The sequence below is a fragment of the Diceros bicornis genome, chromosome 19 (assembly GCF_020826845.1).
Source record: "Diceros bicornis minor isolate mBicDic1 chromosome 19, mDicBic1.mat.cur, whole genome shotgun sequence".
In the NCBI taxonomy this organism is placed as follows: Eukaryota; Metazoa; Chordata; class Mammalia; order Perissodactyla; family Rhinocerotidae; genus Diceros; species Diceros bicornis.
In genome coordinates, this window is record NC_080758.1 from 38,164,988 (window position 1) to 38,236,523 (window position 71,536).

General features: G+C 46.6%; 1 protein-coding gene across 1 annotated transcript; it reads right to left on the minus strand.

Annotated features, from left to right (window-relative positions):
* Positions 1–207: 207 nt before the first annotated feature.
* JAG1 (jagged canonical Notch ligand 1) lies at positions 208–34,653 on the minus strand. Its single transcript, XM_058563219.1, has 26 exons — positions 34,180–34,653; positions 33,449–33,754; positions 24,881–24,932; positions 19,410–19,664; positions 17,675–17,735; positions 13,682–13,812; positions 13,295–13,414; positions 12,739–12,852; positions 11,399–11,512; positions 10,688–10,801; positions 10,223–10,269; positions 9,710–9,883; positions 9,123–9,273; positions 8,071–8,235; positions 7,500–7,613; positions 6,582–6,695; positions 6,366–6,479; positions 6,109–6,225; positions 5,589–5,616; positions 5,070–5,155; positions 3,819–3,932; positions 3,077–3,186; positions 2,753–2,986; positions 2,420–2,551; positions 2,079–2,229; positions 208–1,215 (listed from the first exon to the last, which is right to left on the minus strand). Exons 1-26 carry the CDS (start codon positions 34,258–34,260, stop codon positions 758–760), a joined length of 3,657 nt encoding a protein of 1,218 aa, XP_058419202.1. The 5' UTR covers positions 34,261–34,653; the 3' UTR covers positions 208–757.
* Positions 34,654–71,536: the final 36,883 nt, after the last annotated feature.

Here is a 71,536-nt window from a genome sequence, read left to right on the forward strand (position 1 = left end):
AATAAGTTCAAAAAAATAAAGCCATACACTTACAATGCTATCAAAAACCTTCAATTCTAAACACATACATATAAATAAAAAGGAATGATGTTTTAAGGCTCTTGATTATTAAGTTAATAAATCAAATATACACAGTGATTAATAAAAAAAGAATTATTTACATAACTATACAAAAATTCTACTTTTGACACATTTTTCCTCTTTAAATTCTTCATTTTACCAGCAACTGCTGACATCAAGAGTCCCCCCTCCCCCAACAACAAAATACAATAAAAAAAATAAATAATAAACTCATTTGTGATAGTTGCTGTGGTTCTGAGCTGCAAAGGCACTTTCAAATACAGAACTACTTGTACGTCATCATAAAACCAATATACAAAAACAACTCAAGAGTCAATAAATATAAATAAAACTATGATCCTAAGACTGCATCACCATCGGGACATCCGGCAGAAGTGGAAGCTCAAGGCCTAGGGGCCGGGCCTTCTCTTGGGAGCCTGATCCGAGCTGTGTCGGCTGCGGGGAACGTGCACCAGGGCACTCTCGACTGGCTTTTGCATAGCTGTGCAGCACTCGACTTCCCAGCCAACCACAGAAACTACCATTGCCAGTGTAAGCCAGCTTGTCAAAACTTAAATTAACACAGGGTCTAAGTCAACAACAGCCTCAGACTGGACTAGGACACGACAGTTTAAAGAACTACGAGCCCCGAGCGCCCTCGACTCTACCTAGCGGTGGCGGCAGCGCCCGCAGGCTGCTATACGATGTACTCCATGCGGTTTAGGCTCTGGGCACTCTCCAGGTCTCTGTTGTCCTGTTTGTTTGTCCAGTTTGGGTGTTTGGCCGGCGTGCCGTTGGGGGGCTTCTCCTCTCTGTCTACCAGCGTGTACGCTGGCTGTTTGGCAAACCGGGCTTTCTGCTGGTGCTTATCCATGTCGTCCTCTTCCACCTCTGAGTTGTGTGTCCTTATTTTCGACATTTTGGAGTTTTTGTTCTCGTAATCCTTGACGGGGACCGTGTTGGCCCCGTGCTTCTCGATGGGGTTCTTGATCTGGTTCAGCTGCTCCCTCACGTTGTTGGTGGTGTTGTCCTCGGAGGCCGAGCGAGCGTGGCTGCTGGGCTTCCGCCGCTTCCGCACACACCAGTAGAAGGCCGTCACCAGGCAACAGATCCAGGCCACGGTTAAGACGGAGCTCAGCAGAGGAACCAGGAAATCTGCGAGGCAGGCCCCAAACCAATTAACTCGCCAAGGAAGAAAAAGCAGCCACCACGGGAACAAAACCATACCAACAGTGGTTCTCCTGCCCTTAGTCTCTAAAAGGGGCACCATGGGGACAAGTCCCTTTTCACAACTGCATATTGTCACTTCACAGCTTGATAAGCAAGTGCTGGGGCCAGGGCCCCTGGAGACCCTGACACTTTTGTCCCCTGAGAAACCAGGCAGAGAAGCAGCTCCTACAGGCTCCCCAACTCCATGTGGGGACAGCAGCGTCTGGTTCAGTCAAAGGGAGTCTGGCTACTTAGGCAGCTCATCGTAGGATCTGGTTTTCAGAATTATCCAAAACCCGATCTGAGCACGGACAGCTCAAATGCCCCATACGGTTGTGTGCCCAATTTCTCACCTCGCTAGAACAGTGATGCTCAAGATCATCAAAAGGGGAGTCTGGACGTCCTGCAGGGCCATCAAGCAATCTATCAAACCAGTGTCTCATGGTCCTTAGGACAGTCTGTCCCCTGACACTAGAACGTCAAGGCAGGCTTTGCACGGCCAAGAACTCAAGGCTCAGTGATGCTCTACCCTAGGGCTCTGTGAGGGATCTAGGAACAGTGCATGTTCTGCAAGGGGCCTACTTGTGAGAGCACAGCTCGCTGGCAGGGGAAAAAGTCAGGGCAACAACTGCCCATTGCCATATGACCTTGATGATGTCAGCTGGCCTCAGTTTTCTCACCAGTTAAATGGGGGGGCTCCAGGAGGAAGGCAACATCAGGTAACTCCCCGCCTGGTGGCTTTATTGGACAGTGTAATGAGATCCATTTGACAGTCATCACAGAAAGGGACGTTCCCACGTGACACCTACCTGTTCTGTTCTTCAGAGGACGCCTCTGAACTCTCACTTCTGCCACGGCAGCAATAAGTGAGCTGTTCCCATCACGTTTACTAACGAGATCTATAATTTTGTCAGTGATTTCCTTGATGGGGTTTCCATCATCCCGTATGTCTTCAGCAGACTGGAAAAAGAAGAACTGTCAGACTGGAGGGTCAGGGAACACTCAACAGTAGCCTTTATTCAAAATTACTGACAACACATGTATCGTCAAGCTTTCCTTCACTATATTTGCTCCGTTCTGATACCGGCTAACTGAAGCTTGCTAACCACCTTGCAATCAAATAATTAAGTGTGAATGGGTCTTTACTCACAATGGCCACGTGTATTTCATTATTTGCAGAGGGGGAGGGCTCACAAGCTATGTAGATTGAATATTCAGCAGAAACGTTCTTCAAAATATTCAGATTCCTCAGTTCACTGCAAATGTGCTCTGTGGTAAGACCCTAGAACGATATTTAAAAGCCCACACATGTAAGATTCTGGAACAAAAAAAGACTGATGTTTCCTTGGAAGTTAGACTACATCCAAACTGCACTTTGCGGACAGGAATTTCAGCTAAGGAAGCCAGATCCTAGCTGAGACATCCCTGCCTTAGCACAAGCAGACACACGCCATTCCAAGTTGAAAAAGAAGTTGTTCCGTACCGGTGACATCATCTCTTTGTTGAAGGTGAACGTGATGTTGGCACAGTTATCCTGGTAATAGGGGTCAGAAGCACATTTGGTCTTCACCGGCTGGAGACTGGAAGACCGGCACTCGCCTACACCAGTGCAGGGCCGCACGAAGCACTGGTCATCCAGGATAGGGATGCAGCTCTGCCCGCTGGGGCACTCGCTGTGCCCTTTGTGGAGCAGGCAAGGTCGAGGGCCACACCAGACCTGGAGAGAGACAGATGGGAGCGGGCAGCTGGGGAGAAACGGCCATCAGCGATTCCAGGACACAGGTGACCATGTGGCCCTCACGTGTACCTTTGAGCAGGCAATCCTCCCGTTCAAGCACTGGCAGGCATTGCAGTCGTCGTCCCACTTGGCCCCATCTGGGATCACACTCCCCATGGTGATGCAAGGTCTCCCTGAAACTGAAAGGTGGGGACCCGTCAGTAGAAGGAGTTTCCTTTTCTGTAGACGGATCTCTCAATTCTTCACCCCTCTCCGTTAGGAAATGATTACACACGTGCCCTCTGCCACGTGACAACACAGTTCCTCCCACGAGGGGCAAGTGTACTTCCTCCCTCCCTAACTCTGCGTGTGGCCATGTGACCTGCGTCAGCCAATGCAACGCTAGGAGATGGGATGTGAGCAGTCTCTCACAGCTGAGATCAGCCTCTTGCAAGCCTGCCATCTGCCAGGAAAAGAACACGCCCCACGTGCAGCCACTGGTCCAGGGAGGGTGAGGAGGCACACAGAATAGACCCGAGTCTACCCTGCAGCACATATCACTCTGCCCCCTGCCCTGCACGCCCACAAGTGATACAAATATTATCACAGCTGTAAGCCACCCAGTTCTGGGATGGTTTGTTACATGGTGTAACTTGGGCAATAGCTGATTAAAAACAACAGCTACCCTGTTTTTAGGGGACCCTTCAAGTTTCCTCTTCTCTATGGTGCCTGCTGTATGTCTTCTCTGTTTTCTCCCTGAGCACAGTGCCCACTCACGGTCAAAATGGTGACTGTCGTGTCTACTCGGGCAGCTAGGGCTTGGCCCACATACCTTCCTGGCACTTGGCACCACTGTGCCCCGGGGGGCAGAGGCACCGGTAGCCATTGATCTCATCCACACAGGTCGCCCCAAAGGCACAAGGTGAAGACTGGCATTCGTTGATGTCTAGAAGAAATGGAGTTCAAGTTTAGGCTCCAATGGGAGGCAGCAATGTTTCTCTAAGTGTTCACTGATGTAACGTACAGAGAGAAAAGCACACAAGTCGTAAGAATGAATTTTCATCATGTAACCAGCACCCAAAGAAAGAGGGAGATCAGTACTCCCCAAGCCCCTACCAGTCACTGCTCCCAAAATCACCATGCATCTGACTTCTAACACCTGAGAATCATCTCGGGAGACAGCCATTTTTAAATGAGTTCCTTTTTCTCTGATAGTGCAATTTAGAGCAAGGACTGGCAAAGTTCTTGATAAGGGTCAGATAGCAAATATTTTAGGATTTGGGGGCCATGTGGTCCCTGTTACGACTACTGGAGTCTGTTACCGTGAAATACCATGAAAGTAGCCCTGGGCAGCACATAAACGAATGTGCCAATAAAACTTTATCCACACAAACAGGCAGCAGGCCAGACTTGGCCCCCAGGCCAAAGTCTGCCAACCCGATTTAGAAACATGAAATAGATAGAATGCACCCCCATCTCGTGCTGAAATCCAGTCAGTCCCAGACTTGGGGATCTCAAGTACCAGTAAAATTTCAAATAATCTGAGGACAAGAAAAAAATACAATTATTCTATCACCTTTTTTGGAAAAAGGCTCGATATAAAGAATGAACTTTAAGCTTCCTGAAAAACTACTGCCTGCCCCCATTTTCTGTTTTGATCATTTCACCAGGGCCTGATCAAGCCTTGGGAAATAACAGCCCTAGTCCTTTCCAGCGGCCTTAGCTCTGTCCCACACTAGCGTAGCCGTGGTTAACATCCGCCTGCCCATAATTTCATGTTAGTCACGGGGGAAAGCACACTCTTTCCTTAGGGCCTCAGGGTAGATCAATCATCACATTCTGTGGCTGGTGCTCCCTCCCCTAGGACAAGGAGGGCTGTGCCACCCAGGGAACGACCAGCAAGTACCTAGGAGGATCCAGCCAGGGGCATCTTAATCCCAGCTGGAGGCAAGAGATTACTTGCCTATCAGGGCTACTTAATGGGAACCATGGCCTTAATCATTTTAAAGATGAAAAGTCTCAGGCTGAGGGGTGGAGTGGGGGAATAAAGCCACTGGGAAAACCAGCTAGAGGAGGTCCTTACTTATTCTGCAGTCAGGCCCAGCAAAACCGGGGGCACACTCACACCGGTACCAGTTGTCTCCATCCACACACGTGCCACTGTTGTAACTAAGAGGAAAGCAAAGACCACGTCAGTTACCAGCATCCCGATCCACGACTCTGGCTGCCAGTTCATTACAGGCCGCCACAACAGTCACCATCAGCAGCTCTCACCACTGCCTGGGTCCCACCCCTAGAGCGTCTAATTTCACAGGTCTCGGCTGCAGCCCGGGCACCGGGACTTACAGAAGCTCCCCAGGCGATTCTCCTGCGCAGCCAAGGTTGAGAATCACTGCTCCAAATGAAGATACAACCTGGCTGATTAAAGTGCGGTCCACAGACCAGCAGGATCAGCATCGTCTAGGAGCCTGTTAGAAAGGCAGGGTCTGCAGCCCCACCCCAGATCTCCTGAATCAGAACGTGCATTTCACACAAGATCCCCGGGTGATGCCCATGCACATTACAGCCAACAAGTGCCGACTTAAAAGGTGGTCACACTTACCAGGGATGAGGGCTGCAGTCATTGGTATCTGCAAAGGAAAAAGACAACTTAATAGCGAGGACTTCAACAGGCAAAGCAGTCTTAGCCCGAAGTAAAAACACCTCTTATTTCCATAATACCCAAATGATAAAGCTGTAGTTCACACCAGCAAAATGCACTTAAGACCTCTGCTCAATTGGAACCAGGCCTGCTCCACACTTTGTTCCATTCGCCGTGGGACACATGTACACAGGAAGAGGCCCTGGCAGGGGTGGGGAGGGGGTGTGAGAATGGCAGGAGACAGGCTGCTGCTCAGACCAGAGCTGGGAACCGAGACGCCATCTGTCTCCACTTATCTGCTCGGCGACTTTCTCATGCCCAGGTCAGGGCTGCATCCCATCAAGTCATTAGAACAGACCCAGGTGATGCAGCAGCAGACATCAAACAGCTCTGCTTCTGGTTTCCATTGCGAGTCCCCGAGGGGGTCAGGATGTGCTCCTTCAGCCCTCGGAGAGTTCAAGGGGGGTGGGGCGACACTCACTCTGAGTACAGATGGGCCCCTCCCAGCCTTCTTTGCAGACACATGTGAAGGACTCGCCGTTGACCACACAGGTGCCCCCGTTATGGCAGGGGTTGGGCAGACAGCTACTGTTTCGGGCTACAAGACAAGAGCAGACAAGACCACTCTCCTGCGGATCCAAAGACAGTCTGGAGGTACAAGAACCAGACTCAGGAAAGCAGTCGCAGGTGTTCGGGTGGCCACGCCCACTGAGAATCCCATGTGGGGCAGAAAGTTACCTATGTTGCAGGTTGTTCCTTCCCAGCCTCCAGGGCACATGCACTTGAAAGTGTCCCCTTCGTCATAGCAGGTGCCACCATTGTTGCACGTGGCCTCATCACACTGGCTGTCACCTGGAGGAGAAAGATCTCAGTTTGAGCCCCTGGCCAGCCCCCTAACAGAAGACAGAGAGGAAGGGGTCACCAGAGATGGGATACCAGCCAGTTGCCACTTACGTGAGTGGCAGGTCTTTCCTTTCCAGCCGTTTTTACAGTCACAGTAAAAGTCGTTGACCAGGTCACGACACGAGCCTCCATTGTGACAGGGGTTCTGGCTGCAGTCATTAATGTCTAGAATCAAAGAGGAGACACCAGCTGAAGATGCTTCTGGGACCGTTCACAACACGTAGGAACCACGCCTTTCCTACAGCCACCTCCACTCCTGCTTTCCACTCCAAGTTCCAAGACCAGCTGAACGATCCCAGGACTTAAGCACGACCACCCTTTTCCAGGAGTAAAGGAGCCCCCAACCGAGTTCCTTTTTTTTTTTTTTTTATTTGTGAGGAGATCAGCCCTGAGCTAACATCCACCAATCCTCCTCTTTTTTTGCTGAGGAAGACGGCCCTGGGCTAACATCGGTGCCTATCTTCCTCCACTTTATATGGGACGCCGCCACAGCATGGCTTACCAAGCAGTGCGTCGGTGCGCGCCCGGGATCCGAACCAGCGAACCCCGGGCCGCCGCAGCGGAGCGCGCGCACTTAACCGCTTGCGCCACCGGGCCGGCCCCCTGAGTTCCTTTTAATGCTATAAGTTAGGCCAGACAGAGGGGCAGGCTTCTGTCACTCCAAGGGAAATTGAAATCAAGATGGGCAGAAATTACAACCAAAACAGAATGATGATGCCTTTCCTCTCAAGCAGGGATATTTATCATCCTAATTACACAGCTTGATTCTATAGCTCCTCAGCACAAAAGTTCCTCCCTGCTGGCTGTCATCAACATTAACAAATGCAAACAGGACACAGGCTATGCTGTCCCAGTGCAGGAACTGTTTGGGTCTTACTTTCAGAGATTTCCACAGAAAGAAAGGCTCCCCATGTGGATTCTCCCACCATCCCCCTGCATCCCAGAGCTGTCTGTCCCCAAAAGACTCACTGATGTCACAGTAGGCCCCCTCCCAGCCGTCACTACAGATACACTTGTAGGAGTTAACACCATCAATGCAAGTGCCACCGTTTTTGCAGGGGCTGCTCTCACAGTCATTGATATCTGTGAAAGGAAGAACAAGTAAATTAGGGACAATGCCACAGCCAGGCACTGTTCTACAGGCTCCTCCTGAGAAAATGCACCCAGCACCAACATTCTCAGCTCCACCAGGACCATTTCTCGAATCTAAAGGGCAGCTTACGCAGGGGCCTCCAGAGACTGCCTCGTCCATTTTATTTAATGCCCTCACAGGCTAAGCTACTTGGTGGGAGTGGGGAAGGAACTCCTACAGAAAGCAGGACCACCCAAACTAGTAAGATTCCAGAACATTCTAAAATAAACTGAAGGCTCAGAGGCGTCAGTGATCTCATAAATTAAACACAACCCAGTCTCAGATCCTAGATGGAATGGTAAACCTTCACTGGTCTCGGCTCAAACAATTCAAACTCAAATGCTCCCCGAGCTGGGCAGATGCAGGGTGGGGGGCACCGTGCCCCAATTCTCCACCGAGGGGTCTTACTTTCATGGCAGTACGTTCCAGTGAAGCCTTTGTTGCAGTCACAGGTGAATTTGCCTCCTGACTGACTCTTGCACTTCCCGTGGGGACCGCAGACGTTCGAGGAAATATACCGCACCCCTTCAGGCGTGTCGTTGGAAGCCATGGCCACTGTGCAGCTGTCAATCACTAGAGGACAGACTCGGGATCAGATCACGGCCACGGACCGGTAAGACACGGCATTCCTCAGGCAAGGGCCCGCACCAAGCCTGCTCTCCTGGAGATGGGCACCCTTTGGCCAATGACGGGAAGAGGTTGGAGGCCGAGACACTGGCAAACTGCCATGTCACACTGTGACAGGCAAAGTCGAGACTCCAGGTGGAGAGGAGGTTTGGGTTGTTGTGGTTTTTTGTTGTTGTTTTTTAAGAAGTCATTTTCTCCCTATGTGACTAAGAAGCCTACATGTCTGTGGGCCCCTTCCACCCTACCTTTGACCTCTACCCAATTTGGTAGAAGCATGTTAAAGGAAGAAGGACCAGCTTTACTTCCTTCCTACTTAGTCGTCCTTAAGCAAGGCTGACAGACAGACAACCTGTAAGGCTGTGCCACCTATACAGCAGCCACGAGCCGCACTTGGCTGCTTCAATTTACATGAATTGAAATTAAGTCAAATAAGAGCTTCTGTAGTTGCACTACTCACACTCGAAATGCTCTGTGGACACACATGGCCGCAGCCACCATACCTGACAGTGCAGATACGGAACATTTCCACTGCTGCAGACAGTTCTACTGACACTGCTGCTCTGAGGAATTTGTCTTGGCTTGTGAATCCGCCCACCCCAGAACAGGAATGCTCAATTCACACTCTCTCCCCTGGGCTCCGTGTAGACATGGTTTTCCCACTGGCGGGCCTGGACCGATTGTTTCCATGTGTGCTGGCTTCCCTAAGCAGGCAGGTTAGGGCATTTCAATCTCCTCACCTCCACTACTTCTTAGAGCGTGGAGGGGCAGTGACAAATGGGGAAAGAGGAGCGAGCCTTGGAGACGAGCCAGGACCCCGGCAGGGAGGGACGTACCTTCACAGGGGGTTGTGCGGCAGTGGTCTTTAAGGTGGGAGCAGTTCTTGCCTTCGTAGTCCTCGGGACATTTGCAGAAATAGTCGCTGGCACGGTTGTAGCACTGGGCACCATTCTGGCAGGGATTGGGCTCACAATAATCTATGTCCAGCTGGGAGGACCAGGAGCAGGGAAGGGGAGGAAACAAAGTAAAAAGGTGTGATTATAACTTCTCTGGGGCAGCAGACACTGGAATCTGACCCCTTCATCTGCTTCTGTGAAGAGCTCACCCTGCATAAGATACAGTATGTCTTAGAGACCGTCCAGGTAGGTATTTGAAAAAACAGGGCAGAGTGGGAGAGAGCTCAGTCGTGGGGACGAAATGGACACAAAGACAAATCGACAGGCTACTGACACTATGAGGAAGATCACTCATCAATCTCCTTCCACCAGCATTTGTCTGGCAGAGAGCCCTAGTCAATGGGATGTTAACAGATTTCACGGAGACTCCAGACACAGTCAAGAGAGGAAGGGAGAGGGAAGGGGAGGGTAGGAGGAGGAGACTCGGCTGTAAAAACTTGGCCATTGGAGGTTCTAGCACGGCTCACCTGACAGAGGTTTCCAGAGAAACCAGTGGGACACAGACACTGGAATCTGTTGATTTCATTCTGACAGTGACCCCCATTCAAACAGGGGTTGCTGGCGCATTCATCGATGTCTCTCTCACAGTGATCGCCTGCATAGCCAGGTGGACAGATACAGCGATAACCATTAACCAAATCCTGGAAGAGGAGAAGGAGGGGGGAGAGACACATGCTTTTTTTTCTATGAATTCCACAAACACACAGCTTCAGCGGTTTAGCATGACTGTTGCAGTTCAGCTGATTCACTGAAATAGCCAAACGCCAAGACTCTCGAAATGTGTGAGAGGAATTTCTACGTGCATGCCTTCAAGATGACTCCCAGGAGGCTAGGGTAATGTGAGCCCGAGTGAAACTTACAGAGAGTCACTTTCCACCTGCATTTTTAAATCTCCCGAGGAGAGACCCTCCCAGGGTCACATAAATCTCAAGATTTGTTGTCAATCATTAAGGTTTTGACTTAAGCAAAGATTTACATACCCGACAGGAGGCATCATTCTGACACTGGCCAAGGCAGTCATTAATATCTAAAAAATAAACAAGTCATCATATTAAAGAGGCAATGTACATTGAAATTGGGCTTAATTGAAAAGGTTTCCCAGCTCCGGACAGATAAAAGCTTCAAATCAGATATCCTGCGTGCTTCCGGTGAGATAAGGTTATTACACTGGGTGGGGACCCTCCCTAATTCTTCCAGACTGAGCTCCTGAAACTTCACAGCATTGTTTTAGCCACCTTATCAGAATATGGCTGTTTTACAGACTAATGAGCCTGGTAAAGTATATGTTTTCATTTCTGTACTGATCACTCCCTCTCCAAAAACATTCCCTCTATAATGTTTTCCTTTTACCACTCGACTCTTAGAACTGGAGCCGGCAGACCGATGGGCAAAGGCCCTCCACACCCAAGTTTCACGAAAATCAAAATTCAAACCAAGTCACTCACTTATGTCACAGTTCTGACCCGTCCAGCCCGGAAGGCAGTCGCAGTAGTAGCTGGCGATCAGATTCTTACAGGATTTGGCATTTACACATGGTTTGGCCTCGCATTCATTTGCATCTGAAAGAAAATGAGGATGAGCAGTGAGAAATGGAGTTTTATCCCCACTTCCCCTCCCTCCTAAAAAACACCACACCAATAGTTTGTCAGAAACAGGAGACATTTTAATAAGCTAGCTAAACAAGACATACTAGGTTCCCGTTATTTTGAACCTCTGACCCCTCTCCCCAGCCATTATCCAATAAGGAATGCTAATTGATCACTCTCTGGCTGCTGCTTAACAACCAGCCCCCAACAGAAGAGCAGAAAGCCAGCAGGCATTTCTGTGCAAAACCCAGTGCAGCCTAGTTGCTGGGATTTAAATGTGGCAAAAAGAATGCAGACAGCTCATTCCTCATGAGATCATCCTCATTTGGAACCCGGCTGAACACTGCTCGGACAGACGATTGACATGGTTCAAGGAATCCCACGACTTTCCCACAGGGCCTAAAAGAGCCAGTCCATTTGCATTCGAGTTATTTCTCCCAGGCCCGCTGGCTGGACTCTTAATAAATTACTTCTTACTATGATGGTGTGCAAACACACCGCTGGCCACATGCTCATCTTCTTTAACAGCTCTGATTAGCAAAGCCAACCTAGGTGCAGGAACTTTCTTACCTAACTGGCACGTTTTGCCAGTCCATTGGGGCGGGCACACGCACTTAAATCCGTTAACCAAGTCCTGGCAGGTGCCCCCGTGGGAACAGTTATTTGGAGAACAGTCATCAATGTCTGTTTGACAAAAAGGGAAGAGGGTTGGCAATTTAATCTCAATCCGTATGACAATTAGATAATTTAATACTAACCCTCACACAAGGGGCCTTCACTTAAGAGCCAGACACCTGCTCTAAGTGACCGCTACGATGACGGTAAGGCCTGATTTTAGCTTTAAATCCCCCACTGCCCCAGTTCATTTAATCCCCGACCTAAGCAGGCAGGGAGAGCCAGCTGGATCCCCAGTGCATCAATCCTCTGGTTACACGGGGCCTCGGTGCCTACTCTTTATTTTTAAAGAGAAGTTTCACCATGGCTCAGAGGTAGCTAAGAAGAGGTAAAGAAAAATAACTCTTCTTTACTGGTGGAAAACCTTATTCTTATTTGCTCACAGAGTTTTCCCAAAATAACACACTGGGGTTCCCACCCACCCCCGGACTGTAGTGGCCTCTTAATTTATCTACTGCCCACTTATGAGGGGCCAGGCTCTCTCTGTGAATTCGCTCATTGAGTCTTCACAACCCTAGGAGATAGGAATTGCTACTATTCCGTTTAAACAGGGCATGTGGAGGTAATGACCAAGTCCCACAAGTGGTGGGCAGGGGCCACAGTGCCAGGCCAGGCAATCCGACCCCAGAACTCACATCCTTAACCACACCACATGCTACTCTCAGGGTGCTGCTGACAGTGGTTCTCGGGCCTGGCTGCACCTCAAAAATCCAGGAGAGCTTGTGAAAGAATATGGACTCCCCAATTCCAGGGGGCAACTGTGGGACACAGAGATCTGTACTGTCAGGCACCCGGCTACTTCTGACGTGCAGCCGAGTCTTGCAGCTGCGGTACCCTCTTTTGGGGCCCCCTGCCCCCAGGACAAAATTCAGTAGTCACAACCTCCCAGGCAGGCATCTCGCCATGTCTGCAAGGAGAAGGACTGTGATTTGATGTGGAGGAGGCAGAGCTCCAGGAGCACAGGCAAAGGAAGGCACTGTCCCAGGAGGAAGTTTCTCCAATAGCAGACACACGTGCTAACTCAGCGGGGTAGGATGCGGGTGCCGGGACTTCCAAGTGCAAAGGCCAGAATCTCAAGACCGACGCCCCACCAGACTGCTGACTGCATCCACCCCCTCCCCCGACAGACCCATCACTGAGACTTGACCTTGTACCACAAGCCCAGGTATCTCCCCAACCCTGGATCTCGATACAGTGATCCTCTAGAAAGGACCAAGGCCAAAACCCGGACTTACTTGTGGAGCACGTGGGGCCAGTCCAGCCTGGAGAACACTCACACTCAAACCCCAGAGAGGTCTCCTTGCAGCTGCCTCTGTTGTGGCAGGGATCAGAGAGGCAGGCGTGCTCCGCTGCAGAAACCAGGATGGCAGTCAGCAAGGGATGCCTGCTTTCTGCTACCTATACCCCTCCCCCAACCAAGTCCCACACCTGGGCGACACCAGCGCAAGCTTAGTTCAGAAAACAGAAGCAAGTGTGTGACGTAACCCTGCTGTGTCTAGGGAAGAAAGGAAGTCATCTTTCTCACTAAGCTGTCTCCAGTCACATTCCAAGGCATCCCAGAGCTGCGGTCAGCGCGTCGCAAACACACCACCTCCCATGCTAGTCAGCATCACCCAAAGAAACCTGAGCGACTCAAAGGAAGTTTCAAAGACCTATGGAACTGCTGGGGTGACAAGTCTTAACTTTGGAGGATATTTTCATCTTTTTATGAGTCCTTAAGCATATTATTTTTCTAAGCTGAGTGTACAGAAAAATTAAATGCAGGGCTCTTGTGCTGCCTGGACCACTTACCGATTTCACAGGTGGGTCCCGAATACCCCTCAGGGCAGGAACACTGGTATTTGTCAGGACCTGTGTTGCTACAAGTTCCCCCATTGAGACATGGCTGATGGGTCCCGCAGTAATTGAGATCTGCCGAAAAGATCCCCAAAGTCACAGAGAGGACTATAAAGAGGGCTAACCCACCACGTTTCTAGCTCCAATCCTCTTTTAAAAACAAAACTGAAAAAAAAACCCGAAAAACCCAAACCATAGTATTAAACGTGAATTCAAACTGATTTAGAATAAAAAGCCCCTGCAAATGAAATAAAAGTAAAAACCAAATTACCACCATCCCACCCCAAGGCCTCCCACTCCTCCCAGGTCCTCGCCCACCCGGGGCCCATCCCGAGGCCGTACCTTTGTCGCAGAGCTGGCCACCCCAGTTGGTCTCGCAGAGGCACTGCCAGGGCTCGTTACAGGTGCCGTGGACGCAGCCCGGGTGCGGGATGCACTTGTCACAGTACTGGCCCTGCCAGCCATACTGACACCTGGGGACAGACAGCACACCCTTGAGTCTCTAGAACCTTCAGGGAGATCTGCACCATTAAAACGCAAGGCCGAAAAGTTCAGGCCTTTTTCTGTTTTGTTTTGTTTTTGGTGACAGGACGGTAGACTTCCAAGGTTTGTCCAGGGGCTCCCTCTAAACAAACATTTTCACAGTGGGGCCGAGGTCCCCTCCCAGGCGACTCCCAACAAAGGAGGCTGTTTGGGGAGAGGCCGGCGTGGGGCTGCCCTTCACAAAGCCACTCTCTTCTCAGGCTCACACGAAGGGGTCGAGGGTGGGGGCGTGGAATAAATCAACCCGGGCTCGCCGGGCAGACCACAGAAGGAAAGGAGGGGCTCTCCGGTGACAACAAGAGCCATGTGAAAGTCTCCGAAAACGGGGCACTGTGGCAATTTTTACACAGCAGCTCGGCTTGGCTCTTTGTCTAAACGGCAAGTCACGACCCCAGTGCACAAGAATGCAATGTGACACCCGGTGCGGCAGGAAACTGCCCGGCCATGAGGCTTCATGAAATCAAGCAAAGAGGGAGAGGGGTCCCCTCCTCCGGCAGAGATGAGGGTGGGATCCCTGAACCCATTTCTGCAGGGAGGGTGAGGGAGGCCACGGCACTTGGAACCAATTCCGTAGATAATTTATGACCCCCTACCGGGGCGGCTTATGCTCATTTATTTTATAGTTATTTCTCACTTTGCCAAAAAAAAAAAAAGTCAACTCAGTTTATCTAGTATTGGGGAAGGGAGTCGAGTTTCCTTTATAAACGCCTCATTAAGCCGACTCTTTTGAGGCCAAATGGTGCCTTTGATCCCCAAACAAACACACAAACATACACCTCCACCTGGGATACAAGGAGGGCAGGGTCTCAACACCCTCCCCTCGAGTTCCAAGCCCTCGGAAACCTGAACTGTCTTCTCAAAAATCAAGCTTTACCAAACAACAGGGGAGCTGGGGGAAGGCCTGACGGTGGGAGCAAGGTGGGGTGGATGTGGAGCAGGGACAGGCCGATATTTCCAGAGTGGGACCTGGAAAGGCCACGGTCAGGACCAGCCACCCCAGTAAGACGCCCAGCTGTATTTCTGGAAAACAAGCAGCCCCGCGAAGGAAAGGCTTTCAGTTTCCAGAAAGCTGGAGGCAGGCTAGCAAATCCCTGTCATGGGAAAATTACAGGGATCTAGCTAATAGCTAATTACCCACGGCCAAGAATCAACTTAACCCCTGAGAATACTGACTAACCACTTCCTAACTTCTAGAAACAAGCCATCCACACCCCAATACCAAGAACTACCAGAACGTGTGGTTTCAAGTCAATCAGACAGAGGATTCTGGTTTCTGTAAAACAGAACATCAGTCTAAGTGACAAGGGACTATTTAAAGCAGTAAAGAAGAACAAAATAAATCATCTGGTAGAAATTTTTTTTAAAAGCAGACACACAGGTTAGTGGGAGGTGGGGGGAGATCCATTTGGTAAAAGCCTGACATTCTTAGCTTGAAAGATACTAAGAGGGAACTGATTTGGAAATAGCAATATTCTTACTGTGTTCTCTTATTCCCTTCCAAATTAAGGATGGGTGCACCTCTTCAGCTGGCCTAACACAAGCAAGAGGAGGCAGCTGGGGACCCAACCTCACCTTTTCACAAGAGCTGGATCCCCAAACATAAAAAAGGAATCGCAAGAGGCCACAGATGACTTCAAAAGAAAACAAATAAAAATACTGACCCTAAAAGAGGCATCCACAAAGTTACCCCAGTTTAATAATATATGATTAAAGTTCTCAAGAGAAATTGAAGTGACTTTCCCCATATGATGATTCATAATTAAGTTTGATATTATTGGCAGGCTTGCAATAAAGCAAGCCTGCGCACCCAGGAAAAGGAATCTAAGTCGGCTTGGGAACAACAAAACCAGCCAAGTTTTCTCATGAGGGGGGGAAGAAAAGAAAACAACAGCCCTGTAATACACAATTCTAAAGACAACTTACAGGTAACTTGCCATTCAACTATTTCTGGAGCAGGACACAGCCTGAACTTCCTCAGCTAGAAGGTACTGTTTTGATTTTCTTTCAAGGGAGGCAGAAAGAGATGGGTTAGGAGACTATGCAAATTACGTGTGGGAAAGTGGCACCTTAAGTAAATAAGGGCACCAGTGCGTGTCTGGGCAGGGAGCGGGAGGGGAGACTTCGAAAGAGAAAGGGCTAAATTCTGGAGACAAAGCCTGTTGTTCTGGCTGGGAGGGCCCTCCCCTGCGCAGCAGTGTGTAGATTCTGATGACAGTAGCAGAAATCGCAGTCGGCCTCCGCTGATAGTCATCAGTGCAGGGAGCAGGCCCGGAGTCGCTAATGGCACTGCTGATCTGACTTTCCCCAAAGCAACCTTAATTAGGAAGAGTTAACGTAGGTGGATTCCTGCTCAGCAGTTGACAGCAATGCTGTTAAATACTACAGTCAGCTGCCACGAATGGGGGTTAGAATGCGAACTCCCTTGGCCTTCCAGAAAATAAACATCTTACTGAAGCGCAGGAAGAGACAATGTCAGGACAACTTGTTTTTATTGTACTTCCAGCTGCCTCGATCCCCGTTTTAGGTTCCCACTCAACGCTTAGTACTCCCCCTGCACGGGGGGTGGGGTGGGGAGACGGAGTGGTGGAGTCGTCAAGACCACAGATAATTCTCTGTAAAGCAGCAGGCCTCAGAATTCGCTGAGCAGCAAAATCCTGTGATGGGCCTGTCAAAATGCAGATTTCTGGGCCAAACCCAGGGACTGGGATTCAGTGGGTATGAGGTGGCACCCAGGAATCTGCATTTTGACAGTTCCCTGGTTCATTTGGGGAATTACAGTTTAAGTCCTGAGGTTTGGGGCCAGTGATTCCCAAAATCTGGTTCTGCCACCAACAGCAGCATCACTTGGGAGCTGGGTAGAAATGCAGAGACTTGGGCCCACCTGAGACCTGTGGAATCAGGGTCTGCGCAGTAACAAGAGCCCCAGGTAACATATTAGTGTGAATGCACTGGTTTAGAGTATGTCTGGGAAGCTTCCCTTGGCTCAAACCAGGGTAGCTTTTGGGGCAAAAGTGACAGGCCCAAAGGACCCATTTAGTGTCAAATTAAATCTGCTAATCCTTCAAATTTGGGAGGAGGAAGAGTCAAGTGTGAGATTGTGTCAAAAAGCCACAGACACCAACAATATTTCCTGAAACAAGCCTTTCTCAAATTGGCATAATGTACATTTCAAGAAGTTCCAAAAACTGTAATGGGGCAGCGGTCTGGGTCGGTCTTCTCTTGGCTTCCGCATTGTCCTCGACCATAAAAGAACAGACTTCAAAGGCCAGCGGCAAAAGTCTACATTCATCACACTCAACTGACAAGATTCCAACACAGCCACTAACCTCTCAGCACCAGCCTGGCTCCCGCCTGCAAAGCGGCCGGGAGACTGTACTAATCCCATTCTAAAGAATGCTCCACGTTCCCCTGTGGATGGGAAAAGTGGGGGAGGGCCGGGAGATGGACACCCCGGGAGGGGGAGGAGAGAGACGCAGAGAACCAAACCCACATCCCTCCGTCTAGTCCATTAGCACTTTAAGGGAAGATTATAAAAACGTGTTATCAATTTACGGAACAGTTAATACTTGAAGTCACTGACTATGTCCAGAAGAGTTGCTTTTTTCCAAGAGAGAAGTGTGCACATTCCACTGGACAGCTGGCATAATTTAATAAGCCTCGGATGTGCCTATTTGAATTTTTTTTTAAAGCTTTCTTGTCCTCCAAAGAGGCATATTCACAATAAAAATCAGTCCCCCTCTTGCATTAAAGGAATATTAAAACAAAACAAAACCACACAGTTTAGTCATTTACCTGCAGTCTCCTGGGATTTTGCAAGACCCGTGCTTGGGACTACAGCCTTGTCTGCAAATAGCTGTAAAACGAAAAAAAAAACAAAAAAAAAAAACAGAAGGATGCGTCAGCACACTGCCTGTTTCTTGCCCTGCCACTGTCATAAGTATGGCCCAGGACATTAAGCCTACAAAATCCACGATTTTAAGAGATCTCATATCTAGTCCATTGTAGGGAGAAGATGGGAGGTACCCAATTATCAAAGCCAGCTTTAAACTTCAAGGCCATGCTAGCAGAGCCTCAAAACATGATACTGTTTGGGGACAAAATGCAGGCTAGCTGTTGGAGAAGGGGACCTTCATCGAGTCTCTCTAAACAACGGCTACCCTGTTCCCTGTTAATTCCACCCTCGCCAAAAGGAGGTGTAATCCTTCCCCATGTCACCCACTCTGTCCCATCAGGGCACATTCAGATGAACCCCAGCCTCCTTAAAACCACCCCCCACCGAGGTCTGGTGTCTCAAAAATCCCATAGGACATGGGACGTGAGACAAACCAACCAGGCTGGTTTCGTTTGGCAAGCTACTCTGGCAGCCAGACCTGGTGGTACTTTTGCAAAGTATCCTCGCAAAGCAATTCTGCTTCTTTCATTAAAAAAAAAAAAAAAAAATTTTGCATAGACATTAAAAAATACTAAGCCTCAGATAACTGTAATTGATTTTTAAAACACCGACTACTTAAAATACACTTATCAATTCTGTCTTGCAGTTGGACCCCAGAAATCCCATCCTTTTTCACCTCTTATCTCCAGTTATTTAAGAAAGCAGTATTGCCCAGGGGACCTGCAAATTCCTCTCCCTTTGTCTCACCCCTCAGTCATAGTTCAAAAATTCATTTTTTGAGTTTGTCTTGAAAGAAGTTACCTAATTATGTGAAATCAGCAGAGTACATTAACGTTCACGACAGCCTATTATATGGCTAACCAGGATTACCCAATTTGCTATGAATCAGAATCAGTGACTTCCAGCAGAGGTGGCTGGGAGAGTAGACAGCACACCTGAAGGCTTACGCTCCTTTGGATGGTTCAGCCCGACACAAGTATGAAAGCATGGGCTCCCTACTTGCCCCCTCCCTCAATGAAGGCTCTGGCCCCCAAAGATGCACAGCAAAAGCTTTCCATAAGGCTGCCCCAAGCTCAGGGGCTTCATTTCCTACAGGATCATCTGTTCAGACACAGAGTGGGCTAACCCAGCCCCACCTGACATCTGTTTTAGGTCAGGTTCCTTGGGAGCAGAGCCTGAGAAGGGGATTCAGGTACAGGAGAAAGGGGCTGAGGGCAGCAGATGGGGTAGGGGAAGGAGCTGAGCCAGGACGTGGTCTCAGCTGGAGTCTGGCTTCAGCCTGATCCCAGGGGAAGCTCTGGAGTGTGAACTGTAGCACAGAGTTAAGGCAGAGGGGGGCTGACCTTTGTACCCCCATGTTAGTCGTTCATAAACTGTGACCTGGAGGGATGGGGCATGGAGTGGTTCCTGTATGGCCAAGGACAATGCTCCAGAGAAGGAACAGCTATGAGCTGTTAGCAGCCAACACTCAGAGCAGCTGGGGGATGGGGCACCAACAGCATCTTCGTGCTTCAGGCCTAGATGACAGCCAAAATCTCACCCCACCTGAGATAGCCAACAGGCCACCTGAGTAGGTGAGGTGAGAATCGGACACCACTGGGAGCTGGTTCACCCACCCGGCACAGCCCCACACACCTCTGTTACACTCAGGGCCCATCCAACCTTCCACGCAAGTTTTGTTGCCATTCTGGTCGCAGGCATAGTGCCCAAAGAAGTCATCTCTGGGTCGGCAGAACTTATTGCAGCCAAAGCCATAATAATAGTCATCACAGGTCACGCGGATCTGATACTCAAAGTGGGCAACCCCCGTGTTCTGCTTCAGCGTCTGCCACTGCCGGCTGGGGTTTATCATGCCTGAGTGAGAAGCCTTTTCAATAATGCTGTCAGGTTCTAGAGGCAAAAGATAATAATTGTATTAATATTCACATCAGACCCTCCTTCCCTGACAATTTTGACTATTTTTTTTTTTTTTTATAAATATACAGTACAAAATTCAGACAGTATAAAAGGGCAGAAAATGAAAAGTTCGTCCCCCTGCCCAGGGGCAACCACCCTTACCGTAACTCACGTCCTTTTTAATGGATGCCTAGTATTTCATTGTCTGGAAATACAATGAAGTAGTTTACCTAGTTCCCAACATGTGCATTTAGGTTGTTTTGGCCTTTTGCTATTAAGCGAAGCCACAACAGACATCTTTGGACATATCTGCCCATGTGTGTAGTTCCAGCAGTAAGAAATCTCCTAGAAATGAAAGTGCTGAATCAAAGAGGACACACAACTAATCCACTTCCATCCAGATAACCCCAAACTACCACCAATAAAGCCCTGCCAATTTGTCCTCCCACCAGCACAGAAAACTGTTTCCCAACAGCAGTGTCAATGCTGTATGTTATCAAACTTTCTGATCTTTGCCTGATAGGTAAATAAGTATCTCTTGTTTCAGTTAGCACTTAATTAGGTGATGGTGAGCACCCTTTTATGTGTTTACAAAAGCACTTGTATGTGTTCCTATGAACTGTAACCTGTTTCTCTCCTTTGCCAACTTTTCTATTGCACTGTTGGTCATAATGATTTGCAAAAGCTCTTTACATATTATGGCAAGTAGCCTCTGATAATGTTGCTCTTGAAGAAATTGCATTATTCCAGGTAAAGGTTAGCAATCTTCCTGGTCTGGTTTTCGAGTGTCATGTCTTGCTTTAGAAACGCTTTGTGCACTTTCAGACTCTTTAATGGAAGCCAAGGCGTGGGGTTATGTTTTTTAAAAGTTGTCAACTTTACCACCTTTTAAGCTGGCATTTAAATAGCGATACCATGAACTTGATGCCATTTCACCTTCGCCCAGAAAGCAGATGGGAAATTAACTCACCCCTGTTTAGAGACAAGCAGACTGAGTTTTTAATTTTGAGCCAAGTCACACTCCTTAAAGAGTGCCCACTGAGGAAAACAAACATGCCCAGAGCCCAAGCAGCTTCTCAGGAGGAAGAAGTGGTCCCTGCCCTGAGGTCACTTAAAATCTAGTCTGAGAGAAGAGACAGGTACAAAAATAGCTCCAAACAGCAGGTGCCAGGAGTTCAGGGGAGGGATGTGAAAATGAAGCAAGGTACTAAGTCAGCACCCCAGTCTGGTCTCCTGTTTGTTTTCTTAAAGCTGCCAGCACCAACCCTTCGCCACCTTGTCAAATTCAAGGCCATCAGGAGAGATGGAGTTAGAACCTACTTGCAACGTCTTTGTGCTTCTTACCCACCCACGCCCCTGTTTTTCTAGGCGCAGGGCCTGTGCTCATTTACAAGGCTATGCAAACTCTACAGGTGCAGAGGGACCCCCAGGTGGCTTCCTCCACTCCACTCCCAGCATCATCCCAGCCTTCTCCCTCCGGATTTCTTTAACTGTCGTGTGGGCAAGACGAGCCTTGAACGAGCCAGCATACCTGCAGAACAGCCCAACACACACCGAACCACTTGCAGATAACACTTTACTAACTTGAGTTTTGCAAATAAACACAGACCAAAGAATGACAAAAATGTCCTTCCGTTAACTGTGTGTTTGCTCTGCTGCTTCAATTAAAACGTGTAGTGAGCTATTACCATGTGATGATGAGATCTTAATAAAGAAATTATTTAAACACACTAGCCATGGCCCAAAGGCTTTCAGCTCCTCTCAAGCAGGTATCAACAACAAACGATTCAGAAAAGATTCCAGGACAATCCTAAAGGCACAAGCTGACATCATTTTCAGTAGCTTAGTATGCTTTCCACTTATTTCCAGGAAATGTCATAAAGACGTTCATTTCAGAATCTTCGCTAGGCTAACAGATCTGTATAACTAACGTCACACCTGCGTGACGGGCACGGAGTCAGTGTGTGTGTAACGTGCTTTCTGGCATCTGGGTTACAAAGATCGAGTTTGCTTCATCTAAGCTGCTGCCACCTGAATCACACTTCCTATGAGCTGGGGCATCGTCAACGTATCCGGGGTAGTTCCCTTGGTAACCCAGCTTTATGACTGGAAAAGGATGTCACCAGGCCTCCCTGCAATCCTCAGCTTGCAGACAGAGCACAAAGCACCCACAAGAGCCTTGCGGCCAAGGAGGAGGTGATGAGAGGCAAGTCTGAGCATAACCCCGGGACCACGCCAACCCACAAACCTAGATGCAAGCCTTAGCCAAGAAGGCTAGGCTACAAGGGAAACCCGGTCTTAAGCAGGCCTATTTGTATTGATTTATCTACTGAGCATTACAATGAACTGAAACCATTTGCTCTGGGAGAGAAAGAAAAATCCAGACCCTTATATAGTGCAGTCCTGAAATGTAACAGAAATGACCTTAGAGGACTGATGCCAGGAGGGCCGGCCTTAGACAATACTTTCCAACACACGACCAGCACCTGGGCTTTGTCGGGGCCGGGCTCTGCTCACGAGGGTTCACTGCAGAGCTGACGTGAGAAGGAATTCTCTGTTCCAAACCTCAGGGCCTTGCCTGTACTCCAAAGCCAGGATGTTTGCAACTTGTTTAGGCCCCAAAGAAGAGCCAGCTCCATCTGGGCTGCTCTACATCCTCAGCTCCTGCCCTCAGGGAGTGCAGTCCCTTCAGAGGGACAGAGAGTGAGGAGATTAAAGAGAAAAACATTCCAGGCAGAGCAAACAGCATGTGCAAAGGCCCTGAGACAAGAGAGAACGTGACGCATTTGAGGACAGAAAGGTGACGGGTGGGGTATGACTGGACTACAGATATGATAGAGGACAACATGGCATGTAAGATGGAGCTGGCAAGGCGACAAGGCTGGGCTGTGCAAGGCCTTTTGGGCACACAAAGATCTGTCCCAAGAGCAACAGGAAGCCACCAAGTGGTTTTTAGTAAAGGTGACAATCAAATGTTATGCTCTGAAAAGACCAGGAAAGTAGTAGAGTGGAGAAAGCACCGGGGGGACCAGAGTAGATATGGGAGGACCAATTCAGCTACTGCTGAAGGGTTTGGGCACCAGCAAGTGGCCCAGGGTAGTGGGAGGGGAGAGGGTGGGAGGCAGCCTGATTCTAGTGAAGCGTTGGAGATAAGATTTTCAGAACTTGAAGGTGGCTTAGATATGGATGCTAAGAGAAAGGGAGGTACATAGGGAGCCTATTAGATTTCTAGCTTACAGCACTGGGTGTTTAAGTGCTGGTGCCAGTCATCTAGAAAGGGCCCTAGGCAGGAGACAGCTTTTGGAGAAGATGCCAAATTTGGTTGTGAATGTGCTGAATTAAAGATACCTTGGAAACATCGAGAAAGAGAGCTTGAATAAGCAAGTGGATAAACCACTCCCAGCAAACTCCCATCTCTCTTCGCTGGTTCACAGAGTGAGCTCCAGTGACCTGCAGTGGGCATGCCATGACTTTGTAGCAACCCCTCGTTTCAAGGGGAGAGGTCTGCAAGCCCTTTATCCCTACCCCAAGTCTTCCTTGTGCCCTTCCAGGAACGTGATTACCCCCAGCAAGAGACGAGATGTCCCAGAACCCCAAAATGGGGCTACCCTGAAAAGTAGACAACTGGTCAGCTCTGGATGGGCACCAGGTCCCCAGGGCACAGCCACCTGATCTGTGGGGTGATGGAAGGCCCAGGGAAGGCCATGCAGGTGCTAGAGGGTCACCCACACGTCCCTAGCCAGCATCCTGACCCAGCTCTCCTCACAGGCCAGGATCAGCCTCAAGGACTACACTCCACCAGATGGATTGTTTTAACATCTAAAAGGGAGCACAGCCAGAGCATTACCTCTGCACCAGAACATGGGAGAGCCTACTTCTCCCCTCCCCACCCCCACCTTCCTAATGCTTAGTTACTCTTGTAAGCAGGTCACAGTGACATGACACCCACACAGTCCCCAACGTTCGTGGCAGGGGTGGGCGGGGAGAACAAACAGATGTCTATGACGCCGACTGGCATTGGCCACAACCAAGGCTGGTCATCTCGACACACCACAGTGGGACCGGGTTGCCCCTCGGGGAGGAAGCCCACAGATGTGCACTTCAGATGCCAAAGCCAGAGGAGCGACCCGCGTGGCCTGGAGCCTCGGGCACACCAGGGCTCAGCAGCGACTGTGCGGCTCTGGGCGGCCACCGAGCCAGCCGCAGCCAGGAAGCAGCCCACCTGGCATACAGCAAGCCCCCACTGTGCCCGCTCTGGGCATTCCCCATTCTCAGATTCGGTGAGAAAAGGGGGGAAATGCTATTAGCAACAAAAACACAAAGAAAGGGTCAGTGAGGTAGAGAAACAGAAGGCATAAGAAATTCAGAGAAGAATGGAGGGCAAAGACAAAAAGCTGGATCAACCCTTCCTCCTGCGCAGATCAAGCAATTTCAGCGTGAATCAAGTTTTCCAATGACAATCACCTAGATCCTGCTGGCAAAGGGAGCTGGCCGTTTCGGCGAGTGAGGGAAAACGTGTTTAAGTTACAATTAAAGAGCGAAGACTACCTTCTACACCAGACTGCTGCCATTTCCATTCACATCCTCTGTGGCTTCCCCACCAAAACCCACCCCTGGCAGCTCTGAGAAGCAACCTGCGCTGCAAACAGAGTCGTCTTTCAGAAGGACAAGGCGCGCGCAGGAGCTGAGAGGCTGGGGGATTCCGCTTCAATGGAAGGTTTGTCGTGCAGTGTGGGAAACACAGCCGGCTGGAAGCTCACCTGGCCACCAGTGAAATTCAAGGTCGGCCTTTACAGCCCGCGCCACGTCTGCGGGCTTTGTCTTTCTGATGAGAGATTAAACGCTCACTTAAAGTCTAAATGGACTTTTAAAAAGTCACTACTTTGATCCTTTAGCAGTCTACAAGGTTTTAAAGTTGTAAAACCATTAAGATCTCTATCCCAAAGATAATCTAGATCCCATATTCAGGGACTGAGTTCACTGGGAATCTGTCCTGGCCACTTAATATTCCAAGTGAAAATTCCAGGGGAAGTTCAAGAAAAGACTCTCCTGAGAGGTTTCGCCCTGGGGGGCAGGGCGGCAGATGGCAGCGGTGGTAGAAGTTCCCTGAAGCACCCAGGAGACAGATCCAGCTCTGACAGGTACCGCATGCCAAGCACTGCACTTCTGGAGACACACACTTCAAGAACAGTCCATTGCTCGATACTTACGGACGGTGTCATTACTGGAATCCCACGCCTCCACGAGCAAAGTGTAGGACCTCTGCAATACAGATAAACAACAGCTTAGTATTCGGAAACACAGCTTCACTCTCAAACGGCATACTTGCTTGGCCTCTCCCCATATCCCACCAAACAAAACCATAAAGCCAAAATGAACATCCTATTTGCTGTCAAATTGAGGTCTTGGGTGTTTAAATCCAGGCCAGCTGCCTCCTCCTCCCTAACACCCACCCCAGTTGACGCCTTCCGCCTGGCAGGGGCCCACGGTGGTCATCATGCAGGCACCCCAAAGTTGTGACTGGGAAAAGCCATCTCCCTATATGTGAAATGCTTAGCATATAGTTTTCCAAAATTTTCTAGGCCCTAACTCTAGTGCATGAGAAACACACAAAGAATTTGTTCTAAGCTAACCTAGCCAGGTATTTGCACGGGGAGGAGGGAGTCCCTCATCCAGTGAGGAGGGCTGGATATTGCTAAGGTTACAGTGTGGGCCCTGGTGGGGCAGTCCCCAGGGAGGCCCCCTTTTCCTTTTCAGAACCCCTTTGAAAGCCCTGTCTGTGTGAGACCATCTCGGCTCCCACAAGTATCAGGTGACTCTAGGAAGCAGGAGGGGGGTGGGTGCAGAGAGACTCCTAAGACAAAGACGGAAATGGAACTTGGGGGTGCGTGGGGGGAGACCCTGGGGATGAAAGTACAAAAGGGAGAAACAGCCATACCCCCTGGGGTATATTTATTGATGAACTTATCTGTCAATAAGATCTCACATTCCAGGAATAATCAGAGTCCACTAACTAAACAAATTCCCTGGACACTGGCAGGAGGCCAGCTATTATACTGAAGGCACCTTTTATCTTCCAGGCTTATCTCAGAATTCCATCCCCCCCCAAAATCTAAGCCATTAGCAAATTCCCGCTTTGACTCAAATCTTCATTTGTAATTTAGAATGAGGTCAGTCTCACAAAACACCAGGGTTTAAATAAACCTTCTGCTAGCTTGGCGCTGGAGAAATATATCCGAAGGGGTGGGGAGAAAAGGCCCATGAACCCTTTTATGCATCCCCGCGTGGTCAATGTCAGATACCAAGACGTAGGAAATAGTAGTGTATACTGATCAAATAATACTGTGCCACCAGAAACACACCGTGGCCAAGAGAAGTCACCTACGAGGTGAAGTCAAAAATGGAGGAAAGAAAAAAAAAAACGAGCTTCATTCATAACTCGAGACAAGCTTACTGCTCACACAGCGACACAGCAGGTTGTCTCTGAATATAAAAATATCTTGTGATAGACCCTGCCTTGGAATTCAGCCGAAATATGTTTCATACTCAAAGCAGAGTAGGATTCCATTTCGTTCACTGATAACTGTGGGAAAATGCTCAGAAAAGCAAGCAAAACCGGGCAAGCCGGGGCACATCCCAGCCCTCTCCTGTTAGCGGCCACAGGTCCAAGTTCATTGTTGTCCTTGTTAATATTTTATTAGCGAAAGTTATACCTTATTTACAGCCTCGAAGTTTCCTAGGACTTCCTACAAATTACAGGACTCTTCCCTGAGAGCAGCAAGAAATTATATTTCTCTGCTGATCTGAGGCGAGAGCCACGTCCAAATGAGGCCAGATGTGGGGCTGATTCTGTCTAATTAAGCCCTTCATTTGCTGGTCACGTTGAGACCCACGTCCGTCACTTCCACATATTGCTGTAATTAATCCTCTGATTAAATGCATTGATACCCAGAGTTTTGACAGACTTGCACAAGCACTAAACACATAATACCCTCAAACCCCACGGAGAGGGAAGGTGTCCCAGGACTGAGGCGGCATGACAGCGCTAACTCTGCTTACTGCTCAAGGACGAAGGCATCTTGGGTCATGCACAAGAACTTGGAAGACCAAGCTGTCTACCAGGCTCATCCTGGCCAGAACTGGGAAGACCTCAGAAGCTGTTGACCAACACCGCCCCACCTGGAGGGAAGAAGGTGGCACTGAGTTCTGGACGCCGCCCACGTCATGATTTTCCACAAACTGCCTTCTCAGAGGCGGAGATGGTGAGAGGGCTGAGGGCCGCAGTGTCGGCAACAAACTCTTGCCCAAAAAATAAATTGGAAAGCCCTGGACCTTCTCTTTCCTTGTTTCAGAGAAGGGACTGTGGTTCTAGGGCTCACGTCCTGGGGCAGGAAGATTCCTCCCAGCCGGCCTGCAGAGAAAAGCATTCCCTCCAAGGCTCCTATTAGGAGGTGCTCCCGCCTCCCACTCCATCCCCACACTATAGATCAACAATCAAGATAATTTGGCAATGATTATTAGTTGCTAGGGAACTTTAATTTTTCCCAGGCCCACGCTTGACCTCTGTACATCCCGGAATATACATCCAGACTCTGAGATGCAGACCATGCACACCTTATGCCATCAAAGCAGGGTACCAGGCCGCAATCCACTATGATCACGTCACACCCAATTAGCCACTGCGAATCTGACCCCCAGCAGAGGCTGAGTCCCCCAGGCCCTCCTAAGGGTTTGAACGGGGTGCCTGGCAAGATGACAGGTGAGTGTTCCAACTTAACTAGATCATACAAAAAAAACATCATACAAAAAAGACAAACTCACAAAAACCAAAAAGAAACAGTCAATACCTGGATTTTTCTTGGTTTCAAACTATAAAAATAAGATTCTTACAAAGAATCACTTGGCTTTCACCTTTTTGTCCTTAAATTTTTCTAGAAAAATAGCCTGGGGGCAAAGCAAGAGGGATACATAGCTAACTGATCTTCAGTCTGGGTTTGCAGAGTGCATCATTTCTGCCCCTTCCCACCTCCAGGCCCAGGAAATGGGCAGCACAGCAGCTGGTTCTTCTCACGCAGCAGGAAAGAGGAACGGTCAGCTCTCAGAATGACCTTTGGGGAGGACTTCCATGGAATTTTACCTAGAAGAGCGTCCTGGCATCAAAGCCCCGAGGCATCCCAGAGCCCCGGGTGCTCCCAAGCACCTCCTCCCGCCCTTGCACTCGGGCTGCAGGAGGGCTGTGTTCCGCGCCCGTCCCACTCCATGGTGGTTACCTTGGCACCCGGCAAAGCGGTAAGCACTTAATTGCCACATTAAGAAGGGGGGATGTAAGAAACAAAGGTAATTGTGTTGGCAGCTGGGAGCTTCCTTTTCCTGGCAACAGTGGCAGCCAAACCAAGCCCCGAGAAGCCGCTGCCTCCACTCCTGCCAAGCTGACGGACACAAACAAACCGCCATCCAGACGGCACGCGCGCAGCGTCCAAAGCTGGGGCCGAGGAACGCACACCCTGGGGACGCCCGAGGTGCCCACGGGGCCAGTGTACAGGGGCGGTCGGGCCCGGGTTTGTCTGGGGCCCTGTACCCTGCTGACTCAACTGTCGCTGCCTAGTGCTGGCCCTGTAGTGGCATTATTTTTGGAGAGGCCGCATTATTCTCTATAATCCTGATTTCGGGCAGTTCAGCCACACTATTGTCCTGCCTGCGTCTGGGTGGCCAGAGGATAAAATATTCCAGTCACAAACATATTAAATAAAGGCTTCCGAGATTTCATGTGTGGGCACACGCACACATGGCTCACGTATGGTGGGGTTTTGGCAAGGCGAGGCATAACTACCCATAGCATCCGAGCTAAGGAGACTTCAGTCGTCGTACAAAGCAATTTAGTCTGCAGGGCTTGACATTTCAATAGAGTCCGATCTGGTTACAAAGGGTGATTTTCTCATGAAAGCCCACCTCAGAGACTCACCAAGTGGGCCCTGAAGCTCATATCCAGATTGGAGACTCTCAATGAGGTGCCCCCACCTGCTTTCCCATCATTACCCTTACCTGTTTGAAAAGCATCCCACTGATAATTAAATGCACCAGTTACAAAAGGGTGGCGAGGTTAATAGATAGAATACCGAGAAGCCAGCCAAGCGCAACCGCCCGGTTCACACAGAGCAAGCCTGAACAAGAAGCCTTTCTACTTATTTACCAAAAGCGCATAAAAACTGGGCCAAGCTGGTAGAGGGCTCTGAATGTTTGACTATTTACGTACCACTCTTAACCACTGGGAGCCGCGTTGCAGAATTTCTTCCCTGCGCACGCACCGCACCAGTGACAAGTTGTCACTGGCACCCAAAAACAAGGGTGGCAGGGCAGTCCACGCAGTGATCAGAAACGAGCAAGGAAGTCACAACACGGCCACTCAGTCCCCATGAGCCAAGATTAAAGGCGGGACATTTCTGAACCCAGAACCCTACCTCACCTCCTTTTAAATGTATGTAAAAGCTGGAGCCAAGTGTCACTTCTCTTAGCATCTCAGAACCTAACCTAGGGGGTTGGTGGGGAGGGGGTAGTAGGAACATGCCTCTAGAAGTTTACCAAGGGGGAATTCTCAGGAATATTTGTCTTCATGGATTACAATGCTAATTGTATGCACATCCAGAGATCATGCATTCTTACATTGTAAATAATCTTGAAAGCCTGACACTGGAACCAAGTATTGGCCCTTCTACAATGGGCCAGTGGCTGCTATGAATCCAGCCAAGGCCTCTGTTTGCATTCCTGTTTTCAGATCGGGAAATGTGAAGACTTGTTGTCTTGGCTTTGTTTTTTGTGAATAGCATGTTTCCTCCACGCTAAACTTCCCACATGCCTGCCATCTGAAGGGTCCCCAACTACTCTGCTGTAAACACTTTAGGCAGTACATATTCAGGTCGCTGGTTTTCTGGGAGGCCACACACCTGTTAAGTGGTTGCTGTCTCTCCTCCTTACCCATCCAACTCCCCCAAGAGCCTCGGTGCCAAAAGCTTCACCATTCTCTAAAAATGTTCGCAGTCCCTGTAGAATTATGTGTGGAGTTGGTGGGTTACAAACTCATGTAGGTATTGGAGGTTTGAATAAGTTGCTAAGAAACAAGACAACAAGGAGGAAGAAAACACAGAGGTTACACCTGGAAGACAAAAAAAAAGTTAGAAACCAAGCACCTTGAATAGGATTCCATTTTGAGAGCAGCCATTCTGCAGACACTTAGCGCAAAGTGAGCATAGTTCTGCTTCCCCCCAAGCCCGGTTTTGCAATGCAGACATGTCATTTCATCGCTTTAGTTTGAGGTAGGTGTCCTAGGGCAAAGGGTATTTTCTCCACATGCAGAAAGTCCCTTGCTCTGAGCACGTACACACATGTGCTGTCTGTCTGCATGCATGCTGACCGCATGGTCACCTACTGCCCACAGAAAGGAGCCACCTCAAACGAGAGCCCCATCCCTCCGCCCTCCACGTGTCCACACTGCACCTGCGGAGGCTCAGAGACCTGGAAACACAGCAGAAGGCATAAAGGCAAGGTCTTGTCAATCAGATTGTGATTAACCTTGTGGCATCTGATTCACCCAAACCCCTGGCAGTTGCTCATTCAGGCCTTAAGTGTGAACGGGGCCAAATCTGGCATCCCTCTGGCATGCAAGAATTTACACTTGACCGGGTTTTCCTAAAAAATTAAGTTGATCTCAGCCTGTCATCAATGTGAATGGCATTTAAATATGAGGCTGAGAGACCAGATATTTCAATTGCTGCCCCTAAAGTTTCTCTAGATTCATTTCACTTTAGGGCCAGCAATGCATCGATACAGCTAACTAAGGTTCCGGAGTTCCTAAAAAGCTTTGGGGACTGGGTAGTGGTAATTACGCTAATGTATTTTTAATAAGCAGGCTGCTTAGATGGAGCACTAATCTTGGGAGGTGCAACTTAACCATTTCAGTCATTTATAAATGGTTATTCCCAAATCATTTCTCGTTGAGCCCAATTACCTCGCACAATGTATGTTCTTATCACTGGGACCCCCAACTGGAGGATCATAAATCAGGCTAGAAGCTCAAGTCAAGCCCCTCAGAGCAGCACTGGTATGGGAATTAGAAGCCACCAATGAAAATTTACAAGACTGAGGCAGGGGCAATGGACACCCAGCGGGACATAATCAGATACTATCCAGTGGGCAGGCCCACCTCTACAGAGCTTCCCACGTGGACACTGGGATGTGGATTACATTTCACATCTGACCCAATCGTTTCCTCCTCTTCCTCTCCAGAACATGAACAGTTCTTTGATGGGGGTCATAATTCCAAACAAAAGACACGAACTATATCACCTTCTAGACTGCCTTTCTACCGTGTACCCTAAACCACAGCTCTTCCACTGTCAGCAAATTTGGGGGGGCCCTCGCGAACAGTAATTGTGGCTGCCTAGGGGTTGGAAGCTCAGGTGGCTGGAAGTCCGAGGTAGTTTTTTTTTTTAAACCATCTATCACCCTTGTTACATGTGGAATTCTGTACAAAGTTCAGTTATGACATATGCAAGGAAATCAGTTTTAAATAGACACGCTTATTAATATTTAATTGCAAAACTGAATGAAGCAGTGCTATCCACTGCCACACTTCTCTGGCTCCCTAACTGCTTTCACTTCAGTTAACACTCACCCTAGAATCATTCTTGAAAGTTACAGACTGCAGTGTTTCTCCAACCACACTCCAGAAAACAAACTAAAACAATACACCTAACTCGGATTTCTCTTGGGCAGTAAAGCTTATGTTTCACAGCAGGACTTTTTGGGACGGTAGGGTGGAAATGTGTTTACGAGTGATACACATATTTGGCCCAACTTTAAAAGAAACCACACTCTCCATGTAGCCCCAGTGGTCTCCCCCACTCCAGAAAAGCGGAGAGTCTATTTCATGATTGGTGACCCGTGAGGCCTGAAACCACAGAAGAGCACCAGCAGATCAATCGTTTCTCTGCTCTCACACACTGCTTCCGCCTCCTTCCCCACCCAGGACTCTCTGCCAAGTGTCAAGAGGGGACAGACACACCTTCTAGGTCACGTTTCCCTAGCCAGCCTGGGGAGCAAGGCTCCCTGTTTTCATCCAAGCCGTCCTCTGACCCTGCTCTCCAAAATGAACCTCAGCCAGGCCTGCAGCTTTCCCACATCACTAATAAGATTCCTTTTATGGTCTTGTGAAAAGCGAGGGGCTCCAGAGGATCCTCCGGAGGGTGGAACCACCTGCAGGCCCCTTCCCCCTAAACTCCAAACACACGTTCAAGGGCGGTCAGAATCCACAGTCATTGTGGGCCCAGCCAGATTAAAAAGCGGCCAACCTCTTTAGCTTAAAGTTCTCCCTAATAGGGGATTAACAAACAAGATAAACGCTCTTTGTAAAAATGAAATCCCACAACACAAGCAGCCCTCCGTTCTCAGAAAACTCCACATACCACAGGTTTTTATAAACCTCTTTTAATGGCATGTTTCTGATAACTGTCTTATCTCACCCACGGCAGAGGGCACTTTACAATGCCAGCTCCTCTAAACGTGGGCCTTGAAAGCCACTCCAAGTTTTACGGCAGACATTCTCCCCTCCCCAAGTGGCGAATCACAGCCCCAGCCCGCGGATAGGAGGCAGCAGAGCGCACCCCATCAGAGCACGTGGCGCAGAGTATTCCCCCGGGGCGCTGAGCTCCCCCTCTCAACACCCACCCTCCCAGCACAGGCTCGGCCAAGCCCCGGTCCTGGCAATGAGTCACGCCTCCGGGACAGCAGGAGGGGGGCAGAGGGCACCAACATTTTTCCCTTTCCTCTCCTTCTGCAATCACACTCATCTTCCTTCCACCCATTTCAGGATGTCGTAAAGGCCTCGCTGCAGGTTCTGCCAGCGGGGGCCCGGACCTCGAACAGCACCGGGGGCTGGAGGGGCGTCCATGCACTTGCAGCCGCAAGGACTGCTTCTAGCGGGCCGCCCCTTCCAGGTCTTGGCACGCCCCCGAAGGCTTGCGGGGGCTGTGCGCCCGCCGGACAAGGGCGCACCCCCGCCCTTCCCGGGGAAGTTTGCAAACACAGCTGTTCCAGAGCCCGGGAACTGCTGGAAGTTAGGCCACAAGGGCTACACCGCGCGGGGGCGAGGGCAGGAAGGGGCCGGCAGGGGGCGGAGGCTCCCGGGCCAACAACTCCGGCGAAGGCCCGAAGACCCCCCCCACCCCCACCCCCTGCGGCGGTCGCCCCCGTCCCCTTGCGCCTAGCCGGGAGCGCGCCCCCGCACGCACCAAAACCTCCGGGGCAGCAGCGGGAAACGGGCTCCCCCACACCCTCCAGGAAGGACACACCCGCCCTCCGGGCCGCTCACGGGAAAGGGGAGGGTGCCAATTTGGACGGCGTTCGAAGGCCAGAATTGCGCGGAGTCCGCCTTTCAGGGAGCATCGGGTTTAATTGGTTAAGCAAAGATCATTTGGGGGGAGGGGGTGGGCAATTACTCTAGAGCCTTCAAGTTGTAAGTTTAAACCGGCCTTCCTGGGATCTTTGCCCCACAATCCCCTCTGGGGTCTCCACTTTTGTGCGCTTTGCAAAAAGCAGCGGAGATGGGGCCCGCCGAGTTCTAACTGTAGAATCTTGGCTCCCTAACCCTCCACCCCAAACGACTTCCCCAGTTACCGCCGAGTTTCAAGCCAAGACCCTTAAATCCCTCTCACAAGAGAAAGCAGGGCTCGGCAGGCGCGGGTGCGAACCTCGGCCGGGCCTCCCTCCCTGCGTCCGTCACTCACCGGCCAGGCGAAACTGAAAGGCAGAACGATGCGGTTACGGTCGTTGCCGCGACTGCCCTTGAGGTTGAAGGTGTTGCCACCGATGACAGGAGTGGACCCCGAGCCGAAGCTGCAGGGTCCCCCGGCCGTGACGCGGGACTGGTACTCCTTGAGGCACACTTTGAAGTACGTGTCACACTCGTCGCGGGCGCACTTGCGGTCCCCCGGGTTCCGGGCGCCGCCGCAGCAGTTCCCGTTCTGCAGCTCCCCGTTCACGTTCTGCATGGACAGGATCTCCAACTCGAACTGGCCGGAGGCCCCGCACACCTGCCGGAGAGGGAGCGAGGGAGGTCAGCGCGGGGGAAAGTTGTTTTCTTCGAGGGTGGAAGTGGCGACTCCCTAACCGCCTGCCCCGACGAGCCCTCGGCGCCAAGTGAGAATAATTTTGCAAAAGTGGGTGCAAGGGCTCAGCGTTATTCCCTGGCATGAAGTGCACGAGTGCGGGAGAATCAGACGACTGCCCCCGGGGAGCAAGAGGGGAGCGAACGCGCCCCCTGCCCAGCCTAGAGGGTACATTTAGAAGGCTGGGGGCTCCCCCAGTCCAGGTGTAGCTTCTCGGGCGCAGGGGCCCAACCACGCAGCCAGGCGCCCGAGGGCTCCCGAGCCCGCTCGCGGCGCTCAACCGCAGGCGTCCGGGACGCCGCGAGGGAAAGGAGAGGGCGGGCCGGGAGGGAGGCCCGGCGGGCTCCTACCTTGGCTCGCAGGGCGCAGAGCAGGGCGAGCAGGAGGCTCAGGGGGCGCCCGGGCCGGCCGCGCGTCCGTGGGGACCGCATCGCTGCGCCGCGCGCCGCGGGCACTCGGGAAGCCGCCGCCGCCGCCGCTGCTGCTCGCGCTGGTGCTCCCACCGGTGCTGCCGTCGCCGCTGCTCCTGCGGCCGCCGCGTCCCGGCTCTAATATACTCCGCCGATTGGAGCATGCACGACTGGAAAACAACACCACTTTTCAAAAGCCCTTTCAAGAGCGGCCTGTTCCAGAAGGCAAAGAGCCCGGCCTCCTTTTATTATTCTGATCGCTTCTTTGAGGCGCTCCCCCTCCTCTTCCACCTCCCGGCTTTCTTTCCTTCTCTCGCGCTCCCCTTCTTTTATTATTATGATTATGCGCAGCCTTTTATTCCCTTTCAGATCAGCTGCATAGAAAAGAGGGAGGGGAGAAAAAAAAAAAAACCCCGAGCCCAGCTCGCGGGCCGGCCGCAGGTAACACAATGACGCGTGCCCGCCCGGCTCTCGGAGAGGGACTCGGAGAGCCCGTCTGGGAGCCGCGGCCCGGGCTGGCCACCTCTACCCAGCGCGCCGAGCAGGCGCATGCGCTTATTAATATTCATGAGGGGGCGTGTCCGCACAGGACACGCCCCTTCCCTCCCGGTTGGTGGGGAGGGGAGTACTTGGAGGAACTTTGAAGGCTTTGGGGGCTCGGGGACACGCAGGATGGCGAAGACGTCGGGGGCCCAGCGCAGACCCCTGTTCTCCCGAGCTTCGGGCCCGGGAGGGCGCGGGGAAGGGCTGGGAAGTGTGCTTTGTTCGGGGACGCCCCGGGGCCCCTCGCGCGGACCGCCCCCTCGGGCGCCTCAGCCGGGGCGTCTCTGCCCGCCCGTCGGGGCCCCAGGTGTAGGCGCCGCCGCGCTGCCTGAGCGGTGGGAGCGGGGCAGCTTCCGCCTTCCGAGCCGCCTGCGTCACCTGCGGCTTTCGCCCCGGGAGGAGGGTCTGCCCGCCGGGAGCCCGGCCCGCTTCCCGCGAGCGAGCGAGCCGCCCAGAGCACGCTGCTGGCGGCAGTAGCGGCAGAGGCGGCGGCGGCGGGAGGCTGGCGCGCTCGCCGCCGTCTGCTCGCCCGGCGGAGGCGACCCGGGCAGGCGCTGCTGGGAACTTTGAACAACTTTCCCGGAGCCAGGCTTGCCGCAGATTCGGGGGAAGCCTCGGCCGCGCCCCACCCCCTCCCAAATCCGAGCCTGCGGAGCCTCGAGGGCTCCCAGCTTCCTTCCCAAACCACGCCAGGGGCGAGAGGGACAGGAGACACCGCGGGGACAGGGCAGCGGGCACGCAGGGGCCCTGCTCAGGCGTTGAGAAGGGCGGGCAGAGATGCCGTGGGGCTTGGGCTCACGCCCTGCCCGGCCCGCTGCCCGGGCCGCAGTGCCGGGATTGCACCTGTAGGCGGCCTCGGAGCAGCTCTCTGGGTGGCAAGAGATGAGCGTGGAAGGGGCCGTCTCGCCGCCATCGCCAGGCAGCGGAACTTGGCCTCTCGGGTGGCAGTGGAAACCCATGCTATTTTCCACCTTGAAGCGAGCCTTGCAGTTAACAGCGACAACTCCCGGTCATAACCAAGGGCAAAGGAAACTTTCGGGCTGGCAGAAGCCTTTGCCAACCCCTCTCCCAGCGGACCTGCTGCTGCGTTTGAGGGGATCTCTTTCGGGAAAAGATAGATTTCCACTGAAGAGTGGACGAAGTTTTGGCCCTTAGATTGGGTATGTCCTGTGGAAAAGTGTGACCATCTAGGGAGCAGTTCGTGGCTGGAGCCCTCCAGAGCTGTAGAGTAGGATAGGCTGCAATGGGTCAGGGGAAAATAGTTTCCAACACGCTGATTTAGGAGAGCCTAAAAGAATGGGTAATTTGTAATGATTTACTTACTGCGTTTAATTGGAGGCTTACCAATCAATGGACAGTATTTTCAGTGCCAGCTCTCATCACACTGGGGAATAGATGTAAGGCTCTTCACGTTGGTTCAAAGCCACCAAGGATGGTTTAGGAATCGTGGCATTTTAACAGCCCAAGAAATGCTCCTAAGAAATGCACCTTCTTAATGATAGTGTGTTCCATCTTGGTGATCATTGATGAGAGAATTAACAATCTGTGTTTGGAAGGGACATACGCAAGAGAAGAACAAGTTTGCAGCAACCTGGGCATTTTGTCTTAAAGTGCCCCTGTCGTGTCGTGTCCGTGTCCCGTCCCCCCCCCCCCCCCGCCCCGCTTATCCTAAACGCAAGAGATCCAGTTGCCAACTGTAATCTCATTTACACTTTTCTCACCAAAGTTTACACACAAACCAATCTCTCCCGCCTCTTATCTGCCCCTCCTCACCTCTATCCCCGAATATCCCCTAAGTGAGGCGCTAAGCAATGCTTTAAAAACAAAATGCTGGTGCTGGAAAAAGCACCGTTCATTAAGGCTGGTGAAGTCTTAAAATGCACATTCCTTGGAGTTCCCCATGTCTGAATCTATTTTAACTCTGGGCCCTGGGGCCTGCGCCCTGCATACACCTCAGGAAGGAAGCTGTGGATGCAAGAGGCCTTTAGATGAAGAGTTTAGACCCAGCCGCCTGCTTAACCAGAGAGGGCTACCTCAGATTGCAGGTGCCTCCAGGTAGCCATCTGGGCTGCATGTAAGCTGGAGGTCGGCTCCAAGTCACAGGTGAATTTAGCCCCCGTCTAATAAGGAAAGGAACATAGATTTCTGAGGGGTCAAAACTATCTGGTTAACCTTAACAGAAAGGTCAAATCACTAATAGACACAAAATTCTCATGCCAAATAGCACGGTGTCCCTCACCCGTCCTGAGCCTGGGAACCCACTTTTAGAGAAGACAGTTGTGGGCTAGAGGGGATTCTTTTGAAAATTTTCAGTTGGGACTCTTTCAACTAATTGGTACTCCCCCAAAAAGCCAGTCACGTTTACCGCAACAGACTTCAAGTGGAAGCTCTAGCCCCCACTTCCTTGCAGCCAGTTCTCAGCTTCTCTCTCTGGAGAATGGGGAACCACTGTGGAAAGAACTCAAATTTGCAGATTCCCCCTTGGCCAGGTCATATCCTGCCTTTGGATATAGCCTAAAGTAAGTGAACATTCCAGAAAAAAGTTCCTGTGAAAAATACCGTGTTTAGCCGTCACACCTACACCTGTGAGAAGGGGAAAAGCTTGTGGTCAGTTACTATGCCATGGGCTCTAATCATAACCATCCTTGAGTATCTTCTTTCATTTTAAAAAGAGGATGCTTCATTTTTCTTTTTCCACAAAACTTACCGTACGTTTACTGAGTCATCAACAAATAGCAGTGCTGAATTCCCAAAAGGCTTAATAAGAGATGTTCTAGCTATAATAACTGTATTTAAATACATTTAGTCAACTTAAATTCCTGGTTAATCAAGACTGATAAAAATCAGCAAATCAATATTTATTGAGAACTATGTTACCTGCAGCAACATGGATTATCTCAAAAATATGCTGAGTTACAGAAGCCAGACACAAAAGACTACATCTTGTATGAATCCATTTATATGGAGTTCTAGAACAGGCAAAATAAATCTATGGTCAAAAAATATCAAAAGAGTAATGGCTTGGGGAGATGGGAGAGTGGCGATGAACTGGGATGTGCTTGAAGCCTCTTCTGGGGTAGGGGTAATGTTCTGTATCTTGAGAAGGGTTTGGGTTACACAAGTGTATGCACTTGTCAAAATTCATTAACTACTACACATGACTGGTGCCTTGCATTATGTGTTCAAAAGAGAAAAAAGTTGTAATACTGAACTTGAGTTAATTATATGAGTGCTGAAGTATTTAGAGGGAGGTGAAGTGATATTTGCAACTTGGAAATGCATAAAAAAATTAGAGGGCTTGGTGGATGGATGGAAGATGGCTGGATGGATATATGCTGAAGCAGAATAGTGAGGTGTTAATGATAGGATCTGTGTGGTGGGCATCTGGTATTCACATAAAATTCTTTCAAATTTCTCTATGTTGGAAATTTTTCACCACAAAATGTTGAGGAAAACAGTTACTGATGTGCCAAGTATTGTGTAGGGTGCTAAGAATGTGGTGGACAACACCAAAATATTGGACGTAAACACTTCAGAGTAGAGAGCATGCTTTGTAAGGGGTGATGATAATGTAGATGGTAGTCATGAATAAGAAGGAGATGGTTCCTTTTCCCCCATTCCTTTTCATCCTAATTCTTTTCTTCTTTCCAGTACATAAGAGAGAAAGGTCCAAATATAGAGAAGGGACATGTGAAATATCCTTTAATATCTTTCTTTTTCTTTGAACATTGAAAAAAAGTTCCTACAAGTTCACAAGCCCTCTTCCATGGAAAACCAGATGTGGTATCTTTCTGTCCCTTCCCAGCTTAACCGAAGGATGCTCCGATGTCCTACAAGCTCTTCTCTTGTTCCACCACTTTACTGTCTTAGAAAATGCAAGCTCAGGCCCTGCCCTGTGGCCTAGTGGTTAAATTCGGCGCACTCTGCTACAGCAGCCTGGGTTAGGTTCCTTGGTGCAGACCTACACCACTTGTCAGCAGCCATGCTGTGGCGGGGACCCACATACAAAATAGAGAAAGACTGGCACAGGTGTTAGCTCAGGGCAAATCTTCCTCAGCAAAAAAAAAAAAAAAAAAAAAAGCAAGCCCCCAGTAAACTCTGCCCAGCCAGTTCCCCAAGGAAGCACAGCATCTGAATATACAGCTACCTCCATGGATTATTCTCATTCTTCCACGTCACAAGAAGTTCTGAAGGAAAAAAAGCCCAAACCAACCTATGGGCAATGAATTAGATGTTAAAAAAATCAGGTTAAAGTTATAGCTCCCATAGTAACCATAACCAGGCCACAAGTTTATACATTCAAGCATAAATTGAATAGATCCAACCATTTTTTTCAAAGCGTCATTTTACATACACAGGAGATCTGAGTTAATTTTCTTGGGAAACCAGAACTATGAATTTCTTGCTTTATCGACAGTAATTTTGTATGAGCTTTGTTTTAAACATTGTTTTGGTTTTGTCTTGAGCTCAGTTATTTATGATTTTGCTTATCTTGCCCCAATCTTGTCTCACAGACATTACGTGGAAACCTATCAGGACAAATAGAGCCACATGTCCATGTCCCCTTTGAAAAACCAATCACAGGGGCTGGCCCGGTGGCGCAAGCGGTTAAGTGTGCGTGCTCCGCTGTGGCAGCCCGGGGTTTGCAGGTTCGGATCCTGGGCGTGCACCAACGCACTGCTTGGCAAGCCATGCTGTGGCGGCGTCCCATATAAAGTGGAGGAAGATGGACACGAATGTTAGCCCGGGGCCAGTCTTCCTCAGCAAAAAAAGAGGAAGATTGGCAGATGTTAGCACAGGGCTGATCTCCTCACAAAAAAACAAACAAACAAAAAAAAACAATCACAGAAAGTCACAAAAACCCCAAAATGCAAAATCCAGGAACCGTGGGACTAATTTCCTCATTTTACTCCTTGAATTAAAACCAAAGATTCTTTATGACCTTTCATAGTTTTACTAGGGGGAAAAAGTTCCACTTATAAAATGTACTCTTTTCTTACAGTTGCGAGTCTTCTTTGGAAATAAGAGAATCTTGGGTGTCAGTTGCTATTAAATTGGCATTCTCAAAACAACTGTAAATAATTCATTCACCCTGCTCTTTGTGGTGATGACGTAGTGAGTTGTCCTGTGAATGACACCTGAATGACTTGATCCATAGGTATTTTGGAATAGCATATTTTTTTAAACCAAATTGGTCCATTTGTACAGTTGACTGATCTAAATGCAACTAACAATTTTCTATAATTGCAGAGTGTGACTGAGCTCTTACAAGCCTTTCATCTCCTAAAAGGCTCTGGAAATTACACTTCCAGAAGCAGGTAGCATTTGGAAACTACCCCAATACAGTTCACTCTGTGAGCACCTTTTCATCTCATTTGCCCTCAGCTTTTCCAAACGTGTGCACACCCAAATCTGCCAGATCTCGAAAAAGAAAATCAAAGTAGTTGTTGGAACTTGAGAAAAGGAGAGCCAAATATATTCAGTTATCTGAGAAAACTTCAAAACATACATAAATGTGAGAGTCAAAGAAAGGTGATTACACCTGCCAACAGCATGAAAACCACAGGGCTTCCTATCACAGCATTTCATGTTTGGGTTAATGGTTCTCAATAAATTACAAGACTGGGTCTGTGTTTGACACTTTTGTTCTCAAGCCAGTGGTTTCTTTACTGATGGCTTTCTCTAAATTAGAAGTTATTACGAACATAAAAAGTGGATGATTGCAATGCTTAAGTTTAATTTTTCATTTGGAAGGTAAATAGTCGTCGTTTTTATTATTGTTTTTATGCCAAGAGCACTCAAGCATGGCTAAAGAAACATTAGTTTGAGCACAGAAATATTGGCAAAAGTACTACCTATAAATTTCTAGATCCTTAGCTATTAGTCATAACACAGATTTACTGACACACAGATTTTCATAAACATCCTTCAGAAATGATTTCAGAACATATCAAAGACTTTTTTTATTAGAAATAAAACTAAGGCATAGAAAACTTAGAATGACTGTAAAGGAGAAAGTTTAATTTCCAAAGGATGGCTATTGCATCCATTGAAGAGGTAATATTTTTTCAAAGGCAAGTAAAAACTAGAGAAGTCTATTACATTATTTTGGGGTAGTTTGGCAGTAATTCATGTGGAGAAGAGCTAGGGGTTTTAATAGACTACACGTGTCATATGCCTTAATAGTGCAATACAGCTACCAAGAAGGGTGGGCCATGGTCTGACGCTGCATTACTAGAAATGCAGGGGGTTAGCAATCAAGGAAAAATCAACCCCAGTGTACCTTGCAATAGCCTTAGCACAACTGAAGGGTTCTGACCAGCTCTGGGCACCATTTTTTAAAATTGTGGTAAAATATACCTAACATAAAATTTGCCATCTTAACCATTTTTAAGTGTACAGTTCAATAGTGTTAAGTACATTCACGTTGTTGTGAAACCAATCTCCAGAACTTTTTCATCTTCCCAAACTGAAATCCTGTACCCATTAAACAACTCTCCACTTCTCTCCTCCCCCAGCCCCTGGCAAGCACCATTCTACTTTCTGTCCATGAATTTGACTACTCTAGGTACCTCGTATCAGTGGAATCATACAGTATTTGTCTTTTTGTGACTGTCTTATTTCATTTAGCATAATGTCTTTAAGGTTCATCCATATTGTAGCACAGGTTAGAATTTCTTTCCTTTGTAAGGCTGAATAATATTCCGTTGTATGTATATGCTACATTTTGTTTATCCATTCACCTGTTGATGGACGCTTGGGTTTTTTTCACTTTTTGGCTATTGTGAATAATGCTACTGTGAACACGGGTATACAAATATCTCTTTGAGATGCTGCTTTCAATTCTTTTGGGTATATAGTGGGCACCATTTTTAGGAGGCATATTGACGAACTGGGCCATGCCCAGAAGAAGGTGCTGAAAGGTCTAAAAATGCTGACCTTTAAGCAGAGCAGTTGAAGGGCCTGGGAGGGTCTAACTGGAGAAGAGGGGAAAGGAGGTATAGCAGCTGTCTGCAATGTAGCAAAGGCTGACTCGAGTAAGAAGGAGCAGGCTTGAGATGCCGCAAATGGCAGACTAGGCTCAGTGGGTGGAGGTTACGAGGAAGTTGATTTTGACTCAGCAGAGACAAACTTTGTTTTCATAAGAGGTCTTCCTTACTGTAGCAGGCGGCCTTGGAGATAGTGAGTCCCTGTCATTGAAGGGAATCAGATGCTGCTGGGACCATTTGTCAGCGGCAGAAGAGAGGGAGATTCCCCATCCTGGATGGGAGGTAGAACTAGGTGATTTCCTAGGAACCTTATCTCTGTGAGGTCATGGCAAAATAAATGGGTAGGATGGGAATTCAGTCTATACCCACAAAGAGAATCTAGGAGCCAGTTTTAGACAAATGTGATGTTGATGCCACTGATTGAGGATTGGCAGAGCCTGGTGTGCGGGAGTGAGAACAGTGTGGACCCATCTACTTTCTGAACTGACTTCTTGAGGATCCACACATATATTTACCAAATGGCTGCAGCAGATAAGTCACCTCTAGGTGTTGCAGAGTCGGTCGTCATAGCCTTGGCTTGTTATTATGCTCTATCCCTTGCTAGTCTGAATGTGGTCCAAAGACCACCAGCATTGGCATCATCTGGGAGCTTGATAGAACTTCGGACCCTCAGGTCCCAAGGCCAGACCTTCCGAATCAGAATCTGCAATTTCACCAGATCCCCAGGCGATTTGTGTGCACATTAAGGTCTAACCCACAATGAATACAGAAACAGTCTGTAGTTAGGCAGAAGTTATCAAACGAATGGTTTCAATACTGCATCATTGGGCAGAAGGATTGGTTAGTCAAATCTACACTTTGGTTGTCCCATCATGAGCTCAGTGTCATAATGGGAATTTCTCATGGTTATTTATCCAAGTATATATTTATATACCACCATATTCTAAAAAAAGAGCAAGATTTCAGGTGGCTTTCGGGTAAAATATATAAGTAAATAAGTACCATGACAAGGAAAATAGAACTGAAGGTAGAAGACCAAGATCAAGGAGGATAAATAATAAATAGAGACAGGTTGATCACAACTACTTCAGTTGAGTTGAGAACTGGACACTAATCTCACCGACAGCCAAAGTGACCAAGAAAACACAGTTGGCTACAGGATTGACTTTACCCAGGTAGTGCCCACAAGCCACCCCCTCAGATGAAGCCAAGCTTTTCCTGGCATTTTTTTATGAAATATCCACATGTGTGTGGGTATATGATTATAAATGTCTAGAGGGCCTTGGATCTTGTATATGTGGAATGCTAAGAAATGCAACTGTTTCTCAGAATGAGGCACACTGAAAATTGCAGGCATGACACCAAAGCACTGCTCAGAGTCAGAAGTCTGGGGGTGGGGACAAGGGTGGAGACAAGGGAGGAAAGAGAATATGGTCCCAAGTAGACATCTTTCTGATAGTTTTGCTTAATCCAAAGATCCCTAACTATCCAGTGCAGTGGCTTTTTTGTTTATTTTTGTTTTTTAATAGCTGCTCAGCAACTATGTATTGAATCACTGAATAAGCTCTCATGTGTGGGAAATGATTACAGATTAAATTCCTAACAATTTAATTGTTCTTGTTCAAAAAACGTTCACAAATTGCCCAGTCCAAAGATTGACCCACTATAGGCTCTAATAACACAGCTTTTCTGAGCTCACTAATCTTCCATTTTCCATGGTTGTGATTACCCAGGTCAGTACCATAGTGGATTTTTTTTTTTTCCATTGAGATCTCCTCTGATGTAAGTATGTAGATTTTGATGAAACAGTAAACTTTTTCTGGGAAGTGAATCTAATGGAAGCCTTTTAGCTTTCTCAAAAATGTAAATTTTATAAGAAGAAATAATAATATGGCTAATTGGATATCAAAAGATATTAGAGTTGTTTTTTAAATGTCTTGATTTCTTCTAGACCTCCATGTCACAGATGATACTAATAAGATGATAAGCTTAGATTCAGGGAGTTTAAGTTTACTTCTCAAGCTTTCTTCATCTATCTTTTCCTGCTCTCATAATTACAAATGCATCTATGACTGATTAATTACAAACATTGCTCCAACACTTTACCTCCAGCACCATACCCACAGTGCTATGGGATGTGATTTTGTAGCTCCTTCCACCAAGAAGTGCAGCCTACTTCCCCATGCCTTGAATCTGGGCTGGCCTCATGGCTTGCTTGGGCCAACAGAATGAAGCAGAAGTGATTGTGTGCCAGCTCTGAGTCTAGGCCTTCTAAGATCTTGTGTATTTCTATTCTCCCTCTTGCTTCAAGATTCTGCCATTGCCATGGGACAAGCTGGGCTAACCTGCTGGAGGACGAGAGAATAAGTGGAGGAGAAATGAGTGGTCCCATCTGAGATCTTCCTTGACCAGTTAGCCTCCATCTGACCAACCAGTTGACTGCAGACACACCAGGGAGCCCAACTGAGATCAGCCTTGTTGGTCCAGATCAGCAGAACTTCCCAGCCAACTCAGACTTGTGAGAAATAGCAATTGTTTCTTTCAAGTTGGTAAGTTTGGAGCTGGTTGTTATGCAGCACTAATGTGGCAATAGATAACTGATATGGCCTCTATGAAATTTTAAAGAAAACGGAATCACAGAAATCGTTTGTGAGCATGCAATGAGTGACAATGGCCACTAGTAAACTTCTGTGAGCTAAGTGTAGCCTGGAGGTGACCAAACTTAGCAGCCTCCACTTGCGAAAGCAAACTGAAATGTTAGCTAAAGTGGCATTATTACAGGAATAAACTTGAGTCTGCTCAAATTTTCTTAAAAAATAAGTTATTTGCAGGATCTCCTAAGACAATCGTGATAGAGACTCCTATAACCGTCTTTTATGTAACCTAATCATTGGACTGACCTATGTCCTCCCTCCCTTCTATAATGAGTATTGGCTGCTGCCCAGAGCATGGAGAAACTTTGCAGCTAATAGGCAAAGTTCTGTCCCAAAGAGGGGTGGGATGTTATACTGTCTAATAACTTGGATGGGTTCCCAAATCTGTATCTGCCAGTTGTATTTGTTATTGTAATTACATCTTTTTTTTTTTTGAGGAAGACTGGCCCTGAGCTAACATCTGTTGCCAATCGTCCTCCTTTTCTTCCCCTTTTTTCTCTCCAAAGCCCCAGTAGATAGTTGTATGTCATAGTTGTACGTCCTTCTAGTTGCTCTATGTGGGACGCTGCCTCAGCATGGCTTGATGAGCGATTCGTAGGTTCATGCCTCACCTTGATGGGGGACACATAGCTAGTAAACAGTGGAGCTAAGAGTCAGGGTTGGCTGAGACCAATGGCCCTGTTCTTTCCACAACAGCAAGTGGGGATCTAAAAGATCCCGGCATTAGGATGGACACTTGAATCTAAAGCAAGGCTTCTTGGACTTTACTGTGCATGGGAATCCCCTGAGCCTCTTGTTAAAAAGCAGACCTTTATTCTGTCTTTCTGGGGCAGGCCTGCGAGTCTGTGTGTCTCATGAGCTCCAGGGTTATGCTGATGCTGCTGCTCCCGGAACACACTTGAAGGAGCGAGGCTCTCAACCCCATTGGCATCGGTGGAGCCTGGGATGTCCCTTGGCAGGAAGTGGAGGTCCTGAATGGTCCTTTAATCGTCATACACACAATACAATTTGCCTTTCATTTCGTCAATGAAGAATCTGAAGAGGGAACAAAAGGGGAATCTGTATTAAAAGAATGAGTAGGGAGAATGCCAAGGCCATACATTCTTCTCGAGAGAAAGGAGGAAGAGCTGAGGGGAAGGAATTGGGACTGTCAGAGTAAGAAAACCCACTGCTTGTCCCCCACAATGATCTTCTCCGGGAAGCAACTAGAGGATACGGTCACCTGTTCACCAACCGTAGTAGCAGGTGATGGGAATCGAGAACAATCCACTCTGCCCTACTGGTTACCACCGACAGGAAAAGAGTGTGGAATTATAGTGAAAGCAGCTAGAATGGCTAAGAGTTTAAAAACCTCTCTTCACATCTTTCATGACCTAACTGTTACTGATTTAATTTCTTTATTTACATATAATAAAATTCACTTTTTGGTGTATAGTTCTGAGTTTTGACAAATGCATACAGTTGTGTAATCACCACCACAATCAAGATACAGAACATTCCATCACCCATTCCATCCCCCAATGTACTCAATCCCTTTGTACTCAATCCCCTTTGTACTCAATCCCTCCTCCTATGCCCTATAGCTTTGCCTTTTCTAGGCTGTTAGCTAGGTGGAGCTATACAGTATGTGGCCGTTTGAGTCTGGCTTCTTTCACTTAACATAATGCATTTGGGATTCATCATGTTGTTCAGCACATCAACAGTTCTACCCACTTTTATTGCCGAGTGGTATTCCATTGTAGAGATGTACCACAGTGTGTTTATCCATCCTCAGCTGAGAGATCTTTGGGTTGTTTCAGTTCTTGGCAATTATGAAAACAGCTGCTATAAATATTTGCATACAAGTTTTTGCATGAATGTGAGTTTTCACCTATCTTAGCTAAATATCTGGGAGTGGGATTGCCAGGTCATATGATAACTGTATGTTTATAAGAAACTGCCAACCTGTTTTCCAGAGCGGCTGCACTGTTTTGCATTGCCCCCAGCAATAGCTGAGTGATCTTTCTGAGCTGCATGCCACCCCACCACCGCCAGCCCCTGGACACACACAAGACGGACAGCCTTCACTTCAGGATCTCTGCGAGGTAGCTGCCAGGAGCACGAGACGTGTGAGAGAAGGCTGAGGTCAGAGGTTTTGGGCAAGTCAAGGAGGCAGGGCTTATCTCCTCCAGCCCCTCCCAGCTTCTAGATCCATCTGTTGAGGCTGGCGTGCCTCCTCCTTGAGGGAGGCTTGGAGCCTACCTCTCTCCCCAGCAAGTGTGCAATCCCCAAACACCACCCTCTGGGTCAGGCTTTGTTGCCAGATAATGTGACTTTGAAAAGAAGTCTTTCGCCTCCTCCCAAAAGGAGGCTAAGAAAGGCTCTCAGATCAATCCTCAGCAGATACACCGAGTCACAAAGCTCCAGCAAATCCTTTATTCTCTCCTCGGAGCAGCTGCCGCAGCAGTCCCACCCCCCACCCCCGGCTCTGCCCCCAGTGGAAACCTGAAAGCTATTCATATCATTTAATCCCGTTGAAAATCCTATTCGCTCTCTCACTGAGGTGCGGTCGGCCGAGGTAAACCTGGGCTTAATTCATATGTTGGAAAGGAGATGAAAGGTGTCACGTGATTTGGTATCCTATCCAGGAAGCTGACTCTTCCCCAATCTAGAAGCTTCCACTCACAACCCCTGTTTGAGAGTGGTTAAAATAAGGTCTTCAAGGAAAAGCCACATTTGGATTTTCTTTTATTGTGCATTCACTTCAGAAAAGATAGCAAAATTGTGGAGGCAAAGTAGACATGGTTTGAGGGGGTTTGAGTAGATCATTCAGTTTCACGATCTACCAAATTTTTTACATTTTATCCTAATGTGGTGAAAGAAAGCTCTAAGACCATTTTACCCTATTGCCAATCACAGCCATACATCTTGGGTTTCTCCCCTGCCACCAAGAAGTGTGAGATCTTAGAGCCAAGTTCTTTAATTTTAAGAAATTTGGTCATATACTTTGACCAAGATTTGGATACTTTGAAGCTCTATCTGGTATGAGCAAACTTACTCTTTTTATTCTAGAACTCTTTGATACTTATCACTACTAACATGCTCTCAGACCTTCTCAGGTCTTTCCAGGCTGAGAGCAGACTCCTCATAAGAGTTCCATAATTCACATAGTTACAGAGAAAGCAAAAGGACATAGGGAATTTCATCCATACTTCAAAGAATAAATTCCTTCTGGCTTGTTTTGGGACTCAAGCAGAATTTGGAGAATAAATTATCCCAAGTAGCTAATTTAGGGTGACTTCCCTATGAGGAAAATTCTTAGAAGACCCCCATGAAAATCTTAGTCCAGGAGGTGGTCCAGGAGGCATACCAGAGAAACACAGTTGTAAAGGCCACCCTAGAGGGTTTTGTAATCACAACGTACATGAAAAAACATTAGAACAGTAGCAGGGAGACAAAACCTGTAATCGGTGTTTGGCATCTTCACTGCACATTGGAATCACCTGGGGAACTTTAAAAAGTATTGATGCCTGGGCCCCATCCCCAGAGACCCTAGTTTCATCGGTCTAGGTTGCAGCCTAAGCACTGGGACTGTTTAAATCTTCCAGTGGGTAGCCAAGTTTGAAACCTGGCTCTGGACAAACCGTGTACTAAGCAGGTGAATGAATTAATGACATTACCAGGGCGTTCTCTTCCACAGAAGGCCCATCAGATGTGTGTCTCAGGGTGCAATGGACCGGGAAAGTTAGGTGAGAGGAAGCTTTAGGACACACAACAAGGCTGGGATCTGCAATTGGTGAAAGAGAAACTCAGAAAATGCCATGCTGACATTTATCAAGTGGGGAATGGGATTGAATAATGGAGGAATCATAAATTATGGGAGAGTCCTTAGAAGAATGTGTCTCTTGTAGATAGTGCTTTGCAGGTGAAAACTACTTTCACGTGTATTTTCTCATATGACTATAGAACAGTAAAGCGTAAAGAATAAAAAATAGGGGCCGGCCTGGGGATGCAGGCAGTTAAGTGCAAGCATTCCGCTGCGGCGGCCGGAGTTTCGCTGGTTCAGATCCTGGCACACACCTACACACCGCTTGTCAAGCCATGCTGTGGCGGCGTCCCGTATAAAGTGGAGGAAGATGGGCACGGATGTTAGCTCAGGGCCAGTCATCCTCAGGAAAAAAAGAGGATTGTCAGATGTTAGCACAGGGCTGATCTCCTCACAAAAAAAAAAAAAAAGAAGAAGAAAAGATAGACTTGGTTAGAATCCCAGCTTTGCCATTGATCAGCTCTGTAATCTTGGGCAAGTTACTTAACCCTTCTAAGCCTCAGTTTTCCCATCTGTAAAATGGAAATAATAATAGTATCTCCCTCATACGGTGGGTGGGAAAATTAAATAATGTATGTAAGATGCTTAGCTCAATGCCTGGCACATGGTAAGCCCTCCACATGTTTTAGCTGCAATTACCATTATCATCACCATGGTCATTGCATGGGGTGTGGGGTTATGACCTAAGGTCAACCTCAATCAAGGGGTGGAGGGGAATGAGAAATGAGTGAAGTTTTTTCTGAATGAATAGAGTAGGAACTAAAAAACATAAAAAATCCCAGAAACTAAGGCTAAGGAGCTCTTAAACAAAGACATCATGGTTGGTACAGTTGAGCTCTGAGAAGCTTCATATCTCTGAAGAAGTCTGTGTTTGTACGGTGCTTTCAGAGGAAGAGAGGTAGAATGCTACCAGGGAGTGAGGCAGTAGGTTATATAATAATTGCTCAGTTAAACACTTGTTGGGTTGATATGAGTTGAAACTGAAGCCTCTAGGAGAGCAGTAACACCGACTTTTGGACGAAGATTGACTCTACATGAGAGAGCAGCAGAGTCAGAGGCGGGGGGCTAGGCCGTGATCACTGACAGCAAATGAGTCCCGGGCTTGAGTGAATGCGCCTGGGAAAGAGGAGCAAGGTGAGCGAGGAGCAAGATACTGGTGTGTGTGTCTGAGAGGTTGTTGGTAGGTCACCAGCAAGAAAATGGAGTGGGCAGCTGGAGGGTGAAGTCAAGATAGAGCTCAAACCGAGGAGGCTGGTGGAGAGTCTACTCTTATTTGAGAGGGCTTGTTTAGGAACCTGCTCTTCCTTTGCATTGCCACAGGAAAAATGAGAAGGTGGCAGGAAGGGTCCAGTGTTCCACCCAAGATCAAAGTTAATGTATCCCTGTTGGTTTTATGGCCTCAGACTAAGTAAGGCACAAGTGGTGATTACTCAACTCCCTTTTCACTCCAGGGTCCTGGGCACCACTCTCTTCTACCTGCCCTCCTGCAGTGTCCTTCCTGCATTTACAAAGTCCTTCAGAGGCTGACCTCTCAGCCAGCTGCTAGATAGTTCCCCAAGATCTGCCAGGCTAGTGCATCTCACAATTAAGTATACATAAAAATTGCTTTGAAAAATTGTTAAACAGATTCATTCCCCTCCCCCCGCCACAAGTCTGATTCAGCGTGTCTGGGGTGGGGCTCAAGAATTTGCTTTTTAACAAGCTTCCAGATGCTGCTGCTGCTGCTGGTCCAAGGTCCACACTTTGAGTAGCCCGCCCCAGCCTCTCTCAGGATTCTTGAGCCATGTCTTTGCTTATTTCCTAGGGGAAGGGATTAAAGTTTAGTAACTTCTCTGGGGGCTGTTAGTTGGGATTTTGGCCCCAGATGGGGCTTCTCAGTGGAAGTTTATTAATAGGACTCAAATGTTGGTCCTTTTGGAGATTTTGTGGAAAACAGAGCGTGATGTCAAAGTTCTTCCAAGGAGAGCCACCATTTCTTATTGTGTCCCATCTAAGCGTGTGAGATATGAGGGTGTAAGTCGAGGGTGGATGCATTATAAAATTTCGTAAATTTAGAGTCTGTATGCCAAAGACTCTCATGGTTTTTTTGCAGCTGGGGGATTGTTGAGAGGGAAGACAGCCTCCTCCTCTTTGGGATCTTTTCGACAGTCTTGTCCACTCTGCTGGCCTTCCTTTGTGGTTTGAGTCTCAACACCAAAACTTTCTACAGGGATCCTTTTGTTTCTCCTTGATCTGCAGGATGAAATCCTCAATTCAGTTTGACCCTGCCTCACTCTCTTTCTGGACCTCGTGTATAGCACTTATATCATGAATAGATATCTTTTCTTAGGAGCAAAGTCTAATAGAAATGTTCTGCCAAAACAAAGCTCTCTGGTTTAACAAACAGTCCTGTCTCCTTCAAACATGCAGACTTCTGAGGTTTGGTCACCAAAGGGGGTATAAGGTTCTGCTGGATCTCGGAGACTCAAAGATCTGCCTAGGGAGGGCCAAGCTGAGAAATCAAACAGCCCAGAGTTTGGTGTAAACAAGTCCATCTTAATGCCTGTTTGGGGTTTGTAACTGCTTGAATAGTTGAACAATCTCAGTGTGGAGTCATTTTACCCAACCAGTCTTATTTTGTAGACTTGCCACCTGTCCCAAGGCAGCCTAAATCGCGTGAGGCCCAGTGTCCCTGCAAAAAGAGGTGGTTCTTAGGCAAAAACTGGAGTTTATTTTGATCTCTATCTTTTGAAGACAGAAACTGTTCATGTGTAACTTTAAAGAAAACTGTGATTTTTTTTTTTTCCTAGAGCAAAGCTACAATTCCAAAGCAGGATTCTATTAAAAACAGACAAATAATTCCCATTCCTTCCTGGTCCTGCCTATTGTTTTCCTAAGTTTGTTTGGATTCCCAGATTGAATCCTGCTGGCTAACCCTCCAAAGAGAGGGTCCTGGCCACTGCTATGCCATGAGGTGACTGTCTCATAAGCTCCTTGGGGAACACATCCTGTTTCTCTGTCAAAGAGGCATTTGGAGGATGTGGGAGAATGTCTCCTGTCTTCCCCATTCAGAGAGCCCTTATTTCCTCCCTGTGTTTTGTCTATAGACTGCTCCAGTCTTCCTAAGAAGAACTGTTCCTAGGAAACAATATTGGTCAAGAGCCAATGTCACCTATAGGTAATAAATAGTAGGCTATGGGATAGGCTTAAGGAACCTATGACCCTGCCCCCAACAGATAATCCCTTCCTGATTCCACGAGACATGCACATCAAAGACAATTATCTGATACTCACAAGGTGCCTTTAGATGCATTCAGCTGGTGATGCCCTATGTGTGCCACATCCTTCCACGCCATGGAGGGCATCCCTAATCATGTGACCAAGCCTCCTTTTTCCCAAGGAGCCCTGATGTGCCCAATGTTTTTCATGCAGCCAGCACTCATTAATCGGAGCTAGGATGCTACTTGCAACCTAGTATCCATCCCTGAGTCAAGCATTGACTTTTCTTTTAAGAGGAAAATATTCTGGAAATGGTGACATAGTGATATTGTCACCTTTGTGTGATTTTGACTTTCTTTTTGCCTAGATCCACGTGACCTTGCTGGCCTGGAGAGGAAGAGCGATGCCGCACTGTCCAAGATTCCCTTGCTCTGTGGAGGGTGCAGGTTCTTACCAGTAAATGTAGATGCAGTTGGTTATGTACGTGAGTAAGTTCATGCTTGCTGAGAGAATTCCTAATTGAGATATAATGAGAGAGGAAACTCTCTTTCCTCAGTCTAAATATGAGAGAGTCACTGCTGATTAAGTATATCTGGGAAAGAATCACTTCTCTTAAGCTTTAAACTGAGACCTCTAAAACTTCTTTCCCAGAAGATTCCAAATACAAACGGACACATTTTATTATTTCCAAGTTGCCTTTCCTTAGGGAAAACGAGTGATGTCTGAGACTGGCAGACACGGAGCTCTGCGCATCCTGATAAAGATAGGGACTTTAGGCTAGAAAAAATCCAAATAAACAGATTTTCAAACAAACCAGCTTTCCTTTTGGTAGCTGAAAAGGAAACCCCACATCCAGGAGGAATGCAGATCAAAGCAGAGTCTACAAATGATGCAGAAACACATAAAATAACAAACAAGCCTGGTGGGAAGAGGGAACTTTTTGTAAAAGAATAGGCCTCTTCATATTACACTGAAATTGAATGCAAGATTGCAAGCAAAGATACGTGAGTTGGGAATACAAAGCTATAGTTTCTTTCCCCTTTTTGGGGGCCGAGAGTATACCTTTAATAGGTCAGATTGGAAGCCACTAAAAGCGACAGACAAAAGACAGGCCCCTGCTGGAAATCTTGCCTAGTTTACCTTTTGCAGTCGCCTCTGCCTCTCTCTTTCTTGGTATACAGTGGACAGAATAATTTATCCATTCTGGCTGTAAGGGTGGAACCTGAATGGTCTCCAAGCATCCCATGTCAAAGCTGAGCCTTTTCACTCTTGCAAACCTGGTTCTATTTAAAAGTGTTCTCAGGTAGGGGTGGAGATTTAAAATTGTCGACATGACGATATTTTCATTCAGAGGCTGTTCTTTTCCCTGGTGTTAGAGTTAATTTGGGCTGAACTCTCAGCTGGATCACAGTTAGCAAGGTACAAAACCACCCCTAGGACATTTTATCCTGGGGAATTCAGCTCATCGAAACCCTATCTGTGTTCTGATAGTGAGGCGCTAAGTGGCAACTGAAGACACGGAATACTATTGGATGCTGTTACTCACTATTTAAAAATCAACACAACTGTCAGTGTTAAGTGTCTTATACTTTTTGAGAACTGTTGGAATGAATGCTTGGTGGTGTTCGAGTCCTCTTTAAAGACCTCGAGGTGTTAAGTGCACATTTAGTTGAACTTCCAACTCATATACTACCTCTTTGGAAAGGGGAGTTGCCTGTCACTTTTGGGTAATTTTTAGTAACTTGCTCCTCAAAGCAGCATTGGCATCACTTACGGGCATTACCTCGGGTATATTCCTCAGAGTGGAATTTCAAGTCACTGTGTATATTTATCTTCAAATATATTGGCTGTTGCCAAATTGCTCTTTCCAGTGGTTGCATCAATTTTCATTCCAACCACTGTGTAATAATTCTTCATCTTGTTTCATATTCTTCCTAATACTATTATACTTAAATTTTTTTTATCAATTTTTGATGGATGGGAAACGGTATTTTGTTTCAATTTGCACTTCCTGATTACTTGTGAAATTGATTACGTTTATAGATGATCATTGGAGGTTTAGATTTCCTCTTCAGTGAATCACATCCTTTGCCCATTTTTTTCCTTTTTTTTTCTTTTTCTTGCGTATTTGTAGGAGTGAGTTATACGTTCTGGATAGTAATTCTTTGTCATTACAAACACTGAAAATATCCTCTTTCAGTCTGTGGCTCGACTACATTTTTAATGGTGTCTTTTGATATACAGAAATGTTAACTTTTAATGTAGTTGAATTTATTAATCTCTATTTTTGTGATTTGTGTTTTTTTTGTGTGTTGGGTGAAAATTTTCCTTACCCTCCAATCATAAGCAGATTCTCCTATATTGTCCCTGTTAGGCGTTTAGACCACCTGGGATGGTCTAAATTAGATCCCACCTGGGATCTAATTTCAGTGTAATGAACCAGCTGTCCCACCAACACCATTAATACATAGTCCATTATTTCCTCAATAATCTATAGTGTCTCCTCTGTTACATGTCACATTTTCATGTGTGAATGGGACTGTTTCAAGGGTCTCTATTCTATTCCACCAATTTCTATTTATCCCTATGCCAGTACCACACTGCATTCATCACTATCACTAGATGTAAAAATATTAGATATTTGATAAATGAGTTTCTCCATTCATCCTCATTCTTCTCTTTCAAAGTTGACATGACTGCTCTTGGGCCTTTTCTCTTCCATATGGGTTTCATAATCTGATTGTCAATGTCCGTAAAAAACTGTGTAGACATTTTTATTGGAATTACATTAAAATTATATTTTAATTTGCAGATTGACATTTTTAGGATTTTTGTCTTCCCACCCATGAACATGGTATATTGCTTTGTTTATTAAAGTTATTTATTAATGCCCTTCAGTAAAGAATTTATCTATAAAACACTTGCACATCTTGGGGCTGGCCTGGTGACGTAGTGGTTGTGTTCATGCACTCCGTTTTGGCGGCCCGGGATTTGCAGGTTCAGATCCTGGGCGTGGACCTACGCACCGCTTGTCAAGCCACGCTGTGGCAGGCGTCCCACATATAAAGTAGAGGAAGATGGGCGCGGATGTTAGTTCAGGGCCAATCTTCCTCAGCTAAAAGAGGAGGATTGGCAACAGATGATAGCTCAGGGCTAATCTTCCTTACCAAAAAAAAAAAAAAAAACCTTGCATATTTTTTGTTAGATTTTTAGGTACCTTATAGTTTTTGTTGCTATCAGTTTCTGTTGTTTGCAACCAGAACTCTGACATATGCATTCATATTTATGCTCCAAGTATAAAATGTATTGAGTGCTCAGAAGGCTGTATAAAACACAGTTCTTGCCTTTGTATCTCACATTCTCACTGAGGAGCAAAGACAGACGAAGTGCCAATCATTGTCAGATTTAGTTGACGCTAAATAGTACAGAAGAGGGAAGAGGCCGTTGATGAACTGTTTTAGTTGGAGAAAGCCTCAGAAAAGAGGTGGGGCTGGAAGCTTGAGTAGCATTTTGATAAAGAGATGAAATGTATAAGTTGGAAGAGAGTCTATGGACATAAACTTAAACCTATGAACATAAACACGTGTTTGGGTGACAGAGGGTTGGGGATAGTGAGAGAGAAGATTGTGGCCAGACTCTGAATGGCCTTGAATGCCAGGATAAAGAGTTTGAACTTTATCTTCTACTCTGTAGGGAACCCTCCAAAGTTGGATGGTATGTTGAACCATGATAGTCTGACTATTCCCTTTCTACAAAGAGGCAAGTTGGGCAGGAAAAGTAGGCTTACCTTGTGGTAAATTTTTTAAGTCCATTTTGATTCAGAGCTGGGTGTGAACTGAGACAAAGCAGTTGTTCTACATGAAATCAAATGCATTACAGACAAGTTTTAGAGTCGGCATCAATCTCAAACATTAAGAGAAGCTGGAGTTCTAAGAACTTCCAAGGAAGGGTGGCCCAAGGTCCAGTACACAACGTATCCTCTTTTTACCTCCCTTTTCTTTGTGTAAAAAATCTTTTATGGGGCTAGCCCCATGGCCTGGTGGTTAAGTTTGGCATGCTCAGCTTCAGTGGCCCGGGTTCGGTTCCTGGACGTGGACCTACACCGCTCATTCTGTCAGTGTGCATAATGTGGCAGCGACCCACATACAAAAAATAGAGGAATATTGGCACAGATATTAGCTCAGGGTGAATCTTCCTCAGCAAAAAAAAAAAAAAAAAAAATTGTTTTATTATCAGGATTTTCCACTGTATTCTTTTTGGGGTTTCCTGGGTCATCGTAGGGGTGTGGGCTAGAGCTGACTGAGAAATACGAAGTTATCTCTAGGTGTCCATAACCCTCATGAAAAAGCCCCTATTATTCTTCCACTGCCCAGCAATTGATTTATTTTCTTCCCCCTCAAAATTTCTTTTGAATTTCCTTGAAAGTTATGCATGTTCTTTTCTCCATTAAGCATTGTGCATTCTGTTTCCCGAAAGAGTCAGAGCGTGGTAGAAAAAGAGACGTATCTTAGCCCCATTGGCAGTGCTGCCTTGATGGGGAGAGCTGATGGGGCCTGAAGCAGAGATGAGCAACTTATCTGGAGGTGTTGCTGCCAGCTGTCAGGGGAGGCCTCAAGTATGTGCAATTTTCTCTTTTTAAAGCTCAGGAGATAGCTCTCTCAAACAGCCACAGAGCATGCTTGCCAGGCCCATCCCAGCTCCATGGAAATCCAAGGAGCTGTCACTTGGGTGTGTTGATGTTCCGGGAAGATAGAAGCACACAGCTCTGCTGCATGTTTCATTCTAGAAAGCAATGAAAGGCCCTGAGCCCCCAACAGCCTTGAGTACCTTCCCCTCACCCAGAATCCCTGCTCATTTGGCTGTCCCCTTTCATTCTTTCTTCTCTAGCTTCATCCTTTAATCCCTGGCCATTTCACCATGAGAGGCCGGCAAAAGTGCACCCTGTCCTCTGAAGGACCCCCACCCACGCCTGTGAGAGAGCCACTGCAAACCGCTCAGTGGACTGTGGGTGTCAGTTTTCTAGGCAAGGGGCGGCCTGCCCCAAAAGGGGTATTTGTTCTGAGAGCACATAAGACTCTTTGGAAATAATAGCTCCAAATAGCCTTGCCACTTCTTAAGGTATTGTCTCTGAGCTCTAAACCCTCCCTGCTCTGTGATGCTGGGACTGAGACCCTGTTCATCCCCGTTCAGCTTTGCCAGCTGCTGCCAATAGGGGGTGCTAGACCGAGACTGCAAGGCTGGAGGAGGGAGAAGGGGCTTCCTGTTTCTGCGGGTGGGCGTCACCTGAGCAACGTTTGCTCTCTGTGGCAGCAGCAGTTAGTTCCCGTTTGCAGTTTACCCACCACTCCCAGAGCCAGCTTCATGGCACTCCCTCAGAGACTCGGGCACCGGCCGCCAGGCCCCTTCCTCAGAAGCCTGGGTCTAGCCCGCGGGAGTGACTGAGTCCTGAGAACAGCACCAGCCAAGCCCTGGATCCTTCTCAGCGGCTCCTCGTCAGTTCTGCAGAACCCTTCCTCTCCTCTAGGCACCTAAGTTGTAATACTTCCAGTCTCCTGCCTTTGTTCCTCTAGCTGCCTCCTCCAGTTGCTCTCTCCCTGAGACCTTGCATTCCCTTTTGCCTTTACAGTCACCTAGCTAGAACTTTATACCTGGTTGACAATTCTATTATATTCTGTCTCTTCAATCACTGGTGTGATTTCTGACGCCTGACTGGACCTGACTAGCCCAATGGGTCTTGAACTTGAACATGCATCAGAATCCCCTCAAGGGCTTGTTAAAAGATTTCTGGGCTCATCCCCAGAGTTTCTGATCCAGTAGGTCTGAAGGGGCCCAAGAATTTGCATTACTAGCAAGTTCTTACATGATGCTGACACTGCTGGTCCAGGGGCCACTCTTTGAGAACCACGGCACGAGACAACAGCCTGCTCTCAGAGATATTTGTCCCGAGACCACCGTAAGATTCCTTGGAAATAGTAGGTCCAAATAAACCCTATTGGCTAATGAGTTAATGATGTTTTAGAAATAAAGTAGAGTGAGGTCCAGGGTGCTCCCACTTACCAACGTAGTAAGAAAGGCGGTGCATGTTGCCAGCTTTCCTGCAGTGTGAGGGAGCATGAGGTTTCACTCCAGAATGGTGTGCTAGAGGTGCTCTTGGCATTATAAGAACCCACAGATGTTGGAAAGGGAATGATTCAAGGAGGAACTACATCTAAGTGGTCTCAGACAATAATGTATTTGAACAAATCTTTACATTTAGGGTATTTTTGGGGGGAGATTTTCAGATTTGCCCCTGTACATTTTGTCATGCCAACAAATGAAAATAAAAACTCAGAAGCCTACACCTGCCCAAGTTGAATAGCTTCATCTTTGGTTGTTCTTCACACTTTTTGCTTAAAGTGTACTTGGTGGTCTTACTTTTTAGCCCCCAGGTTCTGGGAGGGAAGTGAGTATCCCAAATCATTCTAACGGAATAGCAACCATGCAATAAACGAGCGACTGCTTTTCCACACGTCCTCGGCGTCGTGGTTGGCTTGGGTAGTAGTGAGGCGAGGAGAGCAGACAAGAAAAACAGAACATTGGGGTTGTCAGAAATCAAGAGGTCATGGATTTAATGAGGGACAAGAAGATGGGCGTGCCAAAGCTTATTGAAATGAGTTACTATGGCAGCACAACAAATCACCCACAACTGAGTGGCTAAAACCAGCAACAGCAACAATATTTATTCATTCATTCACAACAATATTTATTTTGCTTATGCATCTGTAATTTGGGCAAGATTTGGTGGGGACAGTTCACCTTTGCTCAATTCAAGGTCATTTGGAGCAGCTTGAAGGCTGGGCCTGAAATCCTCTGAGAGCTCCTCACTAACACATCTGGTGGTTGATGCTGACTATCAGCTGGGACCTGAGATGGGACTGGCGGAGGGAACACTGACACCTGTCCTTTCCATGGGGCCTGGATATCCTCACAGCTTGGTGGCTGGGTTTCCAAGAGTGAGTAGGAAGAGAGAGACAGAGAGAAAAGACAGAGAGACAGAGAGAGAGATGGAAAGAGAAGTGGACACCAGGCAGAAACTGTATCTTTTTAATGACCTAGCAGAATTGGAAGACCCATAGCACCACTCTGCCTTATTCTGTTGGCTGGTTAGAGCAGCCAAAAGTCCCAGTCCGGACTGAAGAGGAGGGGACACAGACTCCGCTTCTCAGAGTAAGGAGTGGCAAGGTTCTGAAGATTACAGGGGACTAGAAATATTTCTGTGGCCGTTTTTGAAAAAATTAGTCTGCCGTACCATTTAACTTAATCTGTACCCCTGCCCAAGCCCTTGATACCGTCTTTATACCAGGCAATCCTATCGTCCTTGGTCTCTGATGATTGGACCAGAGGGAGACACTTGACATGGGAACTGAGCTACTCGGATTCTGTCCTGACTGAGATTGTAAGTAATCCAGAGAATATGATGTCTGTACTCCTGGATCTATTTCTGGAGCCAGTGTGGTTTGTGGACTCCAGGGCTGGGGCAAGTGCTTTTGGTCCATGTGCATAGAGAATCAGAGATTCAAGGGTATGTAGAGAAAGAAAGGAAGATAAAAGGAAAGAAGACCCAGTTTGTTCCTGATGGTTCTCCAGCTTCCTCGTGATGCTCCACTAAATTTTATAATCTTGAGTTATATGAGGCACTCTTGTATCTAAAAACAATCCCCCCTTTACTTAAGCTAGTTCGTGAGGATTTCTGTAGTCTGGGTGGACTGCGGGGCAGGGGGGGGAGAGTTCTCCAACAGAGGGATCCCTGTATACCAGGCAGGCTGCTTTGCACTAGGATGTCCTTGGATCTATTTTCCAAGGTTCCTGCCCTTTGATTTTATGCTCCTTACCAAGGGTGGCCCCACCCACCCCACACATCATTCCTCAACTGAAATTGTAGGATCAAGCAAATATCTCATGGAAATAGGCCAGGGTAAATAAGTAAGCATTTATTCTAAACCACGTAGATTTTCATTTTTCATTACATATTTATACAAACGGCCATGTTGTTGTTTAATGAACACATTTTTTTTTTGTGAGGAAGATCAGCCCTGAGCTAACATCCATGCTAATCCTCCTCTTTTTGCTGAGGAAGACTGGCTCTGAGCTAACATCCATTGCCCATCCTCCTCCTTTTTTTTTTCCCCAAAGCCCCCCAGTAGATAGTTGTATGTCATAGTTGCACATCCTTCTAGTTGCTGTATGTGGGACGCGGCCTCAGTGTGGCCAGAGAAGCGGTGCGTCGGTGCGCGGCCGGGATCCGAACCCAGGCCGCCAGTAGTGGAGCGCACGCACTTAACCGCCAAGCCACGGGGCCACCCCTAATGAACACATTTTACAAAGAATAGTAAGAATACTCTGTCACGGTTTCTCTCAGGGCTGCTCCTGATGTTCTCAGATCCCTTTCCCTGGGTCAGTGTGCTCCTGCCTCTGGTGCTGTGTACTTTGCTTCCAACAGTGGGAACTACTTGCCTTCAGAGGATGGCCGTTGGGCTATGGGCTCTGCTCTGTGCACACAACAGGCAGGACCTAGAAGTACCTGGGAGTTATGTCCCCCTAGCGCAGCCTGTAGCCAATGACTGACGGGTGTGGATGTATGAAAGCCTAGCTCCCTTGTCTTTTGGTAGGATAAAGCCTGTGGTGTAATTTATGCTCCAGAGTGACTCACACGATTAGGCTGAGGCTGGGAATTTGCCTGAAATTGCCTCTTCCCTTGGCTCCATTTCCCCTGTCCTCGTTCCCCCATTCCTTTACTATGTCTCCTGGGAGCTCTTGCTGAGTAAATGAAGAGCTTAATAAACTCCTGCGCGTGAGTCCTTATCTCAGGCTCTGCTTCTGGAGAACCCAACCTAAGGCATGGACTAATGTTTCTTGGGAATGGAATATGATGCCGTGGTAAGAGAAAAGACTCTCAAATGATCAAACTTGGATTCAAATCCCTGCTTATAGGATTGGTTTATTATATAGCCGTGGACCCAGTTCACTTTCCTAATTTTGTCTTCCTATCTAAAAAATTGAAGTAATAGTTACTACCTTGTGACTTCTTGTAACACATACAGATTTCATCTTCATAAGTCTGTCACTATAGTCATGTGCCTCATAACAACATTTCAGTTAATGGCGGACCACATATGCAATGGTGGTCCCATAAGATTAGCACCATATAGCCTAGGCTGTACCATCTAGGTTTGTGAAGTACACTCTATGATATTCGCACAATGATGAAATCATCTAATTATGCATTTCTCTGAACGCATCGCCATCATTAAGCAATACACAGCTATATATCCTAACAGAACTTGAACGATATAGACCAGCACTGTCCAATGGGACTTTCTGTGATGATGGAGATGTTCTCTGCAGTATCCAATATAGTGGCCTCTAGCCATATGTGGCTACTGAGAACTTTAAATGTGGCTAGTGTGACCAAAGAATTGAAGGTTTAATTTTAATTAGTTTAAATTTAAATATGAATAGTCACAATTGGCTAATGGCTACCATATTGGACAGTACAAAATAGACTAGATAATAGTATTGTAAAGTTAACTCCCTGATTTTTAATAATCATATGATGGTTATATAAACCTTAATTTTGGAAATACATGTGAAAATATGTAGGGGTAAAGAGACATTGTCTGTAATTTATTCTCAAATGATTTGGAGGAAATACTTATATATAAAGTGGTTATGTTAAATGTTAAGATTTAGGGAATTTGAGTGAAAGATAAATGAATTTTTTATGAAAGAAAAGGGATAAAAAAGCTAAATTCTTAATTGTCATAATAATAAATCAGAAGATAATATTTAAAATTGATTACTTAAGAGGCAGCCATATATACATATTATTTAGAAATACAGAAATAAATACTAGAAGAAAACAATTAAATTACCTGAAATATTGAAAATGTCCATAAATTCTTCCCGTCCCATTCTGTGTGCCCCTTGCAATATAATTTTGAAGGTCTGTCATCAAGAAGTAGACTATTTCCCCATCTTTGCAACTGGGGTTAGCCATTTGGTTTGCTTTGGTCAGTGGTTTCATGACAAAAGCAGATAACTGGAAGGTACTTGTGCTTTGGGACTTGCCTTTCTTGATGCTCTTGGGCACTCTGCAGCCACCCCATGGGAACAAGTCTTGGCTAGCCTGCTAGAGGGTGAGAGACCATGTGGGGAGAGGCCGCACCGTGTCAGTCATCCTGGCTCTCCCAGCTAAGCTTCCAGACATGAGCGTGAGGCCATCTAGCTCATCTAGCCCCTAGCTAACCAGCCAGCTGACCTCACACATGAGTTAACCTAGCCAAGACCAGCAGAACTGCCCTGCTGAGCCCAGCCCAAATTGCTACCCCACAGTGGTTGCTTTTTTAAGCTACCATGTTTTAGGGTGGTTTGTTTTCCAGGAAAAGGTAACAGACACAAACATGCTTGTCTCTAGGAAGAAGGATAAGATTGTAATGGGCAAGATAACATGGTTTTTAGGAGCATGTGCTTTTGAGTTAGACCCTACCTTCCATTTCCCTGCTGTGTGATCTTGAAAAATTTCATTAACCTCTTTGTGCCTCACTTTTCACATCTTAAAAATGGAGATAGTAATACAACCTCGTATATTTATTCTGAAATTAAAGTTTGAAAAATGCATGTAAAAGACTCAGCATAGTACTTGACACGTAACAAATGTTCTCTAAATCGGTAGACATGCGTGTAGGGTGGAGAAAGATAGAATAACACTGGGGGTTGCAATAAGAGATAAAGGATGATGTTGTCAAGGACACTCCAATTGGAAGTAACAAAGGAGCGTTTGATTCTTCTCTCTACTATCTTCTGACTGTATGATTTTAGGCAAGTCATTTTTCTTTTCTATACGTTGGTTACCTTGAAAAAAAATTCTGCTGGTAGAGCAGATTACCTCAAAGGGTTTCTTCAACTACCAAGTACTGTGATTATATTTATTTTAATTCTATTGTTCCTAAGTGTCCATTACTTTTCCAAGGAGAATTTCATGGAGAATAGAGCCAGAACTTCCTAGGGTATAAGGTAAAGATTTAGGGTAAGGGCCAGGCAAATTCAGACACAATCATTGCTGCATAAATTAATGTTGTTAGACAAAGCTAATCACTAGAGAGGTCCAGGAAGGAAGTATATCTTTTGAAGTTCATGGAGGGTAGATTTCTATAAGAAATGGTGCCTTTCAGAGGGATTAGTCATGGCTGGATCAATGTAGGGTGAGAACTGTGGGCACACAGGCATTAAATCAGGTCACAGACTTCCCGTGAAGTTCAAAGTAGGTGTGTTAAGGTCATGATAGCTGCTGTAACAAACAAACTCAAAATGCCTAATTGCTCAAACATGATAGAAGTGGTTTCGTTTCTTGCAGGTGGATGTCCCAACCTAAGCTCCTTCTATCTAGTGGCTCTGCCATTTTGAACAGGTGGCTTGATTGCATCAAGTGGCTGATCACACGTGAAAGATTTAATAGCACTCACCATAAAGTGGCTGCTCACATTCCATTGGCCAGAACCCAGTCACATCACCACACCTAACTGCGAGGGAGGATGGGAGACAGAGTCTTAGGCATTCAGGAAGAAGAGGAATCAGGTTTTGTGAACTGCTATCCAGTTTCTGCCATGGCAGGTACATACCTGAGTACAAGGGTCTGGGTGTATGGCAATGGGGAGTGATGGGGACAGTGGAGAAGGGGAGTGTTCCTTCTGTGTAAAGGCAGCCCTTACTCAGCTGTAACTGATTGGTGCCAGACAGGCATGCAGACCAGTGGTGGCCAAACCTTCCAATTTCTAAAGAGCAGTTAGACATCTGAATTGATATATAAAATCTCTTGATGTAAAAATATTGGTGATGAATTTATTAAAAAACAGCTACAAAAGTGTAAAGCATAAATAAAATTCTTTCACAGGCCCAAGGTTGCTTGCATATTTAGGCTGCCAATTTGTAGTATCTGTGCTGTGCTAAATGGGAAAGGCCTGGAAAATCAGATAAGAGCCTACAGGGCAGATAATCTGTGGAGTATAGCCAGGCCTGGGAATGCTCTAGGCATTAGGGTAAAGAGTAGAAATCAGCCTGGGCTCTTGTTAGGCCTTCATCCCAGGGCCAAGGGGAAGCCACCAGGAGGTGGGGAAAGGCCCTTTGATCAGAGGATTTCCAGAGCACTTTCAAAGAAGGAGTGACCTTCCATTGCCACGCCGGAGCGAGTGGCAAGGCTGAGAATGATGGGTTAGAGAGGAGGGAAATGTGAAATGACTGAGGGGCAGGGAACATCTGTCTACCTGTCTTCAACCATGTCATGCCTGCCTGCATCACCCTGGAGCTGGGAGAGGAGCTAGGGTGTGGTCTCAGGAAAGAAGTGATTTCACCGTTAGTCACGGATGTGGTGGGTATTTACTGCTCCAAGACAGAGGCCCTGTCTTTGTAGACACCCATTTCCTGTAACCTTGTGAGTGGCTGTCATGTCTTGGGTTTACACAAAGCTGTGGCTGTGTTCTAGTCATACCTTAGGTGATTTAGAAAGACTGCAAATATTGGAACTAAAAGCCTATTGTTTTCTTACTTTCTTGGTAAATTGGTGATGACCTCAAAGGTAAGCCATGGAGGCATATTTACATTGTACATAAGTACAATAAATTCTGTCTAGTGTTTTAACCTTTATCCTAATCAGTCAGTGACATACTTATGGAATGCCAGTCTGTGCTGGGCGCTGGGAGGAATGGGTAGATTAAACAACACTCTGTTGTATCCTTGAGGGCTAAAGCCTTGTGCTCTAGGGAAGGAGGGAAGAAATACACAGTCCCGAAAAAAGCAAAACAGTGTTCAGTACAGGCAGGGTGTGGTAATGGTGGGAATGGAAGGACCCTGAGGCATAGATGGGAGGTGAAGGAGGGCCCAATGGGCCGGGATGGTGTGGGGGAGCTTCCTGTAGGGTGTAGGATCCACTTCGCAGTGATTGTGCAAATATTATTGCTTTTGATTGTCTCAAATACAGATTGATTTGCGACTTCAGTCCTTTTTAGAAAATAAAAAGAAATGAAGGCATTTTAAGCAGGTATTTGAGATATTTTGTTGAGTTTGAGGCCTGTTTTATCACAGGAACTTCAGTTTTGCAAGATGTGACGGTCACAGGTATGGTGTGGTCTGTAGGCTGTGCTGACGAGGGGACGGTTGTTCCCCACCAAAGGAGTGACCTCCTGGATTGGAAACTTAGAAATGTTCTTTCCTCTGAAAAGTTCTCCTCCAAGAAATCAGCAAAGCCCCCAGAAGTCTCTGCTTAGAAGTTTTGAGTAAAAGTCCTTCTATGGTTCTGTTTTTTATTTATGTTAAAATGAAAAATATGTTCTTTACCCACAATTAGAAATATCTCAATCTTTTTCATGGTTATAGTTTCAAGCACTTGAGACTATGTTGTCCATTTGGCAGTATGATAAGTTGAGAAGGGAAAAACATGCCAACTTTGGACAACATATAATTGTGTATTTTCAGTTATGGTCCAAAGTCATAATTTACACTGTGAAGCTGGTTCTATCTCTTTGCCAAGTTGGGCAAGGAATCTTGGCTGAAAGATATTCTTTAAAGACCTGGAGTGTTGGACTGCATGTCAAGACATTTGTATTTGGGCTTCTTTGGTGCCTCTGTTTGAAAAAGCAAATCATCCTGGCTTTTCTGTTTCTTTCCATTTTAATGTAGAATGAATGATCCCTGAGCTTTCGTACCAAATGTTGTACGGCTAAATCAGAACTTCATTTAGAAATATTTAGAATCATCTCTCTAAGTTGGTGTGTCTAAAGTAATTATTATTTAATAATGCTATTCTACTATTATTATTGCTGCTTGTTATTACATTTTTGGCCGTGGTTATCATACCAACATCTCTGTTTATTATAAAGTGAGATGCCGTTCTCACTCGCCAACTGGTATTCTTTCCAGACAGACTAAAACTCAGAGGAGTTAAAAGTGAAAATAATTTATGTCACACTGCTGAGGAAACTAAATACCCCGTGGTCAAGAAATAAATATGTCAAAGCTTCTAGGAAAATATTAACTGGGAATGTTGCTTCAAACTCAGTGAGTGTGGGCACTTTGTGCTGCTTTTCACTCTAGGATGGACTTTAGATATCACTATTCTAATTTATTTTAGCTCTCTTTACGCCTACCTGAAGTTGTAAATCAATATTTTGATTTATATTATATTAACCCTGTTTAGACCTATCTGAAGTTATATGTAAATGTATGGTTTTGACATTGCAATTATATTTTAATGGATGATAGTGCTTCCCCAAGTCACAAATTTGGAGACAAATATGAGATAATTTTAGCACCAACGTCTTCTCTACCGACTACTTGATCACTTATATACTATCAGTCTCTTTGGATAGAAAAAAATATTAAAATTAAAAAAAAAAGTCTAGGACACACAAACAGGCTGAGCTAGTTAAGAGTGTATCAGCCAAGAAGTCATGTACAGTAGATTGCAGGTGGCAAATGAATATAAAGTGCATGGTCAGAATGAGAAGTAACCAACGCCTCCTTTGGCCGGGAACTGGAGACCAGGGTAGTAATGTGATTATGGTAATGATTCAACAAGTCATTGTCCGCTGCCTGTGTTCACCGTAATTAACTTTTTGGAACTGCACAGCCTCTGTCTCTGGGCTCATCAGCTGGCCCAGCTTTTGTGTCCTTAGTCTGTCATTTCTCCCCTGCCCAGGAGCCTCTAAGTGCATTGCTAAATGAATTCATTGCTGGAACAAAGATATGGTGGTGGAATAGAGATGGCTATCTTTTGTTGTCAGACATTCAATCCCATATAGCAATCCAATTATTTAAGCTGTTTCTATCAGTCTTCTCAGGGCTGGCCATTGAGGCCGGCTAGCATGCTGATCACTGTGTCTCGGAAGAATGTGGTGGAACAGATTAGTGCTTTAATGAGAGACTTTCCGAAGGCCAGATCTTTTCCATTGTATGTATATCGAGATCTAGGAATCATTTTTAGGCGAAGGCCCAGAGTCACTGTTACAAAGACTGATCAAAGGATGGCTGGAAATCTATACAATTGCTTGAAGAAATTTTATGGGTTATAAAATATTGGCACGGGTTCTGTCTGTTATGGGCTATCTGATGAAAATCTCTGGTAGGCTGGGAAAAGGAAATTGCTTATTGGCATTTATTCTGTGGGATGGATATCTTTAGAGTTTGCATTTGAACTCTTTCCTCACTGTGTTACAGGTCAAATTCTGGGCTTAGCACTAACATTCCAGGAATGCGGGCTGCACAAAATCAACACAAGCCTCGCTCCATATTCTACTACCCAGAAAAACATATTGTGAGAGAGTGGCTCAGACAAGGGTGAATGGATGATTACTAAGAAAAGATAGCGAGGGTGGAGTAAGATTGCAGTGGTTAATGTGTAGAGGAAGAAACCTGAAGTTAAAGTGAAAGGGGAATGAAGTCAGAGAAACAGTTTAGGAAGCTTCACTCTGGCTATCAAGAAAAGATGGTAATTGGTTTTAATGTTGAAAGAAACAATATCCAGATTCTACATGTCATGCCTACTGCTCTGGGAATATTTCTGAAATATCAGATACAAAGGGGTTTTATTTTAGAGGAAGGAAGTCTCCTCATACTTGGGAGATTTTAAGTAAATAGAAAAGACTTTTTTCATAAAAATATCTTAGCAGTTTTCAAAAGACACGAAAGTACCCCTCACTCAGCTTCAATAATTAATCATAGATAATCTTTCAGCTGTACTCTCTAACTTTTCTGGACAAATCTCTGTCTTCATATAATTTCATCTATTGCTACTAGACTCTAAAAAATAAGAACTCTTTAGAAAAGCATAAACTGCAACAGCATTATCATGTCTTAAAAATATTAACAATAATTTCTTAACACCCACAAATATTCACTTAATAAAATTTCTCATAAGGAAAAGATGTAAAAATATTTGGCTTGTTTTTCTGACTTATTTTTTCATATTGCATATTTTAGATAATAAATGCCCTTTTCCCGGGAGGTTGTTCACCTCTTGCTGTATAGATTTATTCCAGATTCTACAAGGATATTAACAATTAGAAAATGATATATTCTATTTGCAAGGAAGATTGTAGTTTTCAAAATACTTTTATGTGTGCAGATGTTTCAGTTTTTATGTTAGCTTCTGTGAGACAGCTGGATATATTAGAGATAAAGAAACAAACAGAGCTGGTACTTGAATTTAATTCTTTTGACCTCAGCATTTATCCTTGATTTTCACTCTCTCTTTCTCAGTATAAGGATCTCTAGCAAAAAATAAAACTCATGGGCTTTGGAATTAGCCTGAGATTCAAATACTGACCACGCTGCTCAGTTGTATATGACCTTAGGTAAGTTATTAACCACTTGGAAGCCGAGTTTCCTCGTCTGTAAAATGGTGAGTACAAGTACCTCCCAGGCTTATGGCAGAATACAGTGGGCGTGAGTAAAGCGGGAAGAGGACGCCTAGTTCCTTGTATGTTTCCTTCCCAACTAATGGCCTTGCTGAGGCCCTACCTTTCGTAGTGTGACTTTGTATCTTTTCCCTTCAAGAGGTGAGGTCTACTTTCTCACTTCTTGAGTCTGAGCTGGACTTGTGACTTGCTTTGGCAAGTAGAATGCAACAGAATGATGTTGTGCCATTTCCTAGGCTAAGCCTGAAGAGACCTTATGTGCTTCTGCCTGTTCTCTTGGACCCTGCCTTTACCATGTGACAAGCCTGGGCTAGCCTGCTGAAGAGTGAGAAATCACATGGAAAGCCCAGTTGTCTCAGTGGAGACCATCCTACATCAGTCTTTAGTCAGTCACCTTCAAGACATGTGAGCAAGCTTAGCTAATATCAACGGAGTTGCCTACCCAACCCATAGCTGACTACAGATGTGTGTGTGAGTCCTGCCAAGACCAGAAGAACAAACCAGCTCAGATGCGTGTGTCAATCCTGCCAAGACCAGAACAAATTAGCTGACCCATACACTTGTGAACAGCAATATATATTTGTTGTTTTAAGCCACTGAGTTTGAGGGTGATTTGTTACACAGCAATAGCTAATTGATACATGGTAATTGGAGAGACAAAGTTAACATTCATTAAATTTGAAGGGGAATGACATATTAGATATTGCCTCCATTCTCTTACCCTCATTCAATCCATCTACCTTGTAGATATCAGATTGATCACCCCAATAAAGTGCTTTTTGCATGTTACTCTCTGCTGTGGGCAACTTTGCAGCTCTTCATTTCCTCAGGAAGAAAGCTCAAACTCTTCAGCATTATGTATATGGCTCAGCAAAATCTGACTCCAACTACTTTTCTGTTATTTTCTTCTAGCACTTTCTAGCACAAATATTTTTCTGATAAACTTCTTTTTTGTACACTGGTCCAACTTTAAGCTGTTCCTCTTCCAGGCTTTTGCTCTGGCTTTAAGTCTCTACCTAAAATACTCTTCCTCCTGTCCACATCTTGCTCAAGGGAGCCCTTAGGTTCTCAAAAGTCTTCCCAGATGCCTTTAGGCACATTATTGCACCAAGTACTTATGCCACTGGTTCAGCGATGAACCATTTTTGCATTCTGACAATTTTTGTCTCATCTTCTATTACTATAGAAGTTTTCTAATTGTATGGTTTTCTAATTGTATTTCTCTGATGGCTATACCTTGTCTTCTTGATGACAGGAGTCATGTCTCATCTGCTTTTGTATTCCAAGCAGTTTCCAACATAAGGAGTTCAATAAATATCTGGTCACAGTTGAATTAAGGGTCAAAGTATATGGTGGTATGTATCCATATAGAGAAAGAGGAGATGATTGTGGCATGGGATAAATGGGGAAGGCCTCCTGGAGAAAAAGAGAACTTGTGCTGCATTCAGAAACCTGAACAGAACTTTGAAAGGTGGGAAGAAATAGAGAGAGGGCATGTGTATAACAAAAGGCTTGGAGGCAGGAGCCAGCATAGGGGGTGTATTGGTTAGGATGGGCTAGGTTATGTTATGGTAACAACCACCCCCCAAATCTCAGTGACATAAAGCAATGCAGTATATGTTTTGTTTGTGCTAATTTTCATCACACATCAGTAGGAAGCCTCTGTTGCAGCTCACCTTCACTTAGGGATCCAGGGCAATGGAATTGCTACCATCTGGAAGATTATGGGTCTTTGTGGCAAAGGAGGGAGGAGATAAGAATAATGCATTGGCTCTTAAATGCTTCCACTGAGAGGTGGTATGTGTCACTTCTGTCTGCTTAGCCTTCATTGGCCAGAGAAGGTCACATGGCCATACCTAACGTTGTGAGTGCCTAGAAGGAGAGGTTGAATAGATGTTAGTAAACAGTTGTAATGCTCCTCAGAGAGGGGGATGATCTGGGAAAAACCAGCCTAATTGGATAAAGGTTATGCAGCAAAAAATAGCAAGAAATTAGATTGGGACAAGATTATGGAAAGGCTTTTTGACTTAGGAAGAGGAGTTTAACCTTGATATTAGGCAGTGGGAAGTCATTGTAGGTTTTTGAGCAGGGAAAGGGCATGATTACAGTCATGTTCTAGTAAGACTAATCTTAATCTTGCAAATAGGGTGGAGAAGAGAGACTGATCAGAGGCTGATATGCTATTCCAGAATATTAAGGCTTAGAGTGCTGGGCAGTGCTTGGGACTGAGCTAAGGTGGAGGGGTGCGTGTGTGTGTGTGTGAATCTGATACTAGACACTTCAAAGGAGGACGTAACAGGATTTGGTGATGATTGAAATAGCAGATTGAGATCTGGAGGATAAATGTCTCAAATATGTGCAGCACTTTTCCTAAAAGGTAGGAAGAAAACGAGGAGAAGGTTCAAGCTAACCCATAAACTAAGCTAGTTTCATACTTTCTGAATCTGTGTGGACTAAACACTGAAGTAAAATAGTAACTGAAATGAAACAAAGCAGAAAGGATCTCATTCAAGTCACGAGTATGGTGTGTGTGTCTGTGTCTATCTGTCTGTGTGTGTACAAAGAAAAGCAAATAGGCTTCCTTGGATTGCCCCAATACCCTGCTCATTTCTTTATAAGATAAAACCACAAGAACTAACAAATGCAGAATTCTGCTTTTGCTTTTTACTGAGAAATGCAAAGCCACTGGTGCCTGTTTTCTTTTCTTTTCTTTTTTTTTTTTTTTTAAAAAAAAGAAGTTGGAAAGGTCGTCCAAGATAGGAATAAATGGAGGCAGAGGCAAATCAATGTTTAACTTGGAAATATTTTTCAGTTAATCGTCTCTGACCGCTCACACCAAGAGGGCACTCCCAGAGTGCTGGCAACTTAAAATGAAAGCCACTAAGCTTCTCTTAAAACAGCCGAATGTCAGGATCTGTACAATCAGAAAACCTGATTCACTGTAGGTTTAACCTAAAATGGGGAAGAAATCTGCAAATATATATGTGGGGATATTTTGGCTTGTAGACTTTTGCTTCCAAGTTATGAGGGTTATGAAGCAAAGGATTTTCCTTGTTTTTTGATTATCATTCAAAACTGGGGACTTATACCTGGTAGGAAATTTGTTGAGAGGTGTGGAAAATCAGCTTGGAACCTGTGTTATGGCTTTCTTTTCCTGTCTTCACTTCTGCTATATGGAATTTTATGAAATACTACAATATGTAGCTTCTTAGCTTGTGGCTATTTTGTTGACTTTTTTGGTCATTTTATTACAAGAAGCCAATCTTTAAGAAAGTTAGGGAAACCTTATGGGGCCTGTGGGGCTAATATCTGCTCTAACGGGCAAATAGACGTTTTTACTCTTGTCTCCATTTTAGTGTGTTTATAGATAGCCAGTGATGAGGAAACTCTATGATTTTGACAGGCTTTGTTTGTTCTTCCATATGGGGTGAAATAATTCTCTGTCAAACAAAAGAAGTAACTCATTCGGCCTGTGAATGTAATGTACCCATCACATTCATGTAAAGCCCAGTTTGTAAAGAGATTCTTAGTCAAGATGTCACCGTTGACTTGAGGCCATCATGCTGGCAAACTGCTGAGCGTGTGGTGTGCTGCTTTGGGACCCACTGCTCTGGAGAGTTTCCTCCACCACAGACATTGCTTTATAAGCAGAGAGTGATGAAA

Excerpts from the sequence above, each read along its gene's own strand:
- JAG1 (XM_058563219.1), bottom strand. The coding sequence starts at position 34,260 with ATGCGGTCCCCACGGACGCGCGGCCGGCCCGGGCGCCCCCTGAGCCTC. Across the intron at positions 33,755-34,179 it reads TCTGCGCCCTGCGAGCCAAG|GTGTGCGGGGCCTCCGGCCA; the intron begins GTAGGAGCCCGC and ends CCTCTCCGGCAG. Across the intron at positions 24,933-33,448 it reads CTTTCAGTTTCGCCTGGCCG|AGGTCCTACACTTTGCTCGT; the intron begins GTGAGTGACGGA and ends TCTGTATTGCAG.